The 72,089-nt window shown below is 34.0% G+C and overlaps 3 protein-coding genes, 1 long non-coding RNA gene and 1 other non-coding gene across 7 annotated transcripts; 2 read left to right on the top strand and 3 right to left on the bottom strand.

The window, feature by feature from the left end:
* The first annotated feature begins 18,093 nt into the window (after window positions 1-18,093).
* Window positions 18,094-20,036, top strand: LOC141536996 (uncharacterized). Its single transcript, XM_074257833.1, has 4 exons — window positions 18,094-18,431; window positions 18,523-19,431; window positions 19,593-19,696; window positions 19,779-20,036. Exons 1-4 carry the CDS (start codon window positions 18,233-18,235, stop codon window positions 20,034-20,036), a joined length of 1,470 nt encoding a protein of 489 aa, XP_074113934.1. The 5' UTR covers window positions 18,094-18,232.
* Window positions 20,037-34,677: 14,641 nt separating this feature from the next.
* On the bottom strand, window positions 34,678-34,800 carry LOC141537053 (5S ribosomal RNA). Its single transcript, XR_012480844.1, has one exon. It is a non-coding gene; the product is annotated as a 5S ribosomal RNA (ribosomal RNA).
* Window positions 34,801-35,027: 227 nt separating this feature from the next.
* LOC141536905 (uncharacterized) lies at window positions 35,028-35,991 on the bottom strand. The gene is made up of 3 exons (XM_074257696.1): window positions 35,861-35,991; window positions 35,335-35,514; window positions 35,028-35,244 (listed from the first exon to the last, which is right to left on the bottom strand). The coding sequence occupies exons 1-3, from the start codon at window positions 35,920-35,922 to the stop codon at window positions 35,091-35,093; spliced, it is 396 nt and encodes a 131-aa protein (XP_074113797.1). The 5' UTR covers window positions 35,923-35,991; the 3' UTR covers window positions 35,028-35,090.
* A 15,455-nt stretch (window positions 35,992-51,446) lies between these two features.
* LOC141536893 (uncharacterized) lies at window positions 51,447-52,182 on the bottom strand. The gene is made up of 3 exons (XR_012480817.1): window positions 51,993-52,182; window positions 51,610-51,884; window positions 51,447-51,516 (listed from the first exon to the last, which is right to left on the bottom strand). It is a non-coding gene; the product is annotated as an uncharacterized LOC141536893 (long non-coding RNA).
* Window positions 52,183-55,057: 2,875 nt separating this feature from the next.
* On the top strand, window positions 55,058-61,657 carry LOC141536884 (uncharacterized). Of its 3 annotated transcripts, XM_074257664.1 has the most exons (9): window positions 55,210-55,755; window positions 55,865-56,485; window positions 56,563-56,690; window positions 56,784-56,991; window positions 58,673-59,518; window positions 59,595-59,747; window positions 59,821-60,126; window positions 60,416-60,607; window positions 60,694-61,657. In XM_074257664.1, exons 1-9 carry the CDS (start codon window positions 55,657-55,659, stop codon window positions 61,090-61,092), a joined length of 2,952 nt encoding a protein of 983 aa, XP_074113765.1. In that variant the 5' UTR covers window positions 55,210-55,656; the 3' UTR covers window positions 61,093-61,657. The 3 variants fall into 3 exon arrangements, with proteins under 3 accessions (XP_074113766.1, XP_074113767.1, XP_074113765.1); XM_074257665.1 differs by lacking the exon at window positions 60,694-61,657 and having other exon boundaries at window positions 55,058-55,755; window positions 60,205-60,473; XM_074257666.1 differs by lacking the exon at window positions 60,694-61,657 and having other exon boundaries at window positions 55,059-55,755; window positions 59,821-59,966; window positions 60,050-60,473.
* The last annotated feature ends 10,432 nt before the right edge of the window (window positions 61,658-72,089 follow it).

Raw genomic sequence — 72,089 nt, 5'->3', positions numbered from 1 at the left:
ATGTAGAAGTTGCAGTTTGTAAATTTAAATTTTGCATTCTAACACCCACCCCCGCAAGTCTTTAGAAGCTATATTTTGAAAATTAAGATTTTTTCTTGTTAATACCCACCCCCACAATCCTTATTGGAGCTGGGTTGTCGTAAAATCCGCTCTTAGATTATTTCTACACCTCATATAGAAGATTCCTACCAAATTGGGAGCCTATAAGAGCTATAGTTTAAAATCGGTAATTTTTCATTGTTAATGCCCCCGCAATCCCTTTTGGGGTTGGAATTTGTTAACATGCATTCTATGCTGAACTTGACATTACATACAAAAATTCCTACCAAATTTGGAGTCTGTAGAAGTTACAGTTTGGAAATTGAAATTTCAGATTTTAACACCCACCCCCGCAATCCCTATCGGAAGTAGAATTTATGGAAATCCGTTTTGAGATGATCTCTACATGACAAATAAAAGAGTCTTACTAAATTTGGAGTCTGTAGGAGCTATAGCTTAGAAATCAACAAATTTTTTTTATTAACACCAACCCCCGCAATCCTTATTATTAAAAGTGGGTTGCCGTGAAATTCTCTCTTAGGTCATTTCTATATCACATATACAATATTCTTACTAAATTTAGAGTCTATAGGAGCTACAGCTCAGAAATTTAAAATTTTCATTGTTAACACCCACCCCCGCAACCCCCTGTGGGGTGGGATATCGTAAAATTTGTTCATAAATTATTTTTACATCACTTACAGAAAATTCATACAAAATTTGGAGTCTTTAGAAGCTATAGCTCGGAAATTTAAAATTTTCATTGTTAACGCCCACCCCCGCAATCCTCATTGGGGATGAGTTATCATAAAATCCGCTCATTGATCATTTCTACATCACATATAGGAGATTCGTACCAAATTTGGAGTCGATAGGAGCTATAGTTTAAAAACGGGAATTTTCCATTGTTAACGCCCCCGCAACGCCCCTTGTGGGTGGAATTTCGTAAAATCCGTTCTCAGCTGACCTCTACTCGGTGAAAGGAATATTCCTACCAAATTTCAAGTCTCTGCGCCTTATGGTTCCAGAGATATCGTGATGAGTCAATATACAGGGTGTCTCTGAAGTGGCGGGAGTAATTGTTGGGGTCGATAGAGAAAAAAATACTGAATCGAAAGTTCCTGAGCCAAAAATTTTTTTGGGCCATAGAATTTGAGTTATGAATTAAAAACGATAGCCAATCAGAAGCGCGCTATTCGAGAAATGAAAATGAGCGGGGAAGTAGAGGAGACGCGAGAGTGAGATGCTGCAATAGCAGCTTACTCGCTCACACAAAGCCGAGCATGAGAGGGGATTGTGACGCTATGAGCCGAGTACGTAAGTGTGAATGAGTGGATGTATGAGGTCGCAAGCGGACGGCTTAATGTATGAGTGTGTGTCCGTGTATCGCAGCATTATTGGAGGCGTTGTAACGCTGAATTAAAGCTAACCGGGTACTCTAAGACAGAGGAAAAATTTTAATTTTTATTTTTATTCGAAAAAATTTAATAAAAATAAATAAAAAGGCCCAAGATTTAACTAGACCCACAGAAACGGAGAGTAAATTTTTAATTCTCATTTATTTTGCTGGGGATTATTTTCAAATACAAAAAAAAAAAAAAAAAAGCTAAGATTCAACTGGAATCTTAATTGCTTAATAAAAGGAGTAAAGTGTAATGATGTGAATGCAAACTAATAACATTAAAGTAAAGTTATCCTTGAACTGCCGAAACACCTGTAGATTTTTTTGAAATGATTTCTTTGCTAAGAAAAAGGGAAACTAAAATATCAAAATTACTAAAACGTGAATGCCATTTCTTTTTCATATTTTCTTCGACATTTTACCTGTCAGTGAATAAAAAGAATATTTAAATTGGAATATCAAAATTATAAGGACTTGAATTCAATGTTTTGTTAATTTATCATTTGACATTTTACCTATCAATTAAGTGATAAATAATTTAAATTAAAATATCAAAATTATCAGGGCTTGGGTGCGATTACTACTTAATTTGATACTTGGGATTTTACCCGTCAATTCATTAGAAATTTATTTCAATTATAAGATCAAAATTATGAGAACATGAGTGCGATTTATTTTTAATTTATTATTCAGGATTTTAACAGTCAATTGATTGATAAACAACTTTAATTAAAATATCAAAATTATCAGGACCTGAGTTCAATTTTTTTTTTTTTAATTTATTATTTATTTACCTGTCAATTAATTAAAAAATAATTTTTATAAAAATATCAAAATTGTTCGGACTTGAGTTCAATTTTTTCTTAATTTATAATTTGACATTCTACCTGTTAATTCACCGATAGATAATTCTAATAAAAATATCAAAATTATTCGGACTTGAGTTCAATTTTTTCTTAATTTATAATTTGACATTCTACCTGTTAATTCACTGATAGATAATTCTATTAAAAATATCAAAATTATTCGGACTTGAGTTCAATTTTTTTTTAATTTATCATTTGACATTTCGCTTGTTGATTAAGTGATTAATAATTTTAATAATAATATCAAAATTATCAGGACTCGAGAGCGATTTTTTTAGTATATTTTTTTACATTTTACCTGTCAATTAACTGATAAATAATTTCAATTAAAATATCAAAATTATTCGGACTTGAGTTCAATTTTTTTTTTTTTTTAATTTATTAGTTGACATTTTACCTGTTAATTAACTGATAAATAATTTTAATAAAAATATCAAAATTATCAGGACTCGAGAGCGATTTTTTTCAATTCCTTATTTGACATTTTACCTGTCAATTAATTAAAAAATAATTTTAATTAAAATATCAAAATTATTGGGACTTGAGTTCAATGTTTGTTTTAATTTATTTTTTGACATTTTACCTGACGATTAATTGAAAAATTATTTTACAGAATAATTCCCCCAGCAAAATAAATGAGAAATGAAAGTTTTCCATCCGTTTGGTTGGGTCCGGTTGAGTCTTGGGCAATTCCTTCTGTTTTCAAAAATTATTCCGAGCATAAGAAATAAGTAATAAAAATTTTCTATCTGTTCGTTTTGGTCCGGTTGAGTCTGGGGCCTATTTTCTTTTTTGAAATAATTTTGTCAATTAATAATTGATAATAAATTTTTTCAATCAGTTTTTTATCGTCTTGTCAAGATTAGGCTGATTTTTGTTCAATAAATTTTTGTTTGTTATTGAAAAGAGAAAATAAATTTTTTTGCATTCTTCTATTCTTGGCTCTGGTCGAGTCTTGGGCATTTTTTCGTTTTTAAAAATAATTCCTAGCAAAATGAATGGGAAATAAAAGTTTTCGATCCGTTTGTTTGGGTCCGATTGAGTCTGGGGCCTATTAATTTTTTTAAGAATAATGTTGTTAATTAATAATTGATAATAAAATTTTTCAATCAGTTATTCGAAGTCTGTTTGAGATTGGGCCTTTCTTTTCAAGGAAAATTAATCTTGGTGATCAAGTAATAAAAAATTTCTATCCGTTTATTTGGGTCCTGCTGCGTCTTGGGTCTATTTTTTTTTCTTAATAATTTAGTTAATTAATATTTAGAAATAAAATTTTTCGATTTATCTTTTTCGGGTCCGGTCGAGTCTTGGGCAATTTTTTTGTTTCGAAAAATAATTCCCAACAAAAAAACAGGAATAAAAGTTTTCTTTCCGTTTGTTTGGGTCCAGTTAAGTCTGGGGCCTATTTTCTTTTTTAAAAAATTTTGTTGATTAAAAATTCATTATAAAACTTTTCAATTATTTTTTCTTGCTCCAGTCGAGATCAGGCCCTTTTTCAAAGGAAAATAATTTTGCTGATTAAAAATAGAAAAACAAAGATTTTCAATTTATTTTATTTCGGGTCTGGTCGAGTCTAGGGCATTTTTATCGTTTTCAAAAATAATTTCCTGCAAAATAAATAAGTAATAAAAATTATTTATCCGTTTGTTTGGGTCCAGTTGAGTCTAGGGCCTCATTTGTTTTTTTAATTAGTTTTGATGATCAACAATAAAAAATAAAATTTTTGGATCATTTTTTTTGGGTCCGGTCGAGTCTTGGGCGATTTTCTTCGTTTTTTAAAATAATTCCCATCAAAATAAATAAGTAATTAAAACTATCTATCTGTTTGTTTGGGTCCGGTTGAGTCTGCGGACTATTTTTTTTTTTAAATAATTTTGTTGATTGAAAATTAATAATAAAATTTTTAATCATTTTTTTGCTCCAGTCGAGATTGGGCCTTTTTTTAAAAGAAACAATTTTGCTGATTGAAAATAAGGAAAAAATTTTTGTACTGTTATTTTTTTGGATCCGATCGAGTCTTGGGCATTTTTTCGTTTTTAAAGATAATTTCCAGCAAATTAAGTAAGTAATAAAAATTTTTATCCGTTTGTTTGGGTCCGGTTGAGACTTGGGCCCATTTATTTTTTTATAATAATTTTGTTGATTGAAAATTAATAATAAAATTTTTCAATCATTTTTTCTTGCTCCAGTCGAGATTGGGCTCTTTTTTAAAGAAAAATAATTTTGCTGATTAAAAATAAAAAATAAAATTTTTTTCATCCATCTCTTTTTGGATTCCAGTTGAATCTTAGCCTTTTTTTTTTTTTTTTGTATTTGAAAATAATCCCCAGCAAAATAAATGAGAATTAAAAATTTACTCTCCGTTTCTGTGGGTCTGGTTAAATCTTGGGCCTTTTTATTTTTTTATTAAATTTTTTCGAATAAAAATAAAAATAAAAATTTTTTCCTCTGTCTTAGAGTACCCGGTTAGCTTTAATTCAGCGTTACAACGCCTCCAATAATGCTGCGATACACGGACACACACTCATACATTAAGCCGTCCGCTTGCGACCTCATACATCCACTCATTCACACTTACGTACTCGGCTCATAGCGTCACAATCCCCTCTCATGCTCGGCTTTGTGTGAGCGAGTAAGCTGTTATTGCAGCATCTCACTCTCGCGTCTCCTCTACTTCCCCGCTCATTTTCATTTCTCGAATAGCGCGCTTCTGATTGGCTATCGTTTTTAATTCATAACTCAAATTCTATGGCCCAAAAAAATTTTTGGCTCAGGAACTTTCGATTCAGTATTTTTTTCTCTATCGACCCCAACAATTACTCCCGCCACTTCAGAGACACCCTGTATAGGTGGAAATCTCTTATATATATATAGATTGGTAGAGGCTATTCCCCTCAGGTTACAGGTTATATCAAATTGAAACGATTAATTTGGTATAATTAACTTATACTTTTAAATTATAAAGTACTTACTGGTAGCGCTTCCCTTGTCAAAAATATGGTGGTCTATTTAAATTCATTCTCAGATGAAAGACTTAAACTTTACTGTGATGTTGATGACAGATAAATCAACAAAATAGACGTTTATTTGTTTATTCATTAATAGATTATCGCCCCCGAACTATAATTAATCATTTTTATAAACTCTTATTCTAACACCTCCGCAAACCCCCATCGTGGGTAAAATTTTGTAAAATTCGTTCTCAGTTTATCTTACGATGACAAAAATAATGATTTCACCAAATCTCGAATCTGTAGAAGCAATAGATAAAAAGTTTAAAATTTTTCTTATTTTTAACACCTTCGCAATACCCTTTACGGGTGGAATTTCGTAAATTCTGTTTTCAGTTAATCTTAAGAAGACAAAAAGAATAATTCCACCAAATTTTAAACCTATCGAAGCTATAGATTAAAAGTTAAAAATTATTTTCATTTTGAACTCCCTTAAATTGCCCTTTGTGGGGTGAGTTTTCATAAAATCAGTTCTTGACAGTTTTTAACATGCCAAAAAAAAAAATTAGGAAAACGGTTGACCCTAAAGGCCATCCCTCTAACTTCCCGCTAATTCCATACTTAAGCGCTCAAAATTTCATTTATTACGTTTTTGAGCTCCTCGAGCTCAAAAATATAATTTTCGTGTCATTTTGAACTCTTCGAGCTCAAAAGTCTGATAGGAGTTTAATAAAACACTATTTTTGAATTTTCAAACCGCAATAACTTATGAATGAATGAACCGATTTTCACGCGGTTAGCGGCATTCGACGCAGTTTTTGAAGCCCCGATAAAGAATCTTTTGTTTAAATTGATTGAACTAGGAATTTCGAAGAAATTCCGAAAAAACACTTTTTTCGGTTTTCTTTCGACAATGATAACTCACGAACGAATCAACCGAACCGGGAATCGGTCCAAATTGTATTCAAAATCTGAGTTTGGTCAAGCCCTTTTGAATGGCGCCAACCGCGATGAAATCGGTCAAGCCGTTCAAAAGGTATGAGAGGGTTACTGCACACACACACACACACACACACACACACACACACACACACACACACACACACACACACACACACACACACACACACACACACACACACACACACACACACACACACACACACACACACACACACACACACACACACACACACACACACACACACACACACACACACACACACACACACACACACACACACACACACACACACACACACACACAGGCATAGTGACACCCTCGCGAGAGTAGTCAAAGAAGCTTCCTAGGATCACAAAACGTCGAGATCTGATGAAAACTCGATTTTCGAAAAACGGGGTAAAACCAATAACTTCCCGATTTTTTAAAATTTTCAATTTCCTTAGCAGGAAGTTGAAAATTCTGGCCAAGTTTCAGAGTTCTAAAAGCTATAGATTGGAAGATACAATTTTTTTTTAATTTTTAACGCCCCCGCACAGCCCTCTGGGGGTGAAATATCATAAAATTAGTTTATAGTAAATTTAAACATGCCAAAAAGAATATAGTGGCTAAGTTTGATACCTATAAGAGCTAGTTTACAAATGTTAATTTTTTTTTAATTAACGCCCCCGCAACACCTCTTGCGGGTGGAATTTCGTAAAATCCGTTCTTAGGTGACCTCTACTCGGTGAAAAGAATATTCCTACCAAATTTCTAGTCTCTAAGTCTTATGGTATCCAGAGTTATAGATGAGTGACTATATACGTGGAAATCTCTTACCCGCATATATATATATATATATATATATATATATATATATATATATATATATATATATATATATATAATACATACATATATAAACTTTTGAACCATATGTATTTTCTGAATCAGTTTGATGAACTGAGTCGAAATATATCAAAATTTTTTAAAAGTTCCGTGCAATAGTTAGATTTCTATGAAATCTACTAAAAAATATCGGCATCAATAGATAATTAAAAATCGAATAAATGTCTTTCTTCTCTTCTCAATCATTTTATTTATAATTACTAATTATATTGTAACCTCCATTGACATATTTCGATTTTAAAAATCTTGTTTAATAAATTTAGCTATCATTGTCAACATTAAAATTTTTTGATGAATAAATAATTACGTAGGTAGTGAATTGTGTTATTAATATTAATATTAATTATATATTAATTTCATATAAATAATATTAATTTTATTTATAATTACTAATTATAATTTGTTGAATTATACGTACCACTTATGCTGTAATTATTAATAATAATTAATCTACAGGAATTTTTTTTAAATATTAATAAGAAAAAAATTTCCCGTGCCCCCGAGATTTATCAATTGTAACCTGGGCACGGGAATATGAAAGTTTGAAAAAAAGTCTAGTAATTTTTCTGGCGTCTTTAATGAAAAAAATTACCCGTGCGTATGTCAGAAAGCACGGGAGCACGGGACGGTCAGATTTCAGAGTATGTGGTAATTTACCCGTGCGCATGCGCGAAAATGAGGAAAAATGACCGTTTTCCCGTGCCCCGTGCCAGTTCCGTGCCGGCACGGGAATGACCTACGCAAATTTAGCACCTCATTAAAAGAATTTTCAATCGAAAATGCCCTTAAGCGATAGGTCCCTGTTAGGTCCTTTAAGGTCCTACAATTTTTTTGTTAGGTCCTTTTTGGTTTTTTTTTAAATAATTTTTCAAATTTTTGCATGCATTTTAGCACCTCATCCAATTAAAAAATAAAAAATTAAATAAAAATTACATTCTTTATCGTAAGGTCCTTATTGGTCTATCCTTTTGATTTTTATATTAATTATATTATTTTTTTTATTAGTAATTATAAATTAATTGAGGCCTGCACATGCGTATACTACGTATAAATGTGGCGCGAAATTTAAATTGCTTCTGGTTTTCGGTATTGAATATCAAAGCAGCAGTGCTGATACCTTTAAAAATAATTAAGCGCGATTCAATTTCAATATATGATTTCTATTATACACTTATCAATTGTCGTGTTCGGTTTACAAAACCTACCCCGGGGTAGAACAAAATAAAGACATCTGATTGGAGCAGAAGTTTTTAAATTTATTTTTAGATCTAATCGACTTCATCTGTTTGGTCTAACCCGGAGCAGGTTTTGTAAGCCGAATACGCCGAATAATAAACTGTTACATATGTATGTGACCGTAATATTGATAGTCTATATTTAATAAATAAATATTATTAATCACTATGTATCAACCGTGATTCGTCGCATGGGGTAACTATGACCCCAACATATATCAGGCGCAAGGGTCAAATTGACCCGATGCGCCCATTATTAAATTTTGTGGAGTATGACGAATTATTGTTGTCAACAATTAGATGACAGTTTAACAAAACTGTGTTTTTAAATTTTTAATATTTAATAATAAAGTAATTTAAAAAAAAAAATAAATAAAGTAATTAAAGTTAATTTTAAAAATAAAGATCACAAGAGGCCTGAATTGATGTGATACTTCCTGCAAATCGTCGTAACAAAAAACTAATGGATCGAAGATAATTAAACAGATGTTTTTATTGTTTTACAATTTAATTAAATGTAAAACAAAAGTTCGTTTATATTGTAATATTAATATTAATTAATGATAATATTAATGCAAATATTTTTATTGGTGTAAGCGTATTGACTCAATTATAGTTTGATATTTTTAATTTAAATCAATTAAAAAAGAAAACAGAAACAAAACTTTTAATAATTAAATAAAGAGTTGGTTAGTAATGTGCAAAAGAAATATGTCACTATATTGGAAATGCGTTGAATTTTTAATAAAAAAAACGATAAAATACAAATCAATCTCAAAAAAGACTGTTAAAAACAGTTGTTACGTCATTTTTTTATTTTATATATATATATATATATATATATATATATATATATATATATATATATATATATATATTTAATATAATAATTAATAGTAATTAATGATAATAGTACATATATTACTTTTTTTTTTACATTAAAACTACCCTAAATTATTTCGATTAAAAAAAAGGAAATTAATGTTGGGCTTATAGTATCATTTATTAAATTATTTATTTTGAATTTTTATTACAAGGAATGTATCAACAAACACAAACACGAATATACAGTTATTATTGTTGTTTCATTACGTGCTTGTTATATTTATTATGAATTGTATGTTTCTAGTTAAAATTTTTGTTTTTTTATTAAAAAAAAAAAAGAAGAAATTAAAAATTTACATTAATAATAAAAAGTATTAATTTTATTATTAAGTGATTAATTTTTCTTTCAATATTTATTATTAAATGTTGACGGTAGTTAGTTTTAAAAAACGTTTTCGTGTCTGTCGTCTTGTTGTATATATAATACTAAATGCTATTTGTCATCAACTGTTTTAATCTCATCTCATTTTTATCGAATTGCACAAAAATATTTTCATTTGATTTAATTTTTATAATAAATCTTATATAACTTTTAGATGTAATTAACGAATTTTTCATGTATAATTACTTTTGATGAGCATTGGTAACAATATTCAGTTATGTGTAACAAATACTAAAACTTAATCTAAAGTAAATATTTTATAAATTATAAAAGTTGACGATAAAAAGCTTTTGAGATCCTTTATATCAACTGATATATAATAGTGACCATTATAGATGCACAATGAATATAAATAATTTGAGTAATAAAACTGAATTATAAAACACAGTGCCGAGTTTAAACCTGCCTCTAGAATCATTTTTAATATATTCCATTCTTGTTTTCTATTCAGAAAACTATCATTCAGATTATTAATTATCAATACTAAATAACTTATGAAAATAGTGATACTAATTATAATTAAGAATTAAAAATTTATAAGAAATAGGTGAACAATTTAAATAAAGTTATTCATGACGAGCAATTAATTCTCAGGAGTCAATGCAATTCCTTCGCGATCAGGCTTAAGTTCATCACTTGAATCCTCGTACTTTATCAATGTAAAATTTTACGTTGAATGAACGTACGCTGATTCTTGTTGCCAATCCTCTTTTATACTTTTTTTCTTCATGCTTTGGCTTTTTTTTTTTTGGCTTTCTCATCTTCGGAATGACTAGATTAACTTTTATCGTTAAAAATGTACTTTCTTCATGTTTTTGGCATTTTTAAAATAAAATTAAGTTCCTCTGTTCAACGATCTTGATACTTATTGAAGATTTCTAACCACAGTAATATTTTCTTTACACACACGCATGTAATTATAATGTATACGTGAGATGAAAATATTAATAACAGTCAGAAAATAAAATTAAAGTATTTAATAAGCCAAGTATATTAAAGGCGTAATTTTTAGTCAATTCTAGTGAATATGGCAGCATCAGGGACAATTTCTTTTGAAGCTAAAACCCTTGTTGCTTTCGTTGCATTATCGTCATACAAAGCCCAATTATCCTGACCTCTTCTACAAAATGCTTTAAAATGACCTTCGTTACATTCAATTATTCCTCGTAACCTGAAATATAAAAAAAAAAAAACAATAATTTTTTGCATTTAAATACATCGTGTTGTTGATAAAAATAAATAATACTCACCGATAATTCAGATTATTTAATTGTATGATTGCAGGCATATCTTTTAGTTTGCACGATAACTGTCCACGTCTCAGATTTTGGATATTGAGCTCAATGCAAATACATCAGTTGAACAGAAGAGTTCGATTTATCATACATAATTTACACTTAGAGCATCGTATATTAGAATCAATCGTACTGATAGATTTTTGAAGTTGATCAAATCCACCTTCCCATAATATTTCATGGTTTACCGTTACCGTTGGAACGGGAACTTTGTATTCACCACATATTTTACAAACATGATTAAAGCATGCACTTCGTGGAAAGCATCTTATCCACATATCGCAAATGCTTGACCACATGTCTAATTCATTTCCATACAAGACAGATTCTTTTCTTCTATCAACAACCTTGTCTTTAAATAATTCATACAATAAAATCGTTCTTTCTTTGTAAATCAAGTTTACAGCTCCTTTATCAATAAACTTACAAATAAATTGCATCATTGGATTAGAATTCTCTTGCATGTACTTCAAGAATTTTTCATCATCCCTTCCAGCTGAAGCTAAAATATGTATAAGCGCATCAATTGCACAAGTATTAAATAGTAAACTATTTACTCCATTTACAGAAGTAGCATTTCGGTTGTTGCCGTTTTCCAAAATTCCTAATTTTTATTTTTTTTTATTATTTTCTTTTGTAGTTGTCTTAGTTGTGTTAATTGGACTAATAGTTTGATATAAAATATCAGGTGTCGGTCTAAAGTGGAAGCCTTTCTGCCTTGGCTCGTCATTATTGTTAATTTTATGATCTTCTTTGCCTTCAATTTTTTCAGTTCATTCCGTAAGTCTGATTGTGTAGATGTTGATGACGAAATTATAGTTATATTTTTATTATCAGTAAACGATTCCATTAATACCTTCTTCTGAGGTTTCGATTTTAATTTGTCAGGTGATGCTAAACATCTTTTTTTGAACACTTTAACTGGCGATTCATTATTTTCTGTATCATTGTTTAGAGAGTTATAATAATCCCGATGGGAAAGCCGACCTTTATTTCGCCAATTATCGACTGCAACCAAATCAGAGTCTTCTAATAGTTCTTCTGCTTTTTCAATTATACTTTCTTCATAATTTTTATATTTTATAATGCCCGTTAGCTTGTTTTTAGTCACATCTTTATTTTTATCACTTAAAAGGATTTCATTAGAAGTATTGCTTGATTTATTGTCATTGGTTGTAAATTTGTCAATTTCACTGAAAGCAAAGCTGCTACTATTTTGGGGAATTCCATCTATAGAACCACATAAGTAATTATCGAATTCGATACTAACATTCATATCAGGTGTAGTAGCAAGTGCGATGTTTTCCTGGGAGTCATTAATGATACTATTATCTAGATCTGCTTTAGAATTTTTTTCTGGTGTAGAAGTGAATGGAATGTCTGTGTCTGAGTGATTTATAGTAGTAGTATCATTTTTTCAAACGTTTGATCAGAATTATTTGGTATTAAATCATCAGTAGTATCATTGTTTTTATTTGGTTCACTTTTATCTGAATTTTTAGTTAGTTTACTCTCTTTTTTTGTCTATCAATATTTAATTTTTCACGTTCCATATCAACTATTAAATCTGATGCTAACTCAGCTGAACTTCCACTGTATTCTTCATATTCATGTTTTAAAAACACATCTGCACGTACTAAGCTCTTCCACTTACTGAAATTTCTTTCTTTTTTATCACCAAAAAATTGTTCAACATAGCTAGTCGTTGCATGCTCAACTTCTTCTGAAAAACATGCAGAAGTCCACAATGGAAATTCACGAGCTTTCGGTAAGAAAACTTGAATAAAATCATCAGCGTAGTATGCATTAGCAATTTTTCCTAATAATTTCAATTTTTGGCCGAATTAAAAATATTTTCAATAAATATTTTGATAGGACTAGGTTCACTTGGGTCAATATCGCATTCAGTGTTTTTTTATCAAGCCAGTTATTTATTTTACTTTCATTTATTTCACTAGAGTCCAACTTGCTTAAAATCTGAGAAAGATCTCGTGTAGCAATAATTTTTTTAACTCATGACGGGCCTGCGCTACTGTTTGTCCTGTGCTTTTAATTATTGAGTCGTCACGTTCATTTAAAGCAACAATACAAATTAATTTAAAGATTTTTTAAATTCTTCAATGCTCTGACAATCTATCATAAGAGCTACGCAATAAAGATAAAATTTTTTACAAGAGAATTTTTTTGGTTTTTCAAGCATGTCCATTCGCTTATCATATGGACAAAATGAGCAACATCTAGACGAATATAAGTGAAAATTTTAGGTCGTGATTTCCAAGAAGCATCACCGATACCTCGTAAATACATGGTTTCGATGTAAGTCTTGATCGATTGATCATTAAAAGCGAATGAAAGAGCGTTTATCAGGGCCCTAGAGTTATCACAGTTAGCTTCTTTGGGCTTAGGTGCTCCGAGTGAAAGCCAAGTTTTTAGCCACCAAAGTAATGTCCTAGTGCTCTGCGACTCTGTTAACATTTGAAACACTGGATGCGTTTTTTTTTATAATTAATTACGATTGCATATAAAAATATGTGACCCGTCTTTTGTCCATTTGGATGAGTTATTGGTTTAATGATGCTACCAGTACCATCAACTGCAATTTTAGACGTTTTATTCCACATACAATAGTGCTTATATGCAAGCAACTGATTTTTGGTATTGTAAATAGTATAAAACTTGTCTCTTTTCGAATCTTGAATAAATGTAGGATAAGATGGGTCATATCTCATATTTTCTATGGTATTCACAACATCGCGTCCATCTCCCAGCTTTACACCTAATTTGTGATGAATAAATTCGTTTTTGCACTGTCTAATGATATTTTGTTTTGGATGAATAGGAGGTAGACGTTTATTTGTTTTAGCATACATAGCAGCCTGACGTTTTGTGTAATTACCAACACCTTCATTGTACGCCTGCTCACCAATTTTTATCCTCTCAAATTTACGAACAGGTCTACGTACGTCTTCATGGGGTTGACCGAACGTATCTTTTGTTCTTATTCTGAGATAGCACGGAAAATCTGTCGGCTTTTTGTCAATAAACCCGAAAATTTTATTAGAACAAATTTTGCTTTGGCATTTTCCTTGCATCGTCAAGTAATGAATGCTCCCTTCATCTTGATAAATTTTTGAGTTTTTGAAAACAAACGAACAAGGTAAGTAAGTAAGTAAGTAAATTTGATCTGCTAAAATACTTGTCCATTGGAATCGTTGTAAAACATTATACTTTCGTTTGTTATAAGTCACTGGTTCTGATTCATGCAAAAGATTGAAAAGCTCTTCAGTAATAGGCACTAGAACTGTTTCCAATCCTGGAGCTTCCCAATCACTATCACCAGAGTCAGCTAAATTGTCACTCTCTATATCGGACGAAAATTCATCTTCAGACGAGTTTTTAAAATACTCTTGCTACTAGAAACACCAACTTCTTCTCGAGCTTTACTCAATATTTCTCTACGATCTTCACGCACTTCACGATAAACATCTCGTGCATTCCATTTATTTTCAAGTTGCTCACTTATTTGTTTCCATATCTCTGAACTCTTTATCGGAAAATTATCATCTTGGAAATTTCCTTTCTTGATAAATTCTTTTATTACTTGAACAGCTTCTTGAACAGTGACTTTTGCTACCCGTGGCATCTCTGGATATCCTAAAAAAAAACCACTTTTATAAATAATGTACTGGTATATTTGATAATTATTATTAACAAATGAACATAAAAAATATTAACAATATCCTCTACTTTAATGAAAAATTTGACGTATTATTACCAAAGATATCAGGATGATAGATGGTTTCTTATTTATAATTGATTATTATAATTTAACAATTGGAATGTTAAAATTAATGAAGTCTATAAAATCTCGGAATACTGAGATAAACAATGATCTTTAAATAATTCATTTATTAACTATTATGAACTTATAAACGTGTATATAATATATGGGCTATTTTCATGCAAAGTGTATTGACGCCGATTGTCTTTTGTTATTAAATTCTGTTTTGAGCCATGACTTTCTTTATACTTAAATGGCGCCATTTTTAATTTTTAAATAAAAAAATTTTAATTCATAACCCGAAATTGTGATTTTAGAATAAAACATTTTCTATAATTTATAATTAGAACCTGCTAAATATCTAATTATATTTTTTTTTATAATTATCTGAAAACTAAACTATACAATTAGATGGCGACTTCGGAACTTAAAAGAAAAAAAAACAATTTTTTATATATCGATAATTTAAAATAAGCAATATTATTTTATCCAAGAAACTAACATTTTTTTCAACTTATTCATATTTATATTTCTAAAAAATAAAAGAAATTAGAAGTAGGGATATTTTTTCATATTTATAATTTTCTGTTTCTGTATTTTAGAAGTACTATACTGAATCAATAAAATTTTTTGGTGTGATTAATTTATAGTAAATACGATTTGAAATTAAATATATATCAATAATTACCATTTTTACATCGGTCGAGAATACCATGGATCAAGTTTTCAGGCATAGCTTTATTGCTAATAATATCAACCATGTTGACTTTGAATTCTGTTATATCTTAAAAACTCAATACTTATACTCTGAAAAACCACAATAAAAATATTAATTCAATACTAAACAACACAATAATCTAAATAGAATGTCAATGGTGTTTACCTAGAAATACAAGTACATTCTCTTCACACAATTAGCTTTGGTTTATAGTTTTTTTAAATCCAGCTTTGAGCTAAAAAATAAAATAGTTGTTAGCAAGTTACTACAGTTTTTGAAGTTAAACAGTTTTTAAAGTTAAAAGTACATACGTGAATATTGACGGATCTCTTTAACATTTAAAGTATAGACCACGTGATAAATCTCGACTTTTAATTGACAAGCCTCCATTATAACCTCGAGCTCTTGATGTCCATATAAATTTGGTCAATTCTGAGGCAAAAAGACTTTGTCTCGTGTAATCTTTCAGTTCAAGTTTCTCAAGCAGTGAATAAAGATGCAAGACTCGTTTTGCTGCTAAATGTTTAACTAGAATAGTTAATAAATCGTAAACTGGACGTGCGCAGTGTTCCAACTATGCAGTTTGCTACGTAGTGTCAAAATCTGCGAAGATATTCAGCCCTTCATTGCCAGGAAACTCAAAACAATACGACTCTGTTTAATCATCAACGTTTAGTTTTAGTCCGAATATATATTATGATATTTTCAGTTATCCGGACAGCCAACTTGTGATCCACTTGCTCCACTTCAGCAACTATTTCACTACTACATAATTCATTGAACGCAGTAATGAGTGCATTTACTTGAGCGATTCCCGCAAGTCTCATTGTTAATGCTTGTAAAATATTTCAAAGCCAAATATAATTCATCACGATGTAAAATTGGGAGTTCTGCATCAGTAGCATCTTTAACAGCGCTCCACATAAAATCAGCACTTGTTCTAACAGCTGGTGTTCATAAATCTTTATTAGCAAGACGATACATGTGCTTCATAACCTGGCTTCTCAGTGGTAAAACTAATTGTAATATTAGCCACAATTTAAGATTACAATTATTATTCTGTTATCAGCGACCATCAAGTGAGCCCAACTTACTGGAAGTGGTTCCTCTATATCAAAGCTGATAGACAATAAATTTATATCATTTTTATGACAAAATAAAGGTACAACACGAATAAGTGGCACCGGTACTTTTGGGTCTTAAAGTTTACAAAATCATCCTTCATCTTTAACCGGTGCTAGAGGATTCAAAGTATCAGCGTGTTTCATCACAATGTACAAGGGAAAATTAAATAGAAATATCTTGAATAGTCAATGAAATGATTTTTGATGATCTTGTTAACTGGAACGATGTTTTGGTTTATAAACACTGCTAATAGCTACTGCTGTCGAAGTCTCGCCTTTTTCCTTTTCCTCTTTCGTATCCCCGTTCTCTGATGATTCTTTGTCATCTCCAGTCTCCTTACTTTAATTATCGATCAAAGTTTTTAAAATCAAGATAACAGCACGTACATTATCTGTAAATAAATTAAAACACTTATTAGTTTTTACGACTTAAATACTATAAATTATGAAATTTCTATAAAAATATAAACATACATTTATAAATACTTTGATAAAAATTAATTAAATTTATTTAACTGTAAAGTTGAACTTACTCAAACGTTCTATTGATACATTCAGTCCTTATTGATTATGGAGTCATAGTGGTGATAGACTACAATTAAGTGCGACAAATACAACAAATTTAACTAAGAGCTCTTGAATTTTGTGCACACAATCCATTCACGTCCTAAGCCTGGTAGAATTAACTAAATATTTACTTAGATATCAGTATTTGCGACTTTTGTACTGGAGTTGCCATCAAAATCTATGCGTAGTTGTAATTTACAAGTCATAAATAAACAAAATTATTATAGTTTACTTATGATCTACTAACTATTTTATAATTGTTAAATCACTTACTTGATATATAATTTTGAATAAATATAAACAAACAAAAAAGTTATGCACAACCACGGAGGCTAGATGCATCTAACCTCCGTGTACACAACAAAATAACAACTTGCAGTAGCCATATTTAGGCATATATTATAGTGTATACCCATAGGTATAGTCAATACACTCCATAAGAGTCAGTTTACACACCACTTGTTTGATATGTATGTATGTAATAATTTATTAGTAATTATTTTATTCTTTACTTCTACAACAGGTTCTGAATAATTAATAAGCCTTATAAAAGCAAAAATATTTATTGATATTAATTTACTCGCTGAAATAGGAAACGGATTTCAAATTTCGCGCTACACTTATACGTAGTATAGGCATGTGCGAGCCTCAATTAATTTATAATTACTAATAAAAAAATAATATAATTGTTATAAAAATCAAAAGGATAGACCAATAAGGACCTTACGATAAAGAATGTAATTTTTATTTAATTTTTTATATTTTAATTGGATGAGGTGCTAAAATGCATGCAAAAATTTGAAAAATTATTTTTAAAAAAACCAAAAAGGACCTAACAAAAAAATTGTAGGACCTTAAAGGACCTAACAGGGACCTATCGTTTAAGGGCATTTTCGATTGAAAATTCTTTTGATGAGGTGCTAAATTTGCGTAGGTACGGGAATGTGCCAATAGTCACATTCGGTAAGGTAATCTATCCTGTTACCGACAGTAATTCACGATTCTACGTTACCTAAAGGAAACTTAGTGGGGATTGGGGAAGTAGTTCGTCAGTCGCCATTTTGAGATGTAGTTTTCGTTGTATTTACTCCGTCGAAGAAATTGTTAAAAAAAAAAAAAGTTGAAATTAAATATTATTATGGCACCAAAACGACCGAAAAAAGTTAATAATAATAAATATGTCTTGATATGGTGGATTGTCGAAGGTACAAAAACAATTACAGAATTGTCAAAAATACCTAAAACGAAGCGGGAAAAAAATGTCAACATCAGAATTAGGTGGGAAGGAAGTGACGGAAAACGAAAATTTTATTTTGCAAAAATAATTGAATTTGGTGGTAAGTATACATTCGATTTGATAAAAAATAACTCTAGGTAAAAATGATTAATATTTGAAAATTATAAAAACAAACTTTTCTATTTTAATAGCTACGATTGAACAGCTAGACCAAATCAAGTTAGATAATAAAGGCAATATTTGTGATGAGAACACGAAAATGTTCAGTGAAACTATTGTACAACAAAAAAAAGTAATAGATGTTTCAAAAAAAATTGAAAAAGAATTTGAAGAGAAAAACAAAAATGAAACAGAAAAAGAAATTGACAAACAAGCTCCTATTTTCTCGATTGATGATCCGCCATTTTTCACCAACCATGACAAAAAAATTAAGGTTAAAACTACGCAAAAAAACAAGACACGAGCTATTGAATATAATTACTCCAAGATCCAACCTTACATAGGATCTATTAAGAAAGACAATAGTCCTGTAAATGTTGATATTGATAAAAGTGATGATGTTAATATTCAATATGACGCTCAATGTTCTACAACTGCTTGTGAAAATCAATATTCAAATCTTTCAAGTGTTAAAAGATCAATAATTGATGAGACTGATTTGCAAGTTCCAACAGAAAATGGGTTAGGTTTATCTTCTATTTGGACTAACGATTATTTCAGTAACTGGGCAGTTCCAAATACTCCAGTTATCAAGGATTTTCATCCTTTAGTTGAGGAATCTAATATACCACCAGTTATGTCATCAGATCTATTGGAGTTGAAGAGTTCAAATGAAGATTGTAATAGTCCATTGCTGTCATATTCTGATCAAACACAAATCAATCGAAAAGAAAATGCTGGCATTTTCCGACCATGGAGTTTGTTATACAATATTAGCACTACCTTTCACCCAATTACGGAGAATAAATCAACCAAAGAATTATACTTGGAGCCATCAGTACGTGCTAAGATTGACACGAGTGGAGATAAATCAAATGTTTTTGAGAGCACAGAGAAGAATTCGAATATTGGATCGATGGTTGCTTTTCTAAAAAACGAAGGTTACTTTTAATTTTATTTATAGTGATTGGGTATTATTATTTTTTAAAAATTAAAATAAAATAGTCGTAATCTATCAATAAATATTAATAATTTAATAGATGTTTGTAATAAATATTAAAAATATTGGTATATTTATTATTGTGATAATTTACACTTTCAGTACGGGAAACGGATGTAACTTTTATGCAAATGGTTGCAGAAGCCCTAACCCGGATTTATGAGTCGAATGAACGTTACAATAGACAGTCTTCTAAAGTTTTCGAAGTAAAAGAAATTAATTTTTATATTTAAAAATTACTTTTTTATTTTCTATATTTTCATAATTATATTTCTTTACTTGATACAGATTCCTGAATTTTATACTCAGCCTGGAGATGGTATGGTTGAAATAGCCAAAAACTCAACAATTTTCTTTCCATTACATGTAAAAAAAAGAATCGAAATGGCATGTCAAGGAAATGACGATTGGGAGACCATCGTCAAATCAGCTCTTTTAGAAATTTATGGTGATAATATTTCTAATTATTCAGCAAGGGAACTCTTGTTAATGGTCATAGGCGTCCAAAAATTGATGATAGGCTGTATAATTCTATTTTTGGTATAATTGTTTTATTTGATTGTTATATAAAAATATTTATTATTTATATTTATTATTAATTAATTTTTATTCATGAATTAAAATTACTCTGATTTTTTTATAGATTGGATAAAAGAAAAGTTGGGCCCAATATTATTATCACGAGTAAAATGTATAATACTACGATTAACAAATTGTCTTATAATAAAAGGGCTAATGTAACCATAATACCAAAGAATTCCAGCGATTCTCACCCACCAGATAGGAGTAAGTTGTCTAATTTCAAAAGAAAATTATTTTCATCTCTGTCATTGTGTGTACGTTAAGATTAAAACAACTAATAAAATTAAACTATTTAATTTCAAATTATTCAGTTAGTGAAGAAGATTTACTATTTTTCAAAAAAATTGTAAAAGTCGTTGAGGAATCTTATGAGATTCAGAAGCGAAATTATTACCTCAAAGACAAACGCATGAGGTATTATTTATCAATTTTTATTTGTCCATTTTCATTAATTCTTTTATGTTGTGAAATAATTTATTCAATAACTTTCAGATATTAAGTAAATATACTGAGCCCGCGAAATCAAAAATGAAAATAAGTCCAAATTATGAAATTTATCTTTCAAAAGGTACTTATGCTTATATAGAAAGAAAAAGTGAAATCATAAAAGGAAATTACGATTGGAAAACGTTGGTAAAAGAAACATTACTTGAGGTATACGGTGATGAATTGAGAAATTATTCTGCAAAAGGGACTCGTGGCGATTTTCCTGGTATCAACATTGAATTATATCGGGCCCTATATGGTAAGTCAAAAATTGTTTCTATTTTAATTTTTTTACACGGTCAAGAATTAAAAATATTCAAGCCAGAAGATGATACATTTATAAATTTTATAATGAAAAAATTGCTATTTTAACGCTGATCATAAGTATAATATTAGTTGTAATTGACATGTATAATGCGATTAGCTAAATAAACTGAATGCTTAAATTTTGATATTGAGAATATAAAAAAAATAAAATGCTAAGTCAATAAATGAATATGTAATGAACTCAAATTATTTCAGATTGGGCATGTTCAATAAATAATTCTGTAGTAATCTGGGATAACGATTTTGCAGAACATATCAATATACTTACAGCAAATAAAAGAAAAGGAAAAAAAATACCCAGCACAAAAACTTCTTAATATTATTTTTTTATTTACTATTATGATTATTATAATTATTCTTAATATAATTAATGTAATTATTAATATAATCTTCAAGATAATTTAAAATTAAAAAATATGAATAAATGAAACATTTCAAATATAATAATTATAAAAAATTAAGATTTAACTGGCTGAATAAAAAATGAACATAAATATAACAATTTTTAATTGTCAACTTAGTTTTTAGAAAGTGTCAATAATAATAATAACAATAACAATAACAATAATAATAATAATAATAATAATCCGTGCAGTGGGCCAACTACCCACTGCATGGAAATAACTGAGTTACCACAAGATACCAACTCAGAAGTGCTCCCCACAACCGGTCCTTTTCGGATGAGGACCATTCATCAGGTGGGAGGAGCACGCCGGATCCGATGAATGATGACGACCCTGGCGCCTTAAGGACTTACTTTAAGTGGACGGAGGAACTGAGAGTCGATCTCTTGGTGTGCTACCAACGTAGCGAGCCGGGGGTGAGCGGCTATATGGCCCGGATGCACACTCTTTGGAGTGATATGCATCCGGAGCTAGCGCATTTTACGCCCAAACACCTGCGTAATTATGCCGCTCATCTTCGGCGAAATAGAAGATCGCTTGTGCCGGACAGAAGGCAGTCTAATAGACTTTCCTTTCCGGCGCAACTACACCAAGAGCGACGCCGTTCCTCCTTGGACAACAACAATCCCTTTGTAGGACGGCAAGTAAGTATATCTAAAAAGATAACTTACTCCCAACAACAGCTTGACGCGGTAAACGAAGATCTCCGTGCAAACATCCTGGAGGATTCCACCCTGCTCACTGTGAGCCAGGTTGTGTATGGTGCAGCAGTTTCGGCTTTTCCGAGAGAGAGACAATGTCTCTCGATCGAGGCAAGGTTGAAACAGCGCATCTCACAACTTGGCTTGAAAATTGACATGTCCCGGAAACAGGTCTCCCGCATTCAGTGTGTGATTGAGTACGACACAACTCAAACACCATACACGCCCCGAATTCGGCGCATTGCTGCTGAACTTCGGTGGCGTCATCACACACTGAACAAGAGTACTCTTCATGTCATCAAGGAAGAGTGTCTTAATAAATTGCGGGCTCTAGTGGCTGCTAAAAAGTCATTAGAGAAAAGGCTGAAGCGGTTGGTCGACAACTCGTTGTTTCGATCCAGCCCTTCACGGTTTCTGACACCAAAGACCGATGTTACCGGGAATTATCCAACACCTGAGCGGGTGGAAGCTTTTTGGACTGAGTTGTATGGAGATCAACCAAACGTGAACGCCAACACTCCAGCTCTGCACGACTTCAAAGTATTCTGTCGGGAACACCGTCGACAGAATGCTGATGAAGAGAGCCCTGCAGTCAGTGTGGATGAAGTTCGTTCAGCTCTAAATGGCAGCAAAAATTGGGCTGCCCCGGGACCAGACGGCATTAATGTCTTTTGGTGGAAGAAGTTTACTTCTACCCACCTCCATCTGGCCCGCATATTTACATCATACATTAGAGCTGACGATCCGATTCCGGACTGGCTTGTAGAAGGGCGAACCGTACTGATACCTAAAAAGGTGACTTGTCTGACCCTAAGAATTTCAGGCCTATCACCTGCTTGAATGCGGTTTATAAAATTTTTACAAAAATTTTAAATAACCGTATCTTGCAGCAGATAGAGCCTGTATGGCAACAGATATATGAACAACGTGGCAGTAAAAGAGGCCTGTCAGGTTGCAAGGAGAACCTGATAGTGGATCGATGCGTCTTACAAGATGCGATCTACTATCAACGCAACCTGTCAATGGCTTGGATTGACTATCGCAAGGCATTTGACTCAACTCCACATGAGTTGATTTTATATCTACTCAAATGCCTGGGAGTCAATCCCGAAATAGTGGAATGCATTCGGCGTACAATGCAGCTCTGGCGAACGCGATTTCACATTGGAAGTGGAAACGCATTGCACGTAACCGGAGTTGTAGAGTACAAACGAGGGGTCTTCCAAGGCGATTCCTTGAGCCCTCTGCTGTTTTGCATTTCACTGCTGCCTATATCTGTTGCTCTCCGTAAAACTCATGGGTACTCTGTGGGGCCTCCGGGTGATCGAAACTATTCGATTACCCATCTGCTTTACATGGATGATCTGAAGCTGTATAGCGCTGATAAAGATCATCTACAAGCGGCCCTCAACATCGTAGCAGAGTACACACGAGATGTCGGAATGTCTTTTGGGTTGGACAAGTGTGCGGTCGTACATCTGGCGAGGGGTAAGTGCTCTGATACTGGTGATGATGTCGAATTAGTGGATGGGAGCGTCTTAAGCCAATTAGACGCCGGGGAGTTGTATAGATATCTAGGAATGGAAGAGCACCGCATGCATGCGGTCTCTGAAGTCCGAACAACTCTCCAGAGCGAGTATGTTAGGAGACTCCGGAAAATTTGGTCCTCCGAACTTTCCGGCAAAAACAAAGTCTCAGCTACTAACATGCTCGCTGTCCCAGTCTTACTATATATACTCTTTCGGTGTCCTGAAATGGACCCGAAAGGATTTACGAGATCTCGACATCAAAACCCGTAAGATCATTAATATGAATCGGAGCATGCACCCCAATTCATCAGTCGCCAGATTATACCTCTCCCGGTCCATCGGTGGGAGAGGTTTGCAGAGTTTGGAGCGGCTTCACGACCGTTTGGTCCTGGGTTTAACTCACGAAGTTGTCAATTTCACTGCAGACGAGGATGACTTTCTTATGCAAATTGTACATAAACATGAAAATGCGCATAAGGGGTCATTCTTGTATAAGGCAGCAATATATGCAGCAAGAACCCTTGGTCTTGGAGAAATAAACGCTCTTATGGAACTCCGAAAGGAGGAATTTAAGAGCGTCATCAGGAACGCCGAGGAAAAACTACTCCTTGGCGAACTGATGGACAAGTGATGTCGCCTTCGAAGTTCTGCCGCCAGGCGACGAACTTTTGGCGTGTACGGTCTTTGAGTACTAACATACTCTATCACACACTGAATGCGGGAGACTTGTTTCCGAGAAATGTCAATTTTGTGTCCAAGTTGAGCGATGCGCAGCTTCAACTTCGCCTCGAAAGAGAGAGAATGTCTTCTCTCTATCGGCAGAAGCGAAGCCGCGGCACCGTAGACAACTTGGTTGACAGTGAGCAGAGTGGAGTCCTCTTGAAGCTGATTATTATTATTATTATTATTATTATTATTATTATTATTATTATTATTATGTTATTAAATGCTCAGGGGGGTTATCCCCGGAGTCCGATTCTCCGAGGGCCCAGCCTGAGCTCCATCCGTTACTGCTGGACCACTCCGCACAACAAGGCGGTTAGTGAGTGCAGCAGGCCAAATTCATTTGCCTAAGTAGACGCAGGGATCCCAAAATGACAGCCTTTTGCATCCGCACTGCTAGAGACACGGCTGCTGAACTGCAAGCCGGTATCTTCGCAAGTAAAGACACAAAAGACTGTTTCATCCCTCCAAGGACGCCGACAACCAAAACGACGAGCTTGACACGGTAACCTGGGTACAGTTTGCCAATTTCAAACAGGAGATCCTGATATATCTGGTGTTTGTGCTCTTCTTTGGCCGAGATATTGTATTCGGCTGGGGCCGAAAACTCAATGACATAAATGTCACGAGTAGCCTTGTCAAAGAGCACAATATCAGGTTTGTTGTGGTCAATCCGCCGGGTTGTTGCAAATGGCATGTTCCAATAAATTTTGGAACTGTCATTCTCAACAACCTGCGGAATATCTCCTGGCAGATAAGGCAACACTGGTGTCTCATCGATACCGCAGCTATATCTGAGATGATAATAGAGTACTCGCAGGGCAGCATTGTGACGCTGTATGTAGGCACCTCTTGCCAGCACAGGACATGCCGACAAAAGGTGCATCAGCGTCTCCGGATGTTGTTTACACGTCCGACAGGACGTGTCCGGAAGCTGCGCCTGGAGCACCTTGCTACGGTATTCGAGAGTGTTGATAACACCATCTTGGCAGGCAAATATAAACCCTTCGGTCTCGGACATCAGGCCAGCTGACTTCAAGAAGGAGAATGTCAGCTGGGTGGACAAGCCATGGTCACGGACGTGTTTGAAATACACGCTGTGCATGGACTTGTCCATGTGTTCACCGAGGAGTTTTTTTCCTCGGCTATCCTGACGACGCTCTTGAACTCCTTTTTCGGGAGTTCAATGAGAGCGTTTATTTCTCCGAGACCTAAGGTATTTGCCGCGTAGATTGCTGCCTTATACAAGAACGACCCCTTCCGCGCATTTTCATGACTATGAACAAATTGCATCAGGAAGTCGTCCTCGTCTGCTGTGAAATTGGCAACCTCGTATGTTAAACCCAGAACCAAACGATCGTGAAGCCGCTCCAAGCTCTGCAATCCTCTCCCTCCGATGTTCCGGGAGAGGTACATCCTGGCGACTGATGAATTAGGGTGCATGCTCTGATTCATATTGATGACTTTACGGGTTTTGATGTCGAGATCTTTCAACTCATTTCGAGGCCATTTCAGGATCCCAAAAGAGTAAAGTAGGACCGGGACAGCGAGCATGTTAGTAGCTGAGACTTTGTTCTTGCCGGAAAGTTCTGATGACCAGATCTTCCGGAGTCTCCTAACATACTCACTGCGAAGAGTTGTTCGGACTTCAGAGACGGCATGCATTTGCCGCTCTTCAATCCCTAGATATCTGTACAACTCTCCGGCGTCTAATTCTCTTAAGACGCTCCCATCCACTAATTCGACATCTCCACCCGTATCAGAGCACTTACCCTTCGCCAGGTGTACGACCGCACACTTGTCCAACCCAAAAGACATTCCGACATCTCGTGTGTACTCTGCTACGATGTTGATGGCCGTTTGTAGATGATCTTTGTTGGCACTGTATATCTTTAGATCATCCATAAACAGTTGGTGAGTGATCGAGTATACTCGATCACTCGGTAGCCCCTCAGAGTACCCACGAGTTTGTCGGAGGGCAACAGATATTGGCAGCAGTGAGATGCAAAACAACAGAGGGCTCAGAGAATCTCCCTGAAAGACGCCTCTCTTGTACTGAACAGTTCCGGTTACGTGCAATGCATTTCCACTTCCTATGTGAAAACGCGTTCGCCAGAGCTGCATCGTACGTTGTATGCATCCCACTGTTTGGCGATTGATTCCGAGGCATTTGAGCAGATAGAGAATCAACTCATGTGAAGTTGAGTCAAATGCCTTACGGTAGTCAATCCAGGCCATAGACAGGTTGCGTTGGTAGTAGATTGCGTCTTGAATGACGCATCTATCTACCAACAAGTTGATCTTGCAACCTGACACGCCCTGTTTACTGCCACGTTGTTCATATATCTGTTGCCATACAGGCTCTATCTGCTGCAAGATACGGTTATTTAAAATTTTTGTAAAAATTTTATAAACCGCATTCAAGCAGGTGATAGGCCTGAAATTCTTAGGGTCAGACAAGTCACCTTTTTTAGGTATCAGTACGGTTCGCCCTTCTACAAGCCAGTCCGGAATCGGATCGTCAGCTCTAATGTATGATGTAAATATGCGGGCCAGATGGAGGTGGGTAGAAGTAAACTTCTTCCACCAAAAGACATTAATGCCGTCTGGTCCCGGGGCAGCCCAATTTTTGCTGCCATTTAGAGCTGAACGAACTTCATCCACACTGACTGCAGGGCTCTCTTCATCAGCATTCTGTCGACGGTGTTCCCGACAGAATACTTTGAAGTCGTGCAGAGCTGGAGTGTTGGCGTTCACGTTTGGTTGATCTCCATACAACTCAGTCCAAAAGCTTCCACCCGCTCAGGTGTTGGATAATTCCCGGTAACATCGGTCTTTGGTGTCAGAAACCGTGAAGGGCTGGATCGAAACAACGAGTTGTCGACCAACCGCTTCAGCCTTTTCTCTAATGACTTTTTAGCAGCCACTAGAGCCCGCAATTTATTAAGACACTCTTCCTTGATGACATGAAGAGTACTCTTGTTCAGTGTGTGATGACGCCACCGAAGTTCAGCAGCAATGCGCCGAATTCGGGGCGTGTATGGTGTTTGAGTTGTGTCGTACTCAACCACACACTGAATGCGGGAGACCTGTTTCCGGGACATGTCAATTTTCAAGCCAAGTTGTGAGATGCGCTGTTTCAACCTTGCCTCGATCGAGAGACATTGTCTCTCTCTCGGAAAAGCCGAAACTGCTGCACCATACACAACCTGGCTCACAGTGAGCAGGGTGGAATCCTCCAGGATGTTTGCACGGAGATCTTCGTTTACCGCGTCAAGCTGTTGTTGGGAGTAAGTTATCTTTTTAGATATACTTACTTGCCGTCCTACAAAGGGATTGTTGTTGTCCAAGGAGGAACGGCGTCGCTCTTGGTGTAGTTGCGCCGGAAAGGAAAGTCTATTAGACTGCCTTCTGTCCGGCACAAGCGATCTTCTATTTCGCCGAAGATGAGCGGCATAATTACGCAGGTGTTTGGGCGTAAAATGCGCTAGCTCCGGATGCATATCACTCCAAAGAGTGTGCATCCGGGCCATATAGCCGCTCACCCCCGGCTCGCTACGTTGGTAGCACACCAAGAGATCGACTCTCAGTTCCTCCGTCCACTTAAAGTAAGTCCTTAAGGCGCCAGGGTCGTCATCATTCATCGGATCCGGCGTGCTCCTCCCACCTGATGAATGGTCCTCATCCGAAAAGGACCGGTTGTGGGGAGCACTTCTGAGTTGGTATCTTGTGGTAACTCAGTTATTTCCATGCAGTGGGTAGTTGGCCCACTGCACGGGCTACGTCGTTCGCCTACAGACCTGATATTATGGTCTGCGTTTCCCGCGATGCGCCGCTTGGAGGCCACGTAGCAAGCATCGCTTATTATTATTATTATTATTATTATTATTATTATTATTATTATTATTATTATTATTATTATTATTATTATTATTATTGTTAAAAAAAAAAATTCTGTTCCTAGTAGGGTTCGAACCTGCGTCCCTAGGCACGGTATAACAAAAATAATAATTATTATTTGAATTATTATTATTATTCAACGCCTGATTTGACTGTAATTCTGTCAGAACGGGACAAAACTCCACTATTTACAGTCAAACCAGGTCTCCGGTTTATATAGCGTTTGATCGAGCAGAGTCTTCCCTGACCACTCAATTTTCTGAGAATTGCTGGAAAAAAATACATTTTAAACGGGTCTGAATTTTCGACTCGGGAATATTGCTCATCGATTGTAATTTTCTTTCTGCTTCACGAGCAGCGGTAACGGCTGACTGAAGGTCGTTATATTCTACCTGTCCTAAATATAATGCTATTTGCGGGAATTCAGCTTTAAACTGATTAAGTCTGTCTAATATTACGTTGTCGCAACGTTTTTCGAAGTCGCTTTTCATTCTCTCTCTTTCATCTAACAATTCTTCTATAGCTTTTTCTAAAGCTGCTATTTTTCCTTTACTTTCTAATATAGTGGTTTCCATTTCGTTATCGTTATCTAAAGTCATTTTGATTTATTTAAAACAAGTCAAATAGGGAAAAGAAAAAATATTTTTTTTTTTTTTTTTTAAATATTCCGTCAATTTTTTTTTGAAAAGAGAAAAAAAATTTATACTGCGTGGGCAGACAAGGGGAAAAATTGTAATTTTTGATGAGAAACAAATAAATTCGAATTAATAAATGACTTACTACTTCGTTGTATATTCTTATGTTGTTAATTATATTTAAATGCTTGGGTTGTCCTTTTTCGGATTCGTGAGCTGCCTCTCAGGTGATGTTGGATTTGGGCTGCTTGGCTCTTATCGTTGTTGTCCTAGGTCGTCACTGCTTGGCTGTAGTTGCTTCTGCTTGAAGTTTTTAAGTAGATTCTTGGTCATGATTCACTTGTTTTACAATTTAATGGTTTTTATTTTTCTTTTTGCTTATTGTTTGTTGAATAGTCTTTTATTTTATTCGTTGTTATTATTAATTTTATTTAATTTTTAATTTGTTTTGATATACTTTATTTATAATTAAGCAAAAGAAAATTATAGATTATATAAATTTTTCAAAAACTTCTCACTGATTTTTGATTTTTAACTTTTCACTAACTGTATCACTTTATATATTTATTCTCGTTGATTTTTTTTTTTGAAAATTTGTATTTTTTTTTTTTTTTTGATTGTTCCCAGAAAAGAAATTTTCGATTTTTGAGTTGATGGTGAATTAATACTTTCGGAGATGAAGATCGATGTTGAATTTTATACACAAAAAAAATTTTGCGCCAGTCCTCTTCGGAGTGTGTTCGAATCCGTCGCTGCCACCAATTTATTATATTAATTAGGTGTTACGTCCTCGTAACCGCGCGGTTTGAGAAGAACCGGCCCTAAATAATATAAAGGGGTCTGGAGAATTAGGATGAGACGACCTCCAGTGTCGTTAGTAGGTGGACTCGAGTTTCCTCCGAAATAAACTGATTTAATTTGAAATTAATAGTCTCCGATTTATTTAATTAGTAATGCGATACAATTTAATTATCAGGAGGGAAACCGTCGTACAGTGTAATGTTTATCGGTTTCTAGAGCCGTACTTAGTAGCTTAATGATATTATGAAAAAGGCCTCGAGTTCCCGATGCAACTCGCTTTTATAGACTCCCCAAGGGACGCGCCCTTGTAGGAGTAGGGTTGCTTATCAGGTTCTCGAAAATATAGAATGTTCTAGACTTTGGAGTTCACGCTTCCTGCGTCATCAGGGTGAGCTCAGTTAAAAAAATTTAATTTTTTAATTTTTATATTTTTGTAATAAAAAGATAATTTTTTATTTTTCATTTTTTATTTCTGTGATAAGAAGAATACTTATCATTCAAAATAAAATATAAACTTATTTCACGAAAAAATATAAGTATGAAATGAAGAATAGTTTATATTGATGAACTAAATTATCAATTAGAAGCTTTCCATTTCAGATAAATTTTAAAAGAAAATTAAGTAACTTTGAATTTAATAATTCAATGATTAATGATTTAATAACAATCATGATAAGAATAGAGATAAATATTTTTATTCCTATTATTTTTGTCATTAATTTGGTATTACCATTATTATTATTTTCAGTATTATCGTTACTATTATTATTATTATTATTATACGGCTCCGTATACATGCGAAGTTTTTCGAGTAAAATTTGAATTTCCCGGGAATTTATATTGCTCCGTACACATCCGGAGCCGTATCGTTCATTTGCCGTACCTTTAGGCACATTCAATTTGAATTTATTAATACTTTGTCGCTAAAAGTTTAAAGTAAATCAAAGCAATGAAATAAGAAGGTAATTGTAAGCGAATCACCGTAGTTCATTAGAACGTATGTGTGTGAGTCCCTTCAAGATTGGAGTTTACTTGAAGCTACACTATATGTAGAAAGAACCAGTGCACCCTGGCGAGTGTAGATCGAAGCTGCGAAATATCTTTTTTTAACTGTAGTTTCCCATCTATCGGAGGATTACTATGCATTCTCGAATAATTTAGTCTGTGGCAGATCACTTTGCCCATCGAAAAAAAGTCAGGATCGAAATTTTTGCGTTGCTATAGTTTGTGCTGATTAAATTTAATAATATTAAGCAGATTAATTGTTATAATTGCATATAATCAATTAATATCAAGAAAATAAGGTATGAACTACCGTTATAATACTAATTTAAGGAAAAAAAGGACCGTAGAATTAAAAATAAATTTGCAACCTCTAAAAAACGTGATGCTTACAGTAAACACAGTCGATAGTCTGGCGCTCCGTTTACAACGGAATTTTTGAACGGAACTTGGCGCCAGATTCTACCGAATCTGTAGATCGGTATCTAGGTATTTTAAATGTTTAGCCAGTACTGCTTAGCGTCTGTATATAATTCAACAATAATAAAAAAATAAACAATAAGTATTTATTTTTCGTTATTTAGTTCCTGAATTCTATATGTTTCTGTAAATACAAAAAAGCATGGAAGTCTGGTATGTCACAGTTAGCAAAAAAAAACATTTTTTATTTTTTTTTTTTTATATATTTTATTATTATTATTAAATTTCGTATATACTCGTTATACACAGAAGTACCAAAAAAAAAAAAAAATGAACTGCTTTATTTCATTTTAACTGGATTAAGTGGCGCCATCGTTTTCACGCGAGGAAAATAAAAAAAAAAAAAAAAGAAAAGAAAAGAAAGTTCGTTTTCTGTACGTGTATGTGATAGTGAATTTTAAAAAAAAAGTCAATTTAAAGAAAAAAAAAATACGTGAGCTAGAGTACTGAAATGAAATACGGACCCAGTTCATCACAATCTTGAACTAATAAAAAAAACCCGGTCTCGAAATATCAATTCGTTCGGGAGTAATCGTTGGTATATACATCCTAAATGGGGTGACATCCGGACGTCCACGTAAAATTTTTTTTGAAACGTTTTTTTTTCAAAATAACAACAAGAAATGATTTTAGAAAGTAAAAGATGGCTTAACTTAAGTGTTTTCTCGGTGTACATCTACTTAAATTATTGTATAAGTGTAATATGGTTGAGATAGAGGCATTTAAAGATCGCAAAATTGCTTGACATTGACGAGTCGAGCGTAAAGCACAACTCAGAAAATCTCCGACCTACAAATACTAATCATTCGATGGAAATTACGAAAGGAGAAAACTCAGGTACCTCGTCTTCAAAACCCTCGATGTCAACAAATCAAAAATTTTCTTTTAAAGAAAATTCAAACCAAATAACGACGATTACTACGAAAAAAAATCTGGAAAACGGTTGACCTAAAGGCCATCCCTGCAACTTCCCGCTAATTTCTAACACCAAGCGTTTATATATGATGTTTTTGAGCTCTCCGAGCTCAAAAATGTAATGATTCTGCTGTTTTTGAGCTCTTCAAGCTAAAAAAAAATCGGTTTTTCAGTAGATTAAGCTCACCGAGCACAAAGAGATAGCTGTTCTATGCTTTTGGGCTCTTCGAGCTCAAAAGTCTAATGAAAGTTTGATGAAAGACGATTTTTTACTTTTTCAAACTACTATAACTTTTGAATGAATCAACCGATTTTTTAACGGTTGACGGCGATCGATGTAGCTTTTTAAGCTTTATAAAAAATTTTGAGCAAACAAAATCGATTTGATGAAGCGTTTCGGAGTTATCAGAAAAAAACACTTTTTTCGATTTTTTTTCGTCAACGATATCTCACGAACGAATCAACCGATTTTGACTCGCTTGGTCGATATCGACGTAGTTTTTTGATGTTCAGAGCTGATTAGTTTTTGAAATTGATCGGTAAAGCCGTTTAAAAGTTATTTTAAAAAAACCACATTTTTAAAAATTTTTTTTCTTAGTTTTTTTGAGATTTCTCAAAATCTACCGGTCCGAATCGGTTCCAACTCACAGAAAATCTCAGTTTGGTGGAGCCCTTTCGAATGACGCCAACCGCGATCAAATCGGTGAAGCCGTTCAAAAGTTATAAAAGGTTTACACACACACACACACACACACACACACACACACACACACACCATCGCGGGAATAGTCAGGGAAGCTTCCTAGGACCTCAAAACGTCAAGATCTGATGAGAACCCGATTTTCGAAAAACGGGGTGAAACCAATAACTTCCCGATTTTTGAAAATTTTCAATATTCTTAGTGGAAAGTTAAAAATACCGATAAAGAATCGAAGTGAAAAAAATTCAACTCAATTTAAAAAAAAAATAAAGTTTCGCTTACGAAAGTTGTAAAAGTTATAAACAATTAACTAAAAAAAAAAGGGTTTAGTTTTGTACAAATATCTCAAAAACTAATGAAGATTTCAAAAATTTTAAAAAAGATTAAAAAAGAGGAGGAAATTTCCTTAAAAAAGTCCTAAATTTCGAAACTGTCAGACCAGATAGATGATTTATAATTTTCCAAGAAGGGTGACAATACAGTCAAAAAAGGGGTGCTCTGGCTTGCGTTAGTCACGCCTATTTTGGACACTTCATTAATAAAAGTTATTTTAACCTATTGAATATAAAATTTAAGAAATGAAAAAAATCATAGGCTGACTAGATAAATAAACAAACAATCATCTGCTTGAAAAAATGTTTATCCTAATTTTTCAATTAAATATGCAATAGTTAATTAATAATTTTTTCTGTTTCAACATTTACATTGCAAGTGTGATAATTGTTAAAGTATAAATTTGAGGACTTTTTCTTCTCTTGGAGCAATTCTTGAAAGGCTTCAGAATAAATCCCCGTTGGAAAAATTAAAAAATTCTAATTTTTCAGTTTTTTATTAATAATTTTTATTGTTGGAGAATTAAAAACTTGAATTAATTATCGAAAAAGTTTATTTTTTCAAAATATTATTAATAATCCGTTTTTAAGTTGTCCGAAGCTGCAAAAAAATAATTAAAAACAATTTTTATTTCTTATTGTTTAAGAAATTGTTATAAACAAACGCGTTGTTTATAAGATAATTGAAAATTTATTCATGAAATTTGTTCCTTAAACAAATTTATTTGAGTTTACACGCAATTTTGTTATTTATATTTACCGATATTAATTTGTAATTTAAAAATGTGAACAAGTTAATAGAGTTAACTATTTTGACGAATAAATTGTATAATTAATGTAAAAAAAAAAATGGTATGTGTACTTATGTACATGCGTTAGAAGTTATATTTCTTTGGCATATAATAAAAAAATTTTTCAAGAAAAAAAATGCAAAAATGATTGAAGAATAACATTAAAAATAATCAAAAAAGTTTTATTATAATAAAAATTTAACTATACCGTATAAATATAAAATCATTAATTATCATATGAATTTAATTCAATATTATTTAAGATTTTTCTGAATCAACTAATTTCGAAGTTGCAAAGTATCAATAGTTTACAATCGATAATTATAAAATATGTCCATTATTTATTTAAGCTGTACGTTTCTTAGAAAATAATTCATTATTTATTATTTAACCTAGTGATAATATTTTTTTAATTAATATTTATTCAAAAATAATATTAATTATATAAATTAAAAGACAAATATTGTAGTACGAAAGTAGATATTGTTTCCAATAAAATTCCGGCAAATTATTAAAATGGTCTATAATGTAAATTTAAAAAATATGGATAGAATTACTAGATTCAATAAACAAAATGATTAAGTTTGTATTAAAAAATTATGAACTCAATAAAAAGATACCTAAATATAATAGATACTACAATATTTATATTTTGGTTCAAATATTTTAATTCATAAAATTATTATTATTTTTGAAAAAATATTAATTAAAAAAAAATTATTATCATTAAAAAGTAAAATATTTAATTGACTACTTTTTAGAATTGAAAAACAAAAAGAATTTTATTTTTTTAATCGTCTTATAAACGTGAGCTTGGCACAATTTTTTACAGTGGAACTGTTTTGTTCGGATTTTGTTTTCTAATGACAAAAAAATGTGTGCCAACAACACGTGGTGTTCCCAAGCGGTCACCCATCCAAGTACTAACCACGCTCAATGCTGCTTAACTTTAGTGATCGGACGAGAACTGGTGTTTTGACTCAGCATGATATGGTCGTTGACAAATATTAATAAAATATCTTTGTACTTAAATTAATTGGAAATGAATGATAATTTAAAAAAATGATAGTTTAAAAAAAACACGTGTGGCACTCGGGGACTGCCACGGTAAAGCTATTGCGTAGCTTTTTTTTATCAACTTATGCAATTATAATTATTTGTTTATTTTATTCATGCAGTATTAAGCTATTTTTTTTTCTTTGATATTAATTTAAGTTACACTTTTTGAGCGTGGTGACCGATAAGAAAACAAATTTTTTTCTTTTATTGAATAAATGAGAAGTTAATATTGTTCAAAATATTTTTATTATCTTACAAAATTTATATTCATAAATTTGAAGTTGTTGGCTGTGAAATTGATTTTCTTGTAGCGTTACATTTTCTATATTTTCAACAGCCCTACATTGCACGACATTCTCTTCATTACTGTCCAATTTTTGTGTTTTCCTGTGAAAAAAATGAGGAAATCGTAAAGTTGAATAATATTAAGGCATATATTACAATTTGTTTTTAAATATTATTATTAAATCAAATTACATATCCACGTAAGATTTTTCTGCATTACGTTGACGAAATTTCCTTTGACGTTCAGCATTTGATTTTGGTACTGGTATTTTTATTTTTTTTTCATTTTTCTTCAAATCTTTCTGACGCTGATAATATGCCCTTTGACGTTCACAATTTCTTTTTCTTTTCAGCTCTTTAAGTATTTCTTCTCTATAAAACGAAAATAGCTAGGTATAAATAATTAGGTATAAATAGTGTAATTACACACCAAAACAATTATTCATTCAAAAAATTTGAACAAAAAAAACGATATTTTTAAGAGTTTGATCATCGGATTTCGCGCGATGAACATTTATATAGATATAAAATATCATATATACTTTCTCTGTATGGCATTAATGTGTATTACCTATACAAAAAAAACAAAGGTACTAAATTAAGATCGCTCATTTTAATATCAAATATTTTTAGGTTATTTTTATAGCAGTATTATATATAAATTCAAAAAATACTGCATTTGTGATTATAATAAAATTTATGTATATAGAGTACTCACTCATTTTCTTTCACTATTTTTTCATCACTTTCTTCATTAATAAATGCACTTTGTTTATTCATATTCAAAACAATTTGTACATAAATTTTACGCGTACAGCTATTCACTGTTGTACATAGATGATAGATACCTATACAGTGTAGACTCTACACGCTTACGTATAGTCGCACGCACACAAACACCGTGCCGAAGTCTATCGAACTGAAACGATGTTAGACGATTGTTAGGTTTTTTTCGTTACGGCATTTCTTGGTTCGGTCGCCGCGCTCAAAGCCCGCGATAAAAGCTATGCAATAGCTTAAAAACTAAAAAACATGTTTTATAGAAAACCAAACTAAAAAATAGAAAATAAATTAAAAATAAAAATAGTGTAAAAAATTTTAATAAATATAAATTAATAATAATAGTGTAAATAAGAAAAAAGGTTTTTTGTTGTAACAAAAAGAATGGGGTACATGGTATCAATAGTTATAAATATTTTATTGACAGATATGAGTAAAAGAATTATAATTTCGATAATATTTTAAAAAGTACCCCACGCTTTTTTTTTTAAATAAAATACATTTTTCTTTTATTTACACTCTATTAATTTATATTTATTAAAAATTTTTACACTTACTTTAATTCAAATTTGTTAAAATTTATTTTCTATTTATAAGTTTGATTTTATATAAAAAGCGTATATTTTAGTTTTTTAAACTATTATTTATTTGTTCACATTTTGATTTAATTATATCTTAAAGAATCAAGGATTATAAATCGTGAACTTGTGGATTTTCCAAAATTTCCGTTATTATTCACAGATTCGGTAGAATCTGGCGCCAAGGTCCGTTCAAAAATCCCGTTGTAAACGGAGCGCCAGACTATCGACTGTGTTTACTGTAAGCATCACGTTTTTTAGAGGTTGCAAATTTATTTTTAATTCTACGGTCCTTTTTTTCCTTAAATTAGTATTATAACGGTAGTTCATACCTTATTTTCTTGATATTAATTGATTATATGCAATTATAACAATTAATCTGCTTAATATTATTAAATTTAATCAGCACAAACTATAGCAACGCAAAAATTTCGATCCTGACTTTTTTTCGATGGGCAAAGTGATCTGCCACAGACTAAATTATTCGAGAATGCATAGTAATCCTCCGATAGATGGGAAACTACAGTTAAAAAAAGATATTTCGCAGCTTGGATCTACACTCGCCAGGGTGCACTGGTTCTTTCTACATAAACTGTAGATTCAACGGGATAGCTCCCTAAAGTTAGCACCCCAGAGTTTTTTTTTTTTAATTAATTTTTGATTTTTTTTCATCACGTCGTTAGCTCGTCGTTTGTTCTTTATTGTTTAATATCAACATTTGTTAGTTCTCCATTTATTCATTTTAAAGAAAATTTATTAATAATTTACCTTTAAGTTAGCCCCCCTGTCGCATTTTTTAATATTTTGGTAGCAAATTGGGTCATCAAGCCTCTATTTTTGATTGTTTATGTATATTTAACATTTGTTCCTACTTCACATTTTTTATTTGTTGTTTAATTAACATTTTTAATTAGCTTTATGTATGCATTCTAAATATTTGCACTGCGCATGCGTCAACTTTACGTATATAGACTTTTAGCGCGGTCTTTTGAAAATTATAGTGACAAGCACATCTCATGTGTAAAAAATTAAAAAATTTACGAGTGTAATTTTTTAGGAATTACTATTTAATTAATTCAAATAATTAAAAAAAAATTGTTAGACGTCAGCCAATATCAATGTCTTTAAGTAAATAAATAAATAACTAATAAATATTCAATTCATTCTAAATTTTTTAAAAATATCGAGAGAATTGTTAATCAATGCATGTACATTTTTTTATTTTCATCAATTCTATTTTCATCAATACTACGAACTATTAAAAAAAAAAAAAAATCCATAACAATTAACAAAAAATTTCAATACTTTATTAAAATAAAACTTATTATAAAATTATTAAAAACTACACGTTGCCTTTTTGTCCTGTGACCTCTATAATTGAAATTACAAGAAAAATACACTTACTCTAATCACTGTGCTGGTCAATATAATTTTCGAAAGTCCGCGCTGAAAGTCTAAACGTAAAGTTGACGCATGCGCAGTGCAAATATTTAGAATACAAATATTCAGCTTATTAAAAATGTTAATTAAACAAGAAATAAACAATTTGAAGTTGGAACAAAGGTTTTTTGTACATGAACAATCATAATCAGAGGTTATTCCCATTGGATAGTGTACCATTCTATGATTTTGTGGTCGTTGCCGATAGGTTGCATTGTTATCCAATCAAGTGGATTTAGGTGAAAAGTCTTACAATTATGAGCATGGTGTATTGCGTCATTTACTTACAACAATGTCATAATAACAATCACACTAATAATAAAAATTATGAGAATGAAATTAATTATATCGGTGTTATGTCCACCCCAAAATTTTTCTTTAAATTTAAATCACCCGCGCAGATGGAAGACTTCTCCATGCGCGAAAGCCACAATAAAATATAAGCTACGCGACTGCTGGTTGACTAGCGGGGACTTCTGCAATCTCAGCACCGCGAGTATTTAAAAAGGCGATCAACAGCCAACGCCTTGTCTTTGATCAAGTAATTCGACTTCCGCGTTTAGTTGACGGACCCGTGCCTTGTAAAAGTCACTCATCTTAATTTGCTCTGCACTTAGGACGAGTTCAGACTTGGTTCAACTGGCAGGCCACGTATTGGTCTTTGAGCAATTAATTCGACTTCCGCGTTTAATTGACGGACCCGTGCCTTGTAAAAGTCACTCATCTTAATTTGCGCTGCACTTAAGACGAGTTCAGATTCGGTTCAACCAGCAGGCCACGTATTAGCTATTAGTTCTAAATATCTAGAGAACCGGAATCTCAGAATTCTAATTTGCTCTGCACTTAGGCGAGAATCCGGGCAGTAAGTTTAAATAAAGTATCTCTAAAAGCTAAATTTGCGCACTTTACCCTACGGGGGACTGGAGGACGTTAGCTCATTTAAATTACTAAAATTCATTAAATTAAATTCTTTAAAAAAAATTCAAATTGTGAAAGTGTAAGTTTTAATGTTTATAAAAATAAATCTCAATTAAAGTGAAATCAGTTTCCAACAAGTCATTTCATAAAGTAAGAAGCCCGAAATATAAGCAGCCCAAATCCACCCTACTCCATTCGCTGCGAGAACCAACCAAAGGGCCCAATCAAGGAACAGGCACTAACAGCTGCCCTAAAATCACGGATCTGACCATCAATAAAGTTCCCGTAACAGTAAGTACATCTACTCTCAATAAATCCGTGAACAGTCTCAAACGAAGGCGTGGTAAATTCGTACTTCGAAAACGTCCCACATAAATAATTAAAACAACGGAATTAAAACCTCCGTTGTGTATTCTTTAAATTGTTAGTCCAAACCTCCACCGTTTACGCTACCGCTCTAAAAACGCCCTTGGACATAACATAAAGAACACTGGTGGCAGCGGTGGGATTCGAATACAAAATTATTTAACTTCCGTTTGAAAAAAAATTTTTTTCTAACAATTTTCGTTCGTTATTCAATTTTTTTGTAAAGTAAAGTAAATTCACTGCGTAAAATAAATTCATAAAGTAAATTCAAGCTATAATTTCGTTCAATCTTGATATAAATTCAACTTAATTGTAGAACGAATTTCGAGTCTTACAAAATTTTCTTTTATATTTCGACATATTTTAAACTTCATAAAATTATATTTTGCAAAATTTCCTTTGTCCGAAATTTTTTTAAAGGTTATAGAACTCAAATAATATCGTTTCAAAATCGTTTTCTGACCTAATATACTTTCTTTAGACAATAAATTACCGCAAAAGGAATTCGCTGACGCGTATATGCCAGAGTTGATTAACACCAAACGGAATTTGCAATCGCAACTCCTGTCAGCAAAATTTATTTTAATTCGGTATTGCGAAATAAAGAAATTATTTTTGCTAACTAAGCAATACTAACATTAAACTCTATTTATTTCGAAATTTTGAAAATTTTTTTTTTATCCCTTACCTTTACACTACATTTTAAGAGAAGTGTGCTGTGAACCTAGCACCTCATCTGACAAAATTCTCACAGAAGTTTCCTAGTACTAGAAAGGTGCTTTAATTAGCACTTTCTTTTACGAAAGAAGCTCTCACAAAACTCTTGGGAAGGGTGCTTTGAATTTAGCACCTTCTCTAGATTACACACTCACAAGGGTATAAAACAAATTTTATATTTGTATACTTGTAATAATAACCCATATTAATTATAAGAAAACTATAATCCCCTATCATCAATCGATAAAATTATAATTTTACGATCCAAAATTTTTGAACAATTTTACTATGTTGGGTTAAAATCGATAAAAATTTTTCCGGAATTCGAGAAAAATTAATGGGAAGGAGTAGACGGTCGGGCTATCGATACCATCTGAAAAAGATACATTCCGATTTCGTTAACGGCAGAATATACCACCGCCCTCTTATCGAAACTAAATATTGGGAAGAGGATACGGAACCCGCGAATAAGGTAGTCGTCAATCAGGCTGGTGGTCTGAAAATCTTAGAAAACGTTAAGGCTATCCCGGAAAAAAAAAAAAAAAAAAAAAATACTAAAATTTAGACAAACTCAAAACCCTATCAATGCTCATCTAAACCCGTCTACACGACATCTAAATCCCCATTGCAAATAGATTTATCCGAAAATCTAAACCTTATCCTTTCTACTTTTAATATCTTTCCGAATTATACATATTAATTCCCCTTAAACTCCTGTTTGACCTCCTTAAACTATTCACCACTATTGAATATTCAGTCGAACACGGAAATTTTTTTATCAGTTAAAATTTTTGTTGTTGTTTGATTAAAGGCATTTAAATCGTCTCTTATTTCAATCGTAAAATTGTTTATATCAACTCTTCCTTGCGAACACTACCGTACTCGCCACTCGGTAACCATACACCCGCGATAACTAATCTTTCTTTCGTGTCATTATACTCTACAGCTGTTGACTTACTTACCTAGTGACCGAATAAAAATACATCGCGATTTAAATTAAATAAAATCGAAATTTTTCTTTTCCTTTTTTTTTGAACATTCCCCCACATTTTTTTTTTGAACATTCCACGATTTTTTTTGGAACAAACCTCCCTTGTAACCCTTCTTTAAATACCTCTCTTACACAGAATAGCTAAATTTAAGACGATTTAATCAAATAAAAATCGTGGAACCATTCGAGGACGAATCCGGACCGTTTTTCTTGCCTTGCTCTAACGATTTCCCGTTTGGAACTATGGAAAGAAGAACCTTCCGCGTTGATACCTCTATAAACGAGGAAAACCTCAATACCCAAATTCAAACCCTCGCTAAAGAATTACATGATGCGCTCCCGTATTTTAACGGAGAAGGTCCAACCGCGATAAAAGATTTCGAATTATTTGACGGAATAGTAAGAAACTGGTTACCCAGCATTCCAGCTGATAATCAGGGCTTTTTCGCTCGCCGCGTAGCACAAAAACTATATGGACGAGCTAAAAGATTAATAGAACATGCAGAACTAGCTTCTGTTGAAGATATTTTACTAATCCTAGGGCGAAAGTTAAAAAGAGGCGACCCATACACCACGTGGCAGAAAAATCTAGCTGCTGCAGCCCCAAAAGAATCTGAAAATATCGAAGATTTCTATTTTCGGTTAAGCGAAATGGTCCGGCGTATCGAACTTAATGCTCCCGAAGATGATAGGGCTGTAGTAAAACGAACTTTCGAAAAGACAGCAGCCACTACTTTCTATGAATACTTACCAGACTTTTTACGATGCTTATGTAAAATGAGAAGAGCCGAAACACTAAACGACATGTACAAGGCCATTGAAAATGACGCATACAGAAGACCAGACCGTAGACGCGCAATGAGAGACGACGGAGTCATACCAGGCGAATCCCTACCGCCCTCCGTAGAATTTCACAGACGAACCGGACAAGACGGTAATAGACACTATCCACAGATGCCGAGATCTTCTCGTGACTACGACGACCGAGGTAATTATCGCGAATTGCCTCGCACTTTATCATACCATGAACACAGACAAGTCCCAGAGACGTGCACTCATAGATCAGTACATCCGATGGATTACTATGAAGACCCATACCCTGACACTTATGAAGAGAATTACTACAGTCCGAATTATCAGAGGGAACAGCAGAGTTTAGGTTCCACTTTCACATTCGGAACCGAACGAAACTCCCAATATCCACCTAGAAATCAATATTACTATCAACCTAGAACTTTTCAAAATTTTAATCAAAATCGTTATCATCCTGGAGTAAATAGTCCCACTAAAAGATCGGTTCGTTTCGAAGACGACGAAGATTCCGAAGAAGCCAAATTACGACATAAAAGGGACCCTTCGGTAGTCTGTAATTGTCCTTTTGCCCTAACGGAGAACGACAAGACGCCTACGACCCTTTAAACGGGACGGGCGCTCGTCAACAGGAGGCAATGGCGAGTATGCCCGTCCCGTCTCCGATCACACCTTCGAGGAACCCTAACAGCTATCATCAGTATCAAAGGGGTCCATATCGGGGCTTTCAAAATCAATACCCCCGACCAATCCTCCAAAACTCCTAGAGGCCAGACCTAGAACACCATCCAGAAACGAACGAAACGATAACTCAACCGAGATTGGAACAACGAACCGACCCGAACAACGTAAAACCACTACTTGCTCAGCAGAACCCGCCATTGATGACGGCAGGAGAGTTACGAGCCCAGGGAAGGACAAACCAAAATGTCTAACGACCGGGAAAGGCCCCACGGTCCACATACGAAGCCCAGCATTTCGTAATGGAGGGGTAAACGCACTCCTGGACACCGGCTCCGACCTCAATTTACTCTGCATCGAAGAACTATGCGACGAGGTCCTCTGTAACATCGAAAATACAGGAGTAGTAGGAGGCATCGCTACTAGCTCAATGCCCATAATCGGTTCAACAAACTTAAAAATATTTGGAACAAAAATTACCTTCCATCTCGTACCAGAACCACCCGGAGGTTATAAGGCCATACTCGGAAATGAATTCTTCATTCGAGAACGCGTAACCATCTCGTTTTACTAGAACACCTTAGTAATGAAAAATAAACCAATACAACCCATCCCTATAATTAACCCAAGAAAATTCCCAGAGCAAAAAGTCCTCGCTCTAGGAACCGGGCCAAAAATATACGTGTCGTGTAACTCACTCCTAGGCAATTATCAGCGCTTCCTCATCGATACAGGGGGGGATGTATGCCTCATCAATGCATCCGCTTTAAAACCCGAAATAATTATCGACACCGGAAAAGCTAGGAGATTCCGAGGACTCAGTGATAGCACTTTCGAAACGTTAGGAACGGCCACCTTAAAAATCCTCAATATCGACGTAGAATTTCAAGTTTGTTTAGAAGATTTACCATCCCCTGGAGTGGGAATTTTAGGAAACAACTTTTTCGAAGCCGAAAAGGCGGAAATTTCTGACGATAACCAAACTCTAGTTTTATTATCCTGCCCTCCGAAACCGACACCCTTTAGCTTCGAAACAAAGCCTTCTTCCAGCTACACCTTACCACCTCGAATGAGAGTATCAATATCAGTACCAATCCAAGAGTTTGAAAAAGACGAAGGATACCTCCCCCGAATGAACCTTCCAAAAGGGGTACTCGGAGGAGAAGCCGTTGTCAAGGTAAATGACGGGTATGCCATGTGCATGGTCATCAACCTCAATTCAAACCCAGTAGATATCGATATAGGACCTCAAACACTCGAAGAATTCGAATTCGATAACCCTAGTTCAGAGGGGGATGAATCCGACGACTCTTCTATAGAAAATTCAATCGTGTAATAGACAAACAAGAACGTATTAAGATCTTACTTCAGAAAATACCTGTAGATCACCTAAATCAGGAAGAAAAAGAACAAGTTCAGAATCTCATTAGAAATAATCACGACGTATTTCACCTCCCCGGAGATAAATTAGGTCGTTCCAAGAATTTCACCTGCCGGATAGAAACCACCACCAACGAACCGGTGAGAATAAAACAATATCGATTTCCCCCAGAACATCGGGAAGAAATCGCCAGGCAGGTCGAAAATCTTGAAAAACAAGGAATAATCAGAAAATCTAACTCGCCGTACAACTCACCCTTGTGGATTGTACCAAAAAAATCAAATGACCCCTCTATAAAAAATTATAGAATGGTTATTGACTTTAGGCAATTAAACAAAATCACTAGAGGGGACGCCTATCCTTTACCTCTAATTATCGATATATTAGACCAATTAGGCGACGCTAACTTCTTCAGCGTGTTTGATCTCGCCATGGGTTTCCACCAAATCCCGATGCACCCCGCGGACGCACCAAAAACGGCATTCTCTACTCCAGACGGGCACTGGGAATATCGTTGCATGCCTTTTGGACTAGAATGCGCTCCATCTATCTTCCAACGAATGATGGATTCCACCTTAAGCGGATTAAAAGGGACAGAATTGTTTATTTATTTCGATGACTTAGTCAGTTATGGAAAAACCCTACAAGAACATGGGGTGAGAGTTCAAAGATTATTCAATAGACTGAGAGAAGCTGGTCTCACCCTCCAACCCGAAAAATGTAAATTTCTCTGCCCTGAAGTAGATTATTTAGGTCACGTAATAACGAAAGAAGGCATAAAACCAGACCCTAAAAAGATTTCATCACTTAAAAATGCCTCAAGACCTAGAAATCATACGGAAGCCAGGAAATTTATGGGACTTGCAAACTATTACCGAAGATTCATACAAAACTTCGCGGAAAGGGCTAAACCTATAACAGATCTCACGCGAAAAACGAAGCCCTTCATATGGAACGAGGAAGCACAAAAGGCATTCGATGATATCAAAAATGCCCTCTGCGTAGATTCATTCCTCAAATACCCAGATTTTAACAAATCCTTCATCCTCGCTGTCAGCGCGTCAGACTCAGGAATATCCGGAATCCTCAGTCAGCAGACGACAGAAGGGGACGATGACTTAAAAGGAGACGGAGAGAAAATAGTGTCATGTGTTTCACGTGTCTTTCACGACACCGAAACCCGATACACTGACATCGAAAAACAATGCCTTGCAGTAGTTTATGCCATCCAACAATTTCGACCATATCTCCAAAAACACTTTACTTTAATAACGAGCAGCCCTTGTGTCACCTGGCTAAGGGACAGCACGACTGTCACCGAAAGGCAAGCTAAATGGCGGTCCAGATTAAGCGAATACAAATTTACTGTCATAGTTCGGCACAAAATCACCGAACAATATGCAGAAGGACTCTCATACAACCCCGAAGGTCGCCCCGAGCCCTTAGAAAACGAAAATAACAATACCACCGAAAACGAATATTTGGCACTGCCCATCATGGAGAATACTACCATAAAAAACTCTCGTAAAATACTCTCGGATGAAGAAGCGATTCAATGGGTCAAGCGCCCTGGTCGTCCTCTCGGATCGAAAAACAGACCAAGAATCAGCAGCGCCCCCGAAGTCAGATAAACAATCGCTTCTCGTCTTAGGAAAAGGGAAATGGGAAAAACACGAGTCCCTCCCAAAATAAATTATTTCGAAAATAGCAACCTTGAGTTAACTATAGATGATCCCAAGTCGCAGAAAACCGGATATAGGACAAGAGGGGGACGACGAAGCAGAGAGGGACGAAGAAGTAGAAAAGAATAGAGAAGACGTCATCCCACCAAAACAAAGACGAAAAACCATCGAGCTAATAAAAATGTTCGACGAAATCATAAAAAAACGACCCCCACCGGAAAACGCTTACAAAGAAAAAGCTCTAGAGAAAAGGCTCCTAGAAGAAGCAATATTTAACTATACCCCCCAAGAATTAACAAAAATGAAGAGAACTAACCCCGATACTGCGAAAAATATCCGCCAATCGCTAAGTAAAATGCCTCCACTCTGGCGAAGCGAAGAAGATTCCGTAGATGATACTGCAACTGAAATTAATGTCGACGAGTTTCTTAGAGACAACAGCAATGACCTCGAAGCAGAATCAAGCAGCGATATCAGCCCAGAAGATACGGAAAGAAGCGAAAATGAAATTCTCAGCGAAACGGAACACCCCGTCATCGTAGAGCCGGAACCTGCAACCTCAGCAGAAATTGCTAACATCAGAAACGTCATCAACATTCACGATAAAAAGGAAAAACAAATGAATAAAAACTCACTAACACCACAAAACCTAATTAAATCCCGATTCACTGGATATTTAAGAGACGGTCCAGAACCCCGAACTCCGATCTTCGGAAGAGTCCTCATCCCTGATGAACTAGCGGCCATGGGTATCCATTATGACCACGCAAGCCGCCAAATCGTAGACGAACGCGGCAAGGGAATACAGGAAATAATCGAACTTGAACCGTGCAACACGAGTAACACCCCTATCGAACCAGAACGGGTAGAACAAATAAATAATTTACTACAAGGGATTAAATCAACCAATCCACCAGATAATAATAACTCGGAAAAATCCCACGGATCTGATAAAACCCTAAATAAGTTAACAACATGCGGGAATAAAACAGTGGGGGATGATGTAGGGACACACCGATTTGGACCACCCTTCATCGCTTTCGACCCTCCAACTTTCGAAGAAGCTGAAAATATCTTTGCCGAACGATGTAATCGACCAAAAATATCTTCACCCTCTAGTTCAGACGAAAGTATACCTGAAAAAGGTCCCGAGATAAAAATAAAATTTGCAATCAGCCGAGATGGGCTCACTTATGCCCGAGACCATTTATTACATTTCTTAGCGGCCGACTGCGAAATAATAAAACCTGTAGCGAAGCTGCTCCATGACTTAAAATTTATAAATGCCGAAGACCTTCATGCCTCAAAACCTACAAAAGGGGATGTATTTGTCACCAAATTAGGTCGTTGTAAAATCTTCACGGTATTTATTAAGACAAAACATTTCGAAAAACTAGACCCAATCGACCTGATCGAAGGATTGAGAAACCTTCGACAGTCGATGCACAAACATGACATTCATTCACTCCGCTGTGCAAAACAAGGAGATGAGTTCGATGACCTTAACATCCAAGCTTATTTACTACAAGAATTAAGAGACTGCCCACTAACAATTACTTTGTGCGAAGGGAATGTCGAGGTACCAGACGAATCCCTACGAACAAAAATAATTGAAGAAAATCATAACAGTTTAATAGGGGGCCACAAAGGCGTAGTAAAAACTTATTGGCGCATTCGTGAAAGATATTACTGGCCAGGAATGAAAGACAATATCTATAATTATATCCGAGCTTGCGAAACCTGTCAGAAAAATAAACTCACGCGAATAAAGACCAAACAACCTATGTCCATCACAGATACACCCTTTGAACCTTTCGAAAAAATTAGTATAGACACGGTAGGACCCCTACCTATGACCCCTGACGGTAACTTACACATCCTAACGATCCAAGACAATTTCTCCAAAGCGCTGCAGCAGTTCCTCTCCCAGATATCAGAGCAATAACTGTCGCAGACGCCTTATTAAATCATTATATTGCCCTTTATGGGTGCCCTCGCGTAATTCTATCAGATAAGGGCACCTCATTCACGAGCAAATTAATACAACAATTAGCCAAAGCACTGAAAATCCAAAGAATAACAACTTCCTCTTACTATCCCCAATCTAACGGAGCCTTGGAGAGATCTCACCAGCCTTTAGTCGACTACCTCCGGGCTTACGTAGATAAATTCAGTAACTGGGATCGATACATCCCAATGGCTATGCTTAACTATAATACCACTGTACATACGGCTACGAAATTCACACCATATGAAATTTTGTACGGAAGAAAAGCGCATAGTCCAACTCAATTTCCCGACTTCAGTAAAATCGAATCATATAACGATTATCTAGCCGACCTGATTAACCGAATCTCCGAAATTCAACGAATATCTGCGGAAAACCTAACGAAAGCTAAACACGAGTCAAAAATCCGATTTGACAAACATATACACCCCGCAAAATTTAACGTAGGAGACTTCGTGTATACGTTAAAAGAACCTAGAAAAAATAAATTAGATCATTACTATACTGGCCCATTCAAAATAATCGAAATAAACGAAATGGGAAATTTAAGAATAGAAAAAGAAAACGGAAAACGGAAATTAATCCACCCGAACAATTTCGACTAAAAAGAACTTAGATTGTTTGTTTCAGTAAATATACACATATCTAGACGCAGAAATCTACGAAAAACTCTAATATGATCCTTGAACCACTTCTCCTCCTGGGAATCGGATACCTGGCATGGGGAGCAGACGAAGTGAAAATAAAACCAATGTAGGCGAATCCGGGCCTACTATACGATTCATTCAAAAGAGTCCACCTCATCAGGAAAGAATGGCAAATCATCAGCTCAATAAACATCGAAAAACTAGTAACTCTCTATCCCTACTTAAATCAAAATATATGGGAAGCTTATGGGATATGCGCTCAAAAATTCAATCATTCATCCTGTGTGTCGTACCTAAGAACAAATACACACCGGGAAATATATGCTGAAATCGAACAAGCAAAACACCGACTAAGGCAATTCCTCGAAGATCCTCAACTCGAAAAACTACATCCACAGAATCGCACCAAAAGAGCACCGTGGTTCGGCTTCGTAGGCTCGATTGCGCGAAAACTATTCGGAACCATGGACTACAGCGACAAAGAACATATCTCCAACGAACTAGACAAGTTATATCAAGACAACAAGGAACTCGTACACCTATCTCAAAATAACACCCACATTATTAAGAGCGAAATCAACGAAATCCTCAAACACGAAATAAATATAACCAACCGAATCAAAGAATTAGCAAAAAGTTCAGCATCTCTGCAACAAACAACGAATAAACAAATAACTGACATGCAAAGAATTCAACTGTTCTCAATGATCGGCAATGAAAATATTCACCGAATGACTAACCACCTAAGAACTCTTAATAATGCAGAAAAATCCATAGAGGAAGCAAAATGGGGAAAACTGACCTACCTAACGGTGTCAGCTAAACAACTAAACCAAGCCACCGCGGACATGATCAAAAACATCCGACCTTAAATCCGCCACAACCCCTGGACCACATGGACATCAGCACGCTAGCGAAGGTGTCGAAAGTAGAAACAGGAAAATCGAACGGCCACTTCCTGATAATAATAACCGTACCACTCTTCGACCAGACGCCGTGGTTATCATATGAACTAAAATCACTTCCCAAGGCCGAGAAAATCGGAGATCAATTATCAACATTGACAATTCAGCCTACGTCAAAATATCTAATGACGGAACCTGCATTCGAAGAATATTTCCTCGCTGAACAAGATTACGTGGACAACTGCAAACCCATTGGACCAGACATGGCCTGCCCAACCGACATTCCAACAAAAATAACGAAACTAGAAAAAGAAGTAGATTGTGAAATGGAGTTACTCATAAATCCAAAAACAGAAAATCTCAGAGAGTGCAACGTAAGAATAATCGAAAAATATAAACTAACTTGGATAAAAATGAACGAGAAAAACACGTGGGCATACTCAACGTGTAAAGAAGAAAACATCCAGTGGAAATGCCCAGAACTAACTAACGGAAACACCATAATCAACGGAATCGGACTAATACACCTACAACAAGGATGCCAAGCAAACTGCAACCAATATAAAGTCCGAGGAACAGCTAGAGAATCAACAAACATAGAAATTATCGCACCAAGTTTCAATCTATCTCTCGAAACGTTAAACTCGAGTATCATATTTAACAGCGAAAATCCCAATCAACTAACAAAACTTTCAAACCCAGCTACAATCATCGACAAATTCGAACCTTGGGGTCAAGGGCTAGAAGAAAATGAAGAAAAAATGTCATTAATAGCACTAGATCACCAAAATGAAGAAATAAATAAGAAAATAACCATCGGATCGGTATCAACAATCGGAATATTATCGATCATTATAAGCGGGTTCGCAATACAAAAGCTCATTCGTCGATGCCTACTAAAAACACGACAGAACAACAAAATAATCGAAAAGCCAGTCGTTATAGAAGTGAAAACAACAAAAGAAAAAACGACATCACCGTCGAAAGTCAATGAATCACTCCCAGAGAAATCTGAAACCAACGAAGAAGAAAGCTCACCGAGTAAGCAAACAACGACTGAAGAAGCGCCCGAGAACAACGAGAAACCAAAGAAGTCGAAAACATTCCGACTAAAAGACTACAAATCACCGATCTAGACAAACCGAACATCAACATCGTGGAAAATAAGATCAACATTAAAGAATTGTTAATCATAAAACCGATGGCTCATTTTGGGGAAAACCGAAAATTGATAAAGTAAACCATTAATAATAAAAATCTTCCAATGACATTTTGCCTTATGAAATTTTAAAATAGCCAAAAACGAGTCAACGGTTTTCACATCAATATTTCTAAGAGAAAGAGATAGTAAAATGTAAAACAAATTTTCTCTTAATCTACAAAATTTTTTTCTTATTTTACAAAATTTTTTGCGACCATAAAACTCACAAGACCGAAGATAAATTTACCTCCGGCCTTGAGGGGACGAGTGGAAACAGCGCAAAACCTCAATTGAAAATTTTTTTCTCGCTTTTCTTTATATATAATATAAATTTAACATAAAATTTTCCTTTTTCATTTTACTATCACTATATCATACATTAAGAATTTTATTTTTCTATATACTATCCAATTATTCAATTAGTTAATTACATTCAATATTAAATCCATATAAAACTTATATTAAGAACCCAATTATACACTATTTAAAATTCATATCACCTATATGTAACCAATTATCATGTTTAGTCATATTATTATCTATTATTATGTCAAACTATTAAATATTTAACTATTAAATATATACACCCAACAATTTCCATATACAAAATTCTTACTTCGTTTTATATGAAAATTCTATTTCAGAGCTAACGTCACTCATACAAAATTTCTTCAAAAATTTTTCTTTTTATAATTCAAAACGATTAACTTAAAAGTTTAGTATTTAATAATCAAAAATAAAATAGGAAAAGAGAACTAGAAGAGGCATCTAGCGTTAAACGTAACGAGCTATTAAGTCCAGCGGAGTAGCTTATCGACGCCCGCTTCATCGCAACCGCCTCTCGGCAAGCCACGCCCACAACCGCGTTACCGCATGGGTATACATATAATACACGTATACACATATAATTACGAATACACTTCTCTCTCTCTCACACTCTTCTAAACTAAACCTTTAAGAAATTTTCCTCACTACTTAAACCTAAATTATCTAACTAAATTACTATAGTTAACTATTTTATTAATCAATTATTAAAATACCGTTAAACTCTACTTACCTTTTTTTTTAAATTGGATTAATTTTGAAAAAAAAAAAAGGAGAAAGTACAGGAAACAAAAATGAGAAAACAATACGAAATAAAAAGAAATAATCTTTATTTTTCAAAAAAAAAAAAGAATTTTTATATTTCTTTTACATAAGTTTTCACATAAAAATAAAAGAGAAGGCGTCCAGCTCTCGGCGGAAGCGATGTCACCCGACACGCCTGGCCTGCAAAAAAAAAAAAAAAAAAAAAAGGGGGAAAAACAATTAAATCCTAAAGTTTTTTTCTAAATAATAACTATGAAGCATCACGCAACATACCTCTATCCCATGGCGACCAAACCATTAAAGACCGTCTCGATCAAGGCGATCCTTAACCGATCGATGTCCTCGTGGTTGGGGGCAAGCACTTCTTCAAAGTCCTGAACCTCAGCTACCATCGCTAGGTCCTGTAACGCGAAGAAGACAACTGCATCCACGACCTCGGGAGGCAGAGAGCCAAACAGGGTCACCAGGCATGAAGCCGAAAATAAGGCCTCTCTCGGATGGATAGGACGAGCCAACCCCGCTAAGAGACGAATCGCCCTTCTCAAATCCTGAAAAAAAAAAAAAAATTTTTTTTATAAAAAAAAAAAATATTAAATAATTTTTATTTTTCTATATACAAATTTTCGTTATCAATTTTAAAATAATGCTTTACTTACCCTCTCCCCATACATCATTAGAACCATCTGGTACCAGGTACCATAGCCTTCAAAATTCACCTCACAAATATACATATTTTTATATTTTTTTTTGAGGAGAATATCCTTACAACAGCCCACGGTTTGAAGTACACTAACACTCAACCCGACTACGCGAACTCGAGAAGCAAGCAAAAAAAAAAAAAAAAAAAAAAAAAAAAATTTTTTCATTTGTCAGCAAAACACGTACAATGCAATGCATTGCAAAATTAAAATATGAATAAAACTTAATTACAAGCACTAGATGACTCCTACTGTTACTCTTTTCATTATATCAAATTATATTAAGTTAAATCAAAATTTGTAAGTGGCTCTCGCTTATGGGGAAGGTGGCCATAGGAAAACCGAAAAACTATACTAGCTTCTCGCTTTTCCGGGGAATGTTATGTCCACCCCAAAATTTTTCTTTAAATTTAAATCACCCGCGCAGATGGAAGACTTCTCCATGCGCGAAAGCCACAATAAAATATAAGCTACGCGACTGCTGGTTGACTAGCGGGGACTTCTGCAATCTCAGCACCGCGAGTATTTAAAAAGGCGATCAACAGCCAACGCCTTGTCTTTGATCAAGTAATTCGACTTCCGCGTTTAGTTGACGGACCCGTGCCTTGTAAAAGTCACTCATCTTAATTTGCTCTGCACTTAGGACGAGTTCAGACTTGGTTCAACTGGCAGGCCACGTATTGGTCTTTGAGCAATTAATTCGACTTCCGCGTTTAATTGACGGACCCGTGCCTTGTAAAAGTCACTCATCTTAATTTGCGCTGCACTTAAGACGAGTTCAGATTCGGTTCAACCAGCAGGCCACGTATTAGCTATTAGTTCTAAATATCTAGAGAACCGGAATCTCAGAATTCTAATTTGCTCTGCACTTAGGCGAGAATCCGGGCAGTAAGTTTAAATAAAGTATCTCTAAAAGCTAAATTTGCGCACTTTACCCTACGGGGGACTGGAGGACGTTAGCTCATTTAAATTACTAAAATTCATTAAATTAAATTCTTTAAAAAAATTCAAATTGTGAAAGTGTAAGTTTTAATGTTTATAAAAATAAATCTCAATTAAAGTGAAATCAGTTTCCAACAAGTCATTTCATAAAGTAAGAAGCCCGAAATATAAGCAGCCCAAATCCACCCTACTCCATCCGCTGCGAGAACCAACCAAAGGGCCCAATCAAGGAACAGGCACTAACAGCTGCCCTAAAATCACGGATCTGACCATCAATAAAGTTCCCGTAACAGTAAGTACATCTACTCTCAATAAATCCGTGAACAGTCTCAAACGAAGGCGTGGTAAATTCGTACTTCGAAAACGTCCCACATAAATAATTAAAACAACGGAATTAAAACCTCCGTTGTGTATTCTTTAAATTGTTAGTCCAAACCTCCACCGTTTACGCTACCGCTCTAAAAACGCCCTTGGACATAACATCGGTAATACCAAATTGAGGTTAAAAATATCATTATCATTATTATTACTGAATGAATTATTGTTATTATTAAATTAATGTGTATTAGAGTATTAAAGCCAAATCAACAACTTTTTTAATTAAAAAAAATGTAAAAATTTTTACTGTATATAAATAAAAATATAAAATCCCTATTAATAAGATAGTTAATCGCTTTTAACGGCGGAGTTTATGCGGATCAGTCACGTTAAGTCTTTTAATGCTACTAGCTACTATGAGAGAAACAGAATTTCAATTTTTTTATTAGGATTTGATTATCAAAATTAATGAATAAACAACCTATCATATTAGAATAGCTTTGCCTGCATTAATTTATTCATTTATGAATTTTCAATTTTGCGCGGAAAAAATTTAATTTTGAAATTAAGAATGTTAAAATACTTTATAAATACAAAATTTCTAGAACAAACTATCAAACAACTTCATATGTGGATGGTTTTCAAACCTATTCTTTCTATTGAATTTCATTTATTAACTAGACTAAATACAGAACAGGCTAAAGATTGTTTGAGTTTTACTTTCTTCCTTCAGGCCAGCAGTTCAAGATTTAGGCAATTCTCATTGGATAGTGTACACATTCTACGACTTTGTAGTCGTTGCCTGTAGGTGGCATTGTTATTCAATCGAGCGGATTTCAAATAATTGTAATTTTTAGGCCATAGGTATTACAATTATGCTTATGATGCATTGTCCCCTTTATTAACAATAATGTCATTGTAACAATAACAATAATAATCATTATAAAAATGAAATTTATTATATCGGTAATGATAAATTGATGTTAAAAGTATCATTATCATTGTTTATCTCATTACCAAAATAATTATTGTTATTGTTAAGTTAATGTGTAGTAGAGCATTAAATCTAGATTAACAACTTTTTTAATTCAAAAAAATGTTAAACTTTAACTATATATACATAAAAAATTTAAAATCCCCATTGATAAGCTAGTTAATTGATTGAAACCGAAGAGTTTACACGGGTCAGTCACGTCAAGTTTTTTAATGCTACTAGCTACTATGAGAGAAACAGAATTTTAATTTTTTTGTGAGAATTTGATTTTCAAAATTAACGAACAAATAACCTTTTATATGATAATAGCTTTACCTGCATTAATTAATTTATTTACATATTTATAATTTTGCGCGGGAAAAGTTCAGTTTTAAAATTAAGAATGTATTAAGAGGCGAGCAAAAAATTACACTTAACAAAAAGATATGAAATCCGAACAAAAACAGTTTCACTGTTAAAAATTGCGCCAAGTCCACGTTCATAGAACTCATCTCAATAACATGTGCACTTTGCAAAAAAATAAGACTCGTTACAATAATTTTAATTCTATACAAAAAAAAGTTAAATACAAAAAAATACCACGAAACCGTCATAATGTTGAAAAAATTGAAAAAAATTTGTTGAAAATTTAAAAATTAAGAAAAAATTTTTTTATTGTACTTGGCGCGCGTCATTGAGTACCCCAAATTTTTTCGGACGAATTTCAACCCGAGAAAAAACGATTTCGCTTGAATTTATGTAATGTAAATATGTATAATTATATAATATATGATTTCATACATTGTTATGTTTATAGATTCACATCATCCTCAGATTCGGTAGAATCTGGCGCCAAGTTCCGTTCATCCGTGAGGAGACGGGGCGACAGACTACCTAATGAGTTTTCTCGTAGCACAGTTGAATTTATCGTTCTGTCTCTGTCTATAATGTTAATTTACTAGCACTAACTATAGCGCGCGACGATTTTGAGATCTGAAGAAATTTTTATATGGAGTATGGAGGGTAGAGATAAGGAGAACTGTCTTGTATGGGGGACAAACTGAAAAAGTGTCCAGCTGTAAGCTTGAAATAACAGTTTAACAATCGTCCAGAATGGCGCTCGTGCATATTCAGAGTAGGTGTGAATGTAGCAATCGTAGACGAATTGAAGTGAGCCGAGTTATAAAATTTAATATTTTCCGTGACTAGAGTAGTTAGTTACAGTAGAGTATTAAACACCTCAACTATTTACGTAGTCTCAAATATTTTAGTAAATATAACCTGAAATAACCGCTGTGAGCAATTTTAAAGAGTGATTTAATTTTTGTGAACGTTAAATAATTTTCAGGGTTTATTGTAATAACAATTTTGAAAAACAATAGAACAATAATGGGCAAAGTTTGTGTGGTGAAAAGTTGTCCAAGTGGGCGTAAATTACAAAGTACAAAAAATAATTCGCCTCAGTCAGTGTCATATTTTCAAGTAAACGTATGTAAAATAATTTTTCATTAAATATTTTCTTTATTAACGATTCTTTATTTTTAAAATTTTTTTATTTAGCCAACACATTTACATTTTTGTTTATATAAATTCACAGACACCGGTGAGATTACAAAATTGGAAAATTTCATTGGGCATTGAATTGAAAGCTTCTGATTTTGTTTGTCATCTTCATTTTAAAGAAGAGCACATAAAAACGTATGAAAAGTTTTTCATAAAAGGAGAAGTCAAGATTTTTCCTACAGGGAAAAAAATAGTTAGAAATGAAGCTTTACCAACTACCGAACATCAATTCATTCCCATACCAGCATATGAACTCCTGGCGAGTACCGTACATGAACAGCAACAACCAAATTTCCATTGCAATCACTCTGAAGACGAACAGCAGTATCAAGTACAAGAAAACAATGTAGAACAACAGAAAGTATTAGTAAATCAGGAAGTTTCTAATAACTTTATGGATGATAATGTACAAACTGAAAAAGATTTGGATGAACCACTGTTAAGTCAACAAGCACACTATGATTTAAAGAATCACCAGGAAACCGAAGCAAGTACACAATCAGAGAATTTTAGGGATAATCTTAATAAATTTATAGCACTACCACCGTTTTGGATGTACGGAGATAAACCAAATGGACCTGAATTTATGCGAATGGATCCAACAACTGAGCGGATCACAAACCGCTTACGTTTAAATGAGGATAAATCAATTACTGTAAGTATTAATTAATGTACGAGTAAATATATATATTTTTTTTTTGGCGACAATTATTAATTACTATCCAATTGCAGGTTATTTTTCGTAATAATGAAGAATTGATTCTAAACGACAAAATTGATTCATATAGTAATATTTACGATTACTTAAAATCCGTAGAACGATGGCCACTATGCGTTGGCACTCAAATTGATAGTAACAGGTAAGATTGATTCATTTTTACATAATCAAATGTATGAGCTACTAATTGACGGTTTTACATCGATATAATATTAATAATAACATCAATTTTCAGATATTCGAAAATTTGTAAAGGTAGTATTGTTGGTGATGATGCTTATATAAGAAATCAACCAAATCCAAGGTGTAAATCCTGTCGAATTTTACGAAATCGGTTACAGAACCATAAAAGTAAATCTACTTTTATTAATTTGAAGAGAACTACTGCTACCAAGAGACGTGCTTCAAATCTTGTTAAACAATGTAAACGTCTAAAATTAACGGTAAGTTTTATAAACTACAATATTATTTTTTTTAAATTGAAGCAGCATGTCATTCTAACGATTAATCCCGATGATTAATTTAACAATTAAAATTGTTTCTCATTATACGTTAATAAGTTCGCAGTATATGTTAAATTTAAGACATTATAATGCTATGAAAATTTCACAATGTATCATACCAAAGGGTAATAGAGTCTAGCAAAGGAGTGCTTAAATAAAATGATAACTATAATATAATATAAAGTAAGAAAATCAAAAGTATTAGACTTAGTCGATATGCTTCTGTGCTATACATATTAAATTTTTATCACATGTCTGCCTTTAGCTAGGCTTCATTAGCTACGGATACACATACAAATACACTTCGTCACTGACATTGAAGGAAATTTAAATAATTATCAAGCTTTCACAACTTGCAATTCATTATGTGTTATTTTTTTCGAAAATTAAATTATCTATGAATAAAGTGTTCAATGACATTACAGAACGAAATGTTTTGAAGCTCGTATTGCAATATTGAAATGCAGATGTTTTGAAGGCCCTTCAAATTTTGGCGACTAGTGTAGTATAAACTATTTCCAAGATTCTTTGCAATTTTAGTTTAAAAATGTAACCATATTATTTGTTTTTTAACAGGAAAACCATCGTATTTGTACTGTTTCAACGGCTATATAGTTAATCAGAAATTGGTTCTTGTGAGGAGAAATACCCAAACGAATAACGTTTATACTAATGTTTTAGCGAATCGTATGCAACAATATTATTAATTTAATCGATGACTCATTGAAGAGTTACTGAACATGAATAATACTCAGAAAAATTCAAAAGTAATTCACAGTATTTTTCAATGAGAATCATGAATAGTATTTGTATCTACAATATTTTTCAATAATTTGAATCGGTTTTTACATTTTAATCTACCATTAATATTGCTTCTAAAATAGTTAAGATTTGTACATAAAAGTTGTACATGAAATAGTAATTGTACATTAATTCTAGCATAATGAAAGATATGTACATAAAATTTGTATTCTTTCATTCAAATTACAAGAAAATTAATTAGAGTTTTATACTTTATAAGTCGCACATTAATAAAAAAATAAAAAAATTTTTTTTCGTTAACTTGTGTACATTATGTGTCCAAAAATAAAAATTAGATATGATAATTAATAGGTTTATAATCTTGATTTTAATTATACCATAGGTTAACTAATATTAATAATAATTTATAGCGTAGTTTTTTTCAGCGGCATTTGAATGACATACTTTACAGAAATTTCGAAGTAAATAAATAGTTTCGAACATTTTCATTTAATATATTAATTGTTTTTGTAATAATAACTTCTAATCTTAAAAATTTTGTGTGAAGACTAATATGTAAAACTTCGAGATTTTTGTTCACTTTAATTGATGGAGTTATCATATATTTTCGTTCTAACAAGCCGCTGATATATTACTGTTAATTAGCAATAACTATTATTCATTTTAATTATAATAGAACGTTAATATTACTTATATAATATTAAAACCTCGAAGAATGGTTACCTTTGCACTACCATCAAGGTTAATCAATTATAAAGCCTCAACTATGTCATGAATTCCGTAATACAACAAATTTTATTTTATTATTCTTTCCTTGATGACGTATGAAATTGTTAACATTTTTATAATTTATTTACAGAAAATTCAACTGAAAGATAAAATATTTATGGCCAAGTCCAAGTGTGCTAAGAAGTCAGAAGCATTAGTACAAAAAGCGATTAACGAATTACCTACAGAATTTCAGAATGCGGTAAATTCGTGCTTTGAAGCCGCGAAGAAACGAAATGCCAAAGGTCGACGATATACGTTAGAGTGGATATACGAGTGTATATTGATTCGTTTAAAAAGCAGGAATACGTATCAATTTTTACGTCAGAGGAATATTTTACCTCTTCCATCTATTGATACATTAAATAAATTCATAAGAAAAATTAGTTGTTCTGCCTACGGGTTTCAACCTGCTACTTTTTCTGGATTAAAAGAAAGGTGTGAAATAATGGAAAAAGGGGAAAGACGAGGAGTTCTTTTGGTCGATGAGATGAAACTCAGTGAAGACGTTTTTTTTGATAGTCAATCTATGAAATTTTGTGGTTTTGTTGACCTGGGAAACCACACTCCGGATGATTTAAAAAATACAACGGCAGATCATGCTTTGGTCTTTAAATTTGTACCTTTCAGAGGTCGATGGGTCCAAGCATTAGGTTGCTTTCTCTCAAAGAATGCTTGCAAAAGCCAACCATTACACAAGCTTATCTTGGAATGCATTGTGCTAATGGAAAATAGCGGAATCAATATCGATGCTGTCGTTATGGATGGCGCATCATGGAATCGAGGGGTATGGAAAATATTCGGTATAGACGAATCTAAAATTAGCTGTGAACATCCCTGCGACAGCTCGCGCCGTTTATGGATGATTTCAGATTTTCACCATTTAATTAAATGCTTCCGAACATCTACCTTAGATGATAAACTACATGAGTTCAAGGTTAAATAGACAAATTATATTTATCTTGGTGAATTGATCTATGTAATAGTTATTATTATAATTATAACCTTTTCAGACCCCTTATGGAACTGTGAAAAAACTACACTGGGAAGCTGTTCTAGAAGAAGAAAACTATCGCCAGCCAAATATGAAAATTGCTTACAAGTTGACACCAGCGCATTTGAAACCAAAAGGCTTTCAAGCAATGAATGTTCCTCTTGCTACTCAAGTATGTATATCTCAACATTTATATCTATTAATTATATCTAACGATTATTATATTGTATTTGTCATAATTATAGGTATTCGATCATAGAGTTGCCGTTGCGATGGCTCATTTTCAACCAACGTGCGAGAAATTAAAAGATTCAACTGCAACCCAAAAATTTATTCACCTAGTTTTCAATTTAATCGAAGCGATGTCATCACGTATACCAAGAGATGCTTTGTATGCAAAAGATGATTGCAAAAAAAAGCAGGTAAGAATAGTTATAGAACAATACATAATCATTCGAAATTTAAAATTTGTAGGTTTAATTGGAATCAAAGCACTCGAGGAAGCTTTGGCTCTACAATCACAGCAATTGGTACCCTGCAAAAATTGTCAGGTACTCAATGCCAAACGTTCGTTTATGTGTCATATTACAAGTAGTTTTGTAAAACTAATAGAATTTAAAATATTGTAGGTTGAGAATATTTTAAAATGATTTCTGACATTTTCTTTTGTTGTGCTTGCATTTGTGGTTTATGTTACGTGGCTTTCTGGTGTATGCATAAGCTGAAAAAATCATTTATCGGCACAATGTTTCTTTGCTTTTATAATATATTTATTTTTTTATCAATGATTTATTGAATTATTTTGAAGTTTTGTACTTATTTTACATTTACATATTTCAGGCAATTCTTGAATTCCTACAATTTCTTGAAGATTGGGAAAAAGAGCTTGGGAAAAAAATACCAGTTTCAAGAAGTACTTTATTGGGATTAAAAGTAACCTTACGGGCAACGCTCGAAATTTTGGATATGCTCAAAAATGCATGTGATTATAAATATTTGATGACAGCAACATTATCTCAAGATCCTTTGGAGGTAGTTATACATGAAGACATTACATAACCACAAATCATACGATTCGTTCTATTTTTTAATTAATATTCATTTGTCTTTAATTTCAGAGATTTTTTTCAGTCATGAGATATTCATGTGGAGGAAATGATCACCCCGATCCTAAAATGTTTGCCCAAGTTTACCGCTTAGCATCTACCTTCTCTCTAATACGTCCACCAAAAGGATGTAATGTTTCAGGGACAGAAGTTCTAAAAAGTCTAATTAAATCTAAGGAAGTTTTAACTTCTCCGGAAGAAGGAGGCAAAGATGAATGGCTTCGAACTATTGATGATATGTTGGAAGGTCCTGGGCCATCAGATGAAGGCTCTTCAATAGACGAGGACCATGATTATAACGAGGCCAAAACCAGTGAGGCCGTCCAGTCATACATTGCTGGTTACTTAGTTCGCAAGTTGAAAAAGACTGTAACATGTAAGGATTGTATGAAAGCTATAGAGATGTGCTGATGCTGGTAAAGAATTACAGCGAAATGATGTTATTTGTAAGATGAATTTATACGATGGATTACGTTTTGCAAGCGATCAATTATTTAATCTCACAAAGCAGTTAGAAGAGTGTGTTTTACGAGCTGTCAGTAAAGGTCTTCCTAATGTTGAAACTATTTCTGAAATATCTGAAGAACTAAAAAAAAAAGATTTATTGAGAGTTGGATGTATTGAACATAAAAATAAATTAACTAAAAAAGTTATTGACATTTATATTGTTATGCGCGCTCATTTTTTGGCTAAATCAGAAAATAAGCGCTATGATGCAGCCAAAACTAAAACAAAGATGAATCGAAAAAATGCCAAATTACTGTCTTAAATGAATGACTCGTGATTTTAAAAAATTTTCATATTTTATTTATTATTAATAATGTTCATGTTAATTCATATATTTCATTGTTTTAAATTGATATACGTTTATTGTGTGTAAATCTCGTTTTATGACTGATTTCGCAGATACATTTAAATTTGCGAATTTTAAAAGTTTAATTATTTTTTTAAGCCAATAAAAATATTTTTAAATGTCTATTTTTTTATGATTTTTATGATTTAGTCAAGAAAAATTTTTAATCTAAAAACTGACACTTAAGTTAAGTTATTTTTTTTTTCATTCTTGTTTTCATGAACTTTGTTCTCTAATTGTAAACATGAAATTTTTTCATTTTACTTATATATTTATTTTTTTAGTATTTACTAATTAAACGTTGAATTATGATACGTAAAAATAGTATATTACACACCGAGGGAAGTAAAGTAAGAAATGTCTCAGATCACATGTAATTGTTGGCCGAGGCGAAGCCGAGGTCAACAAACATGTGATCTGAGGCTTTCTTATTTACTTCCCGAGGAGTGTATACTATTTTTTTCCCTGACGAAGGTGTAAAGCGGAAACTTTGTTTAGCGCAGCGGGGCTAAAGTTGACGCTTTACACCCGGAGGGGAAAAAAAAAATTATATATTGTTTCCTATTTTATGCGTATTTTAAAAAGTGCGCCATAACAAAGCGGAAGTTTTTCTTTCCTTGTTCATTTTTCTATCCTACTCTAATAACTTTTGGCGCTTCCTTTAAAATTTACTAAGCTGCTACTGTGGCGCCGCCCTAATTTATAGCATTCAGACGGACACTTTACATACACAGAGACGGTTCTCCTTATCTCTACCCTCCATAATATGGAGAATCGAGACCGCCAGAGACTATGAAAATTTATAATGTATAGAAATCCATCTAAAGATGAGAAAACTACAGCGTAAAAATGAAATCATTGTTTAGTGTTATTTCCACTAGGCAGCGCAAGTGATTTATTTTTACATAAATTAGAGTCCACATATTATATGCAGTAGTATCAAAAGCGACTGCATGGCTCCACCTTGTAGTCAAATATATCACTATAAACCAAACCAGACTCATAATACATGAAATTATCAATTTTAATTTTGTTTATCATTATAATAATAATATAATAGTAATTGTTGTTATTATAAATTACAAAATATTTATTTATATTTTCTTTCTTTATCTAGCAATTTATTTATTAATATATATATATATATATATATATATATATATATATATATATATATATATATATATATATATATATATATATATATATATATATATATATATATATATATATATATATATATATATATATATATATATATATATATAGTAGGTAAACAGGGGGTCTGACTCTATCGGTAAAACAGATTTGTGGGTTCGTGTCCATACTAAGGGATCTGCATAACCGACTGTATGTTCGTGGCGAGTATCATATGTGGGTATGGGCGACCTGTTTTACCGACAGTTTGAGGATATGGTCGAGATTTTGCAGGTGGCGCTGGTGGTGAATTCCGCCGCCATCTTACTGTCCGCCATTTTCCCGCCATTTTTAAAATTTATCTACCATTTTGAATTGTGAATCCGTCATTTGAATCCGCCATCTGGTGCTGCTATCCGACATCTGGTGGTTGCTATCTACCATCTGATGGCTGCTATCCACCATTTTGAATCTGATTTCCGCCATCTGGTGGCTGTTATCCGCCATTTTGAATTGTGAATTCACCATTTTGTTAAAAAATGCACCTGTGATCTAACCATCAACTATAGTTGCTTAGATCACAGGTGCATTTTATTGTTCATAATCTGAAAAGGTTTATATATTCAAACTGCATGTATGACGAGTACATGCAAGAAGATACACCATCTGGTGAGGTTTTTGTCAACCTTAGGTTTAAGCCTGTTCAAGGTCATACGCAGTTTTCTTTGTTCTCCTGCGTAGTAGATGACGTCATCAGATAGGTTTGAACCTGTTCAAGGTCGCGTAACTGCATAGTTTTCTTTGTTCTATTTCTAACTGCGTAGTAGATGACGTCATCAGACAGGTTTAGACTTGTTTTGTGAAAGGGGTGGGGGAAATTTCCACGAACCAGATGACTCATTCTGTTCTAGAATTTTCTAACTGCACAGTAGATGACTCATTCTGTTCTAGAATTTTCTTACTGCACAGTAGATGACGTCATCAAACCGGTTTCGAGGTAGAGGAGTGGGGGTAACTACGCAGTACTTTCTGCCTATATAAGCAGCTTGCTGAGAGCGTACTTCATATAAAACGAAGTACATATCTCATGATTAAACAGTATTCAGTGTTATATAAAATATAGTGAAGTTTAGTGTTGTGAAGTACGCGAGTATAGTCCAGTGTGCAAAAACTATTGTGTGCATAAACTGTAGTCCAGTGTACCAAAAACTATCGTGTAAATGCAGTGTGTGTATAAACTATTGTGAACATAACCTATAAACAGTGTATACAACCTACAAACAGTGTATATAACCTATAAAAGTGTACATAACCTATAAACAGTGTATATAACCTATAAACAGTGTGCATAACCTTCAATATTGTGTAAACAGACAGTAGTGAAGTGTGCGTCTTCCCAAGATGGCTCCACCTAACCTCATTGAGGCTCTCAAAAACTTGGTGGACACTATTGCTGTCTCATATGCTGATCTGTTAGGAGAGCAGCTCACTGATAATTATCGCCAAAGGTGTTTAAGGGTGTGCAATGAAACTATCCAGTACTTCAACACTATATTACTCGATCCTGGAACATCAATTCAAGTGAGACGAAGTGTTCAAGCACACATCAACCAACTCAACTGGTTTGCCGATCAGTTCTCCAGACTCGGTAACCTAGTTGTTGGTGGAGATCTCAACCAAGGAGTCAAATGGAAGGACTTGGAGAATGCTTTTGCTGGCAACATCCAGACTGGATGTGTTATCAATCAGCATCACAAAGATCCAGCAGTATTCCTCCAGGCCTCACGAGACACCATCATTAACAAGGTGCAGAGTGCGTTGAGAGATTTGGCAGGGTTGAAAGTGTGTGTGGAATTCTTCTGCACATTCCGGAAACATCAACAAGATATTGAAGAGCGGAAATCTTTTATTACTAAATGCCGTGAGATTCTCCCTGCCACATCTCTTCAGGATTGGTTTAGTCAACATGTATACGACAAATTACTTCAAAGAATCGAAGATTTTGAACATGAGGGTTCCGGATGGAGTCTGCTTGGACCGAACAGCTTGATGGTGACTATGTCAAGATTCGCACCAACCCAAGTTGGAAACTCCACCTTCGTCAGATTACCGCAGGATATTATCAGGAAGCATGCGGTTACGAACATCCAGAACAATGATGAGTTCTGCTTCCTGTGGTGTGTCAACACTGCCTTGCATCCACCAGTATTGGTTCCAGCTGACCCTTCAAGTTATCGTCACTTCAGCGTCAGATTAAATTATGAAGGTATTCAATTTCCAATTAAACTTAATGATGTGTCGAAATTTGAAAAAATGAATAACCTTAGCATTAATGTATATGGTATAGAGTCAGAATTCACGGGTAAAAAGTCTGAAAAAAGCACTATTATCCCATTATATTTAAGTAACTCTGAATCAAAAATACCTGCAATTCATTTATTGATGATTAAAAAAAGTGTAAATTATACCAATAATTTAGATAATATTGAGTCTGTCTATCACTTTGCGTGGATACATAATCTTTCCGGACTAATTAAAAGTCAAATAACTCTAGGAAGACATAAATTGTACTTTTGTGATCGTTGTTTGAATCATTTCAAATTAGAAAAATGTTATTTAGAACACCGAGCAGATTGTTTTAAAACTAACAAAGTCCGCATGGAATTTCCCAGTGAAAAAACTAAAATTTTGAAATTCAAAGATTTTAAGTCCAAAGATACTGTACCATTTGTAGTTTACGCGGATCTTGAATGCACACTCGAACCCCCAGGAGATGATGAAAAGATAGTTCATAAACATGTTCCACACAGTATTGCTTACTATATGCATTGCAGCTATGACAATACACTGTCTAGATTCCAGTTAAACCGTTCTCCTGATTGCATCAACTGGTTCGTTAAACAATTAGAGTCGTTAGCTCTAGACTTTGAAAAAATTCTAAAGAATCCTATTAAAATGAAACCATTAACGAAAGAGCAACAAGATAGACACAACCAGGCAACTGAGTGTCACATTTGTGAAAAACCAATCACTTCTACGACAGATAAAGTCTATGATCATTGTCACTTTACCGGTAACTATAGAAACGCAGCTCATAAATCATGTAACGTTAATTATCAAAAATCTACCATTATCCCAGTTGTCTTTCATAATTTATCCGGTTACGACTCACACTTCATAATTAAATCCTTAGCTACAGTATTTGAAGGTGAAATTTCATTACTACCAATCAATAAAGAGCGTTACATTTCTTTTACAAAATCAGTTAAAAATACTTCAGTCTCTTTAAGATTTATTGACTCTTTTAGATTCATGGCCTCCAGCTTAGAGAAATTAGCTTCATACCTTGATGACAAAGACAAACAGATTACGCGACTACACTACCCTGACCCTGACAAATTCAAATTAGCAATACGTAAGGGTGTATTTCCGTATGAGTACATTGATAGTATTGACAGACTAGACGAGACACAGTTACCTGACCAGGATTCATTTTATTCAAAATTAACAAGCTCAACTATTTCTGATGATGATTATACTTTTGCTCAAGTAGTTTGGAATGAATTTAATATTAACACGCTTGGAGAGTACTCGGACTTATACTTGAAGACTGATGTCCTCCTCTTGGCTGATGTTTTTGAAAACTTTAGACGTAGTTGCTTTAAAACATACAATCTAGATGCATTACATTTTTATACAGCACCAGGCCTTTCAAACGCTGCAATGTTAAAGCATACTGAAGTAGAACTTGAACTGTTAACTGATCCTGAGATGCTTCTTTTCATTGAGAAGGGTGTTCGCGGTGGGGTATCGATGTGTGCTAATAGACACGCTGAAGCTAACAACCGGTACATAGGCAAAGATTTTGATTCAAACAACCCTGAAACATACCTGATGTACTACGATGTAAATAATTTGTATGGCGCAGCGATGAGTATGTCATTACCTAAAGGTAAATTCGAATGAGTTGAAAATGTAGATGATGTAGATCAGTTTTTCAATGATGATGAAAGTGTAGGCTACATCCTTGAAGTAGACCTACACTATCCTGAGAAATTACATGATCTACACAAAGATTTGCCTCTCTGCCCTGAACATTTTATACCACCTGGCAGCAAACAACAAAAATTAACAACAACTCTGTATGATAAGACTAATTATGTAATACATTATAAGAATTTGAAACAATGTTTAGATTTAGGCTTAGAACTTAAGAAAATACACAGAGTCTTGAAATTTGAACAATCAGACTGGCTCAAATCATACATTGATAAAAATACTGATTGTCGAAAAATAGCGAAAAATGATTTTGAGAAAAATTTTTACAAGTTGATGAACAACGCGGTTTTCGGAAAGACAATGGAGAATGTTCGTAAATACAAAGAAGTTTGGTTAAGAACAAAGTGGGCGGGGCGTTATCAGGTATCAGACCTGATTTGTAAGCCAACCTTCCACAGCGTAACTGTATTTGATGAGGATATAGTCATAATTGAAATGAAAAAAGCTAGAGTTGTTTTTAACAAGCCAATCTATGTAGGCTTTAGTATCTTAGACTTATCCAAGACTTTTATCTACGATTTCCATTATAATTATGTAATGAAAAATTATGAAACGACATCTAAATTATTGTATACCGATACAGATAGTCTTATTTACCAATTTAATGTACCGAACGTATACGAAGACATCAAACGTGATATCTCAAGGTTTGATACCTCTGACTACCCACCCCAAAATGTCTTCAACATGCCGTTAGCAAACAAAAAGGTCCTGGGGCTTATGAAGGATGAGAACAATGGAAAAATCATGTCCGAGTTTGTGGGTCTCAGAGCCAAGCTCTACGCCTTCGAGATTCACAATCCTGAGAAGGAAAGAGATAGGATCAAGAAACGGGCAAAGGGTATCGGAGGATCTACCTTGAAGACAATCACGTTTGATGACTTCAAACGATGTCTGTTTGAAAACGTATTATTAAGAAAAGAGCAGTACATGATAAAAAGTAAAAATCATCAAGTACACACAATAAAGCAGGAGAAACTTGCTCTCAGTTGGGGTGATGATAAACGTCAACTTATTGAGGCTAGCACTGATACCCTACCATGGGGTTACAAGGGGCCACTAGTTTTTAAGAAAAGAAAGATTGTGCAAGATAATAATAATGATAATAAGAAGCAAAAAGTTTTGTAATATTAAAAACAATGTAAATATAGTTTTAAGGTTTGTAAATAAAAACAATATATAATTTGTGTTTTACATATCAGATTTATTGATCCAACTATTATGCTTAGTATCAAAACCTAGCCATTTAACATAGTATTTATTTCCACGTTTTCTAATTACTTTTTCAACAAGATATACATCTGGATATTTGACTTTGCTGAGTTCTTCGTTGTAAAATCCGCCTTCAATTGGTTGATCCTGATAGTCCACGAGCTTGTACGTCGTTGGATTCGTGTTCTGCACCGACTTGATGGTAAAAATCTCGGTTGTCCAGTTTGGCGTGTATCCTTTGTCAAAAACATGCTTGTACTTGCTGATTCGGACTTTGTCTCCAACTTTGAACTTCTGCTTCGATTTGGTTTTCAGTGGTTGATATATATTTTCCAATAGTTGTTTCTCCTGAGCAGCGGTAACATCAACAGGTTTCATTTTGATGGTACTGTGTTTGGTGTTGTTGTAAGTATTCACCAAGTCATCAAGTATATCAGTCCACTTGTAGCTGCCACGAGCTGTAAATTCTCGCCACATTTTATTCTTGAGTGTTCTATTGAAACGTTCACATATGGATGCTTTGAGATTGCTGAATGTTGAGTAAAGATTTATCTTGTGCTGCTTCATCAGATCTTTGAATTCTTTGTTGTAAAACTCTTTACCCTGATCAACATGGAGATTCTTAGGAACACGACCTTGCTGAAGTACAGACTTCATAGCACTAGTGACATCTCCACCACTTTTTGATTTAATTGGAACTGCCCAGGCATATTTAGAAAATATGTCTATGATTGTAAGCAGATACTTGTATCCTTTATTGACTGTCGCATATGGAATCATCTCAACCAAGTCAGCTTGCCAAGTCTCATCGAGACCTCGGATGTCAACATGACGACGTTTATAGTTCCTGCGAGCTGGTTTGTGAAGCTCTTCAGCTATCACTGTCTTTTTGTCGTTCATTGAGTTTCTCAGTGAGATATTTGATATTATTTTGGTGAGAGGAAAGTACTGCTTTAACTTCCTCAATAGATGTCTGCAAATTTCCCACAGCAGCCTTCAGTATTACTATTTCAGAGTGTAAATGTGAAATAATCTCTTTCTGTTCACTGTCTATACTTTTATTCAGTTCAGACATCTGTCTCAGTACAAACTGCACTGTCGCCGCATCATGTTCATTTGAAGGATTACCGAGATTGCACAGCCTTTTATTCTCAATGTTATAGTTTCCATCAGAAGTTACATTGAAACCTCTACCAGCTGGCCCTCGTTGACCTAAGTTATTGTCCAGTGGACGTCCAAATATATCGATGCTCATGGTTGTGAACACTTTGACTGTCAATGTGTGAATGATTTAATTTTTCAGAAGCTTTTAATATATAACTCCAGCCTCCCTAAGCTCTTCAATAATTGACATGATTTCATTCGTGTGACTTGGATTTCCAGCAGCTTGAGATGCCATAAGTAGTCGCAAACGATCAACTAGTTCATTTGGATCATCCCAGTAAACATAGTCCATTGGTAATCTCTGTTTTCTTGCAATCATATATTTTGGTAACCCTTTACCGAACTTGGTGATAAAATCAGCAATGTATTTATTGAACTTGATTGTTGTATCTTCATAAATAGTACGATTTGGGTCATAATTTTTCCTATGAGCGTTGGTATGTTGAATTATGTCCAAGTACTTTTTCTTATCATCTGGGGTGATGAGTGCATCCTCTGGTGATTTTCTAAATAATAATTCCAACAACCCAGGAGTTATTGGATAATTTTTTTCTTTGACAGTTATTGTATCATTTGCAAATGAAATAGGTGAATCACCCATATGCATTTCACCGCGTTTTCTGCGTACACCATATCTCATATCATTATCTTTATGTTTTTACTTAAACATTGTAGATAATTAGTGAGAAGAGGATTTCTACGAGCTGGAGTACTTGTTGATGGTGGTGGCTGAGTAATAGCAAGTGCTGTATTCTCAAATGAACTTTCATCATCTGTTATTAAACTGTTGTATACTTCTGGATCATCATATAAAGATTTTTCAACCTCTTGTTTTTCAACCTGTGGTTTTTCTTCTTTTTAATATTTTCCCCTTTCAACTTTGAAGATTCAACTATACTCTGGAGTGGTGTCACAATAGGCTTGAACATTTCCTCCATAGCTTTCTCAGCTGTATCTTTACCCAACTTCAACATCTTGTGCTTCCGTCGGATGGCATCACTGGCTTGAGATATCTGATGCAGAATATCTTTCTGCTTTGATATTTCTTCAGGCTTCATGTTGACAGGTTAACGTCTACAGCATGTATGACTATCACACTCTAAAGTACCTCAATTTATACTAATGAAGCGGTCGAATCCTTTGCGATACCTACCACTGTTCAATTCACTGTCTTTATCTATTACCACAAACCCATATTTATTCCAACGTGCCGAGCATAAATCTCTGAATGAGTTGTACGACATGTCTGTATTGACATGATCATTATAAATATGCTTCAGATTCATTTCATCTTGACGGAATAGCACGAGAAAGTTTGCATTATCTCTAATCAGATGCTTCGGTATTCGTGTATAAGTTTGACAGAGATAAAAGCTGTCTACATCCTTGTGTCGACCCATGCAGAAAAAAGCCTTGATGTGATCTTGTTTTTCACAAGCAACATCATCAAATATCATCAGGGAGTTAGGTTTAGCATCTTCAGGCTTGATTACAGCTTCATGTTCACTGAATGTGAAGAATCCAATACCATCAATCTGTTTAAGCAGCGTCTCCAGGAACTGATACTTTGGTTGGTTAAGAGACTTTGAGTAAAGATATATATTCTCAAACCTCAAACCGTTTGGATGTACAATAAGGGATAGTAGAGCGTTGGTCTTTCCACAGTTTGATGGTCCGCAAAACACTGCACGGATACTGTTGGGAAGTAAAGCACCGTGTCGTTTGAGTTTCGCACCGGTTCCTTGAACAATTTGATCAAAATTGATAACTGGCAACTGAGCTCTTGGTTTGCTATCCATGACTGCTGATTGTATTCTGAGCTCAAGTGGTATATATACCGGCTTATATAGATAAGCGAGTCAGTCTTTCATGTGACATGTCTGAGAGCAGACATGGTGAAGGTTTATTCAACAACATAATCAATAAGCTTCCACTTGAACTTCACATATCAGGATATCAGTATTGTGGTCCGGGAACAAAGTTAGCTAAGAGGTTAGCTCGAGGTGATCCAGGCATAAATCCTCTGGACGCTGCGTGTAAGGAACATGATATAGCTTACTCGAAAAATCGTGAAAATTTAGAAGCCCGTCACGAGGCTGATAAAATCCTTGCTGAGAAAGCGTGGCAACGATTTCAAGCAAGAGACGCTGCTATTGGTGAAAAAAGCTGCTGCTTGGAGTGTGAATAAAATCATGAAGTTGAAAAGACGTTTCGGTATGGGTCTTAAAAAAGAAAAACCTATTACAAAGCGTAAGACAATTAAAAGAAAAACAATGAAGCGTAAGACAGTCAAAAGAAAGACAACCAAGAAGAAGGATGTTGCTCTGAGACAGATTGTTGATGAAGCTAAAAAGTCCATGCAGCCTGGTGGAGATCCAGTTAAAACAGCTCTTGGAGGTGCCCGCAAAGCTGTCAAGAAAGTTGGTGGGAAGAAAAACGTTCGATTGCCTCGTATTCTACCAGTTCCATCAAAGATTGGTGGAGTACTTCCATTCTTGATTCCCCTGTTTGCAGGGTTATCAGCGGTTGGTGCTCTAACAGGTGGAGCTGCAGGTGTTGCAAAAGCTGTGAACGATGCCAGCGCAGCCAAAAATCAATTAGCTGAAAAGAAACGTCACAACTTGAAGATGGAGGAAATAGCTGTAGGTAGAGGATTATACCTCAAACCTTACCGCAGTGGTATGGGACTTTATCTGAAACCATACCCAGAAGGAGCTTGCTGCAAGAAGTCAAAAAACCAGTAGAGCTACCACATCGAGCACTGACTAACATCGACTTATTAAAGTATGCCAAGCTGCTTAAAATTCCAAATTTTCGAGGAGTTTTTATGAGAAATGATTTACCAAAATCTGGACCAAAGACAAACGAATCAGCAATAATAAATTGAGATGATAAACTTGGACTTGGAACTCACTGGGTTGCATACAAGAAGAATCATAATCAAGTAATTTACTTTGACAGTTTTGGTAATCTACAACCTCCA

Source organism: Cotesia typhae, unplaced genomic scaffold (genome assembly GCF_013202065.1).
Source record: "Cotesia typhae breed Kobodo isofemale line unplaced genomic scaffold, CoteBio_Ctyphae scaffold_45, whole genome shotgun sequence".
NCBI classification, from domain to species: domain Eukaryota; kingdom Metazoa; phylum Arthropoda; class Insecta; order Hymenoptera; family Braconidae; genus Cotesia; species Cotesia typhae.
The sequence above is the reverse complement of the archived record's forward strand: the minus strand, read 5'-3'. Positions and strand labels throughout refer to the sequence as shown.

Coding starts and splice junctions, on each gene's coding strand:
- LOC141536996 (XM_074257833.1), top strand. CDS start 18,233: ATGGCACCAAAACGACCGAAAAAAGTTAATAATAATAAATATGTCTTG. Junction 19,432..19,592: donor TGCTTTTCTAAAAAACGAAG/GTTACTTTTAAT, acceptor TTACACTTTCAG/TACGGGAAACGGATGTAACT. Junction 19,697..19,778: donor AGTCTTCTAAAGTTTTCGAA/GTAAAAGAAATT, acceptor TACTTGATACAG/ATTCCTGAATTTTATACTCA.
- LOC141536905 (XM_074257696.1), bottom strand. CDS start 35,922: ATGAATAAACAAAGTGCATTTATTAATGAAGAAAGTGATGAAAAAATA. Junction 35,515..35,860: donor AAAATAGTGAAAGAAAATGA/GTGAGTACTCTA, acceptor TTCGTTTTATAG/AGAAGAAATACTTAAAGAGC. Junction 35,245..35,334: donor GAAAAATCTTACGTGGATAT/GTAATTTGATTT, acceptor TTTTTTTCACAG/GAAAACACAAAAATTGGACA.
- LOC141536884 (XM_074257664.1), top strand. CDS start 55,657: ATGGGCAAAGTTTGTGTGGTGAAAAGTTGTCCAAGTGGGCGTAAATTA. Junction 56,486..56,562: donor ATGAGGATAAATCAATTACT/GTAAGTATTAAT, acceptor ATCCAATTGCAG/GTTATTTTTCGTAATAATGA. Junction 56,691..56,783: donor ACTCAAATTGATAGTAACAG/GTAAGATTGATT, acceptor ATCAATTTTCAG/ATATTCGAAAATTTGTAAAG.